The 60,948-nt window shown below is 39.7% G+C and overlaps 2 protein-coding genes and 2 pseudogenes across 2 annotated transcripts; 2 read left to right on the top strand and 2 right to left on the bottom strand.

Annotated features, from left to right (window-relative positions):
• The first annotated feature begins 9,915 nt into the window (after window positions 1-9,915).
• LOC118907494 (olfactory receptor 7G2-like) lies at window positions 9,916-10,872 on the top strand. The gene has a single exon (XM_057489190.1). It carries the CDS (start codon window positions 9,916-9,918, stop codon window positions 10,870-10,872), a length of 957 nt encoding a protein of 318 aa, XP_057345173.1.
• Window positions 10,873-24,421: 13,549 nt separating this feature from the next.
• LOC118907478 (olfactory receptor 7G2-like) lies at window positions 24,422-25,378 on the top strand. The gene has a single exon (XM_036876166.2). The coding sequence runs from the start codon at window positions 24,443-24,445 to the stop codon at window positions 25,376-25,378; it is 936 nt and encodes a 311-aa protein (XP_036732061.2). The 5' UTR covers window positions 24,422-24,442.
• A 7,389-nt stretch (window positions 25,379-32,767) lies between these two features.
• On the bottom strand, window positions 32,768-40,019 carry LOC118907480 (olfactory receptor 7G2-like; annotated as a pseudogene).
• Window positions 40,020-46,874: 6,855 nt separating this feature from the next.
• LOC118907496 (olfactory receptor 7G2-like) lies at window positions 46,875-47,862 on the bottom strand (annotated as a pseudogene).
• Between the last annotated feature and the right edge of the window lie 13,086 nt (window positions 47,863-60,948).

The following is a 60,948-nucleotide window of genomic DNA, read 5'->3' as shown; positions in this document are numbered from 1 at the left end:
GGGAGCAGAGAGGGAGAGGTCATTGTCTACTAGTCGAAGACCATAGGGAGCCTGGTCAATTTCTTCTTATGTTTGCATTCCTTTTTTCTCCCTGATAACTTGATGGGGGATGTCTCTGTTCGTTACCTGTTCCCAGTGATGAGGAGGAAGGGGAACAAGGTGGACAACCAAACTGACCCTACAGGCTACACCTGCACTCTTCTGGTGTCTCTATTAGCATGTGAGATACTTAAAGATGCAGAGTTGTACAGAATAGGAGCAAAAAATCCAGCATTTACAAATATTAACATTTTTCCATTTGAATTATCCTCCTAAAGTAAAAATATGAAAAGAAGATATATTCTTTATATTCTATTCCATTCCCCTCCTTTGCTTTTCACCCCACCAGTCATGAATTTTGTTTCCAGGGTTTATTTCAAATTGTTCTTACATATATATGTATATGTGTGTATGTATATGTCTACATAATATGCATATATTATATACATATATGTAAACAAATATATGTGCATATATATGCATATGCATATGAATATACATACATGTATAATATATATGTGCCCATCAAAATGCCTAATTGAAAAGAGAAAATTATGTCATAAGTGGTACATCACACAGTTAAATTTGATGACCCAGTGTAAAATGTACCAAGAGTGATGAATCACAAAATGTATTAAACAACAGTTTTAAATGACCTTTTCAGCATATAAAGAACTGAAATACAGAATACGAATGTATTATGGATAGTATCATAGGGGAGTGTGGGGACAATTGAAGTTCCCTGGGCCAGGATCCTCACCTGAACCTAAACTACTTGGTGATGTAATTGGCCCCCTGTAAGGCTACTGCTCCCACACCCATAGACAATAAACTATTTTGACTGAGTCACTATATAAATTGCTCTGCCCAGTGCTCTGGATGCCCTGAATGGAGGCAGAGATGACGGAGGATTGCAGACCTGCAGACTGTTTATTTCAGATGTGATTCTAGTGCTTGGAGTATTCAGGGAAAATAAATCTGGGTAATAAACACTTTTACCCCAAGAATATTCTATTGTTATTCCTCCTTCTCACTGAGTCTATAGTGAACTTGCCAAACCTGAAACCCCTTGACAAGACAGGGAGGAAAAAGTTTTGCTTTACTCTCTTAGGTTCCCTGACTGGGTCTGAAAATTGAACTGACAAATATTACTAGGAAGGAAGCATACACATTTATTTAACATATGTTTTACGTGATGTGGGGGCATTCATAGGAAATGAAGACCGGAAGAAACAGACATGATTATCTGTGTGCTAGGTCTGATGAAGAGTGGAAAGTCATGTGGAAGTACAAGAGGTCAGAGGGAATGGGGGGCACTAAGCAGGCCATCTTTTTGGACCTCTTCTCTGTGCCCTTTGCCTTTGGTTACAAGGATACTCGCTGCCTTTGCCGACTGGGAGGGCTCACATGAAGGTTTTGTGACTTGTCTCAGGGAAAACATGCTGGAGAATGTCCAAGTGAACATCTTGCTTCTGATATTTTAAGAAGCTCCTCTGACTTAAAAATTTGATATGCCAAGATGCCATATTTTGGGGTAGTGTTTCCTGAACCCCCCGACTTTCACATGAAATATCCTGAAAATGCAGGGGGAAATAGCGCATATCAAGGTCAATGTAGTGGTTCCCTCTGGGAAGGGAAAAATTATCAAGAATGTGGAAAATAAAGTGGGAGGGAGGGGTGACTTCTCATATACACATGTTATGTTATTTATTTATGAAAACTTAATGTAAGATGACAATGTATTTTTGACAGTGCCCGGTGACTCTTACTAGGAAACATTGCTTATACACCTTAACTGTATTTATAAATATTTACATCCCCATAAAAAAAGTATGTTTTCCCACCTAAAATTGGACTTGGGTTTCTTGATATGCACACTCTAAGTCAACAGTGAGGTTGGTTCAGATTCCCCATGGAGCCTTTTCTGGAATGTGGGGAGGAAGAAATTTCCCCTATTGCTCAAGGTTCTTCTGCTTGTTTAATAATCAAATTCACAGGAGACAGAATAACAGGAGAAAAAACAAAGTTTAATTTCATATGTAGGAGGAGTTCATAGCTACAAATACCAAAGACAGTAAGGACCATGGGTCTATATGTCATTCTGAAGGAGTGAGAAGAGGGGACGGGTCTGAGATTACAAAGGAGAAAGGAGCCAATCACAGGAATATGAAAGAATAAATATTTGGTAAACAAATGTTTGCGGGGCCACACAGAAATGATGGCACACGGAGAGGGATGGTACAGCCTCGCCACACCCTTTCCTGTCTACCACCCCTTATTCACATTAGAATGTAGTTTCCTATGGGGATGGCTGTCCTAGCAGAGTAGGTGCTCCATCTAAATTGTTTTCATGCACTAGTCAGGTGACCATTTAATAATGTACATAACTGTCAAATCACTATGTTGTACAGTATAATACTGTATATCAATGATACTTCAGTAAAAAATACCCGGAAAAAACATTTTTATTAAATTGAAGGGAGAGGTCAAGTTTCTTTCTGAGTCTTTTGGGCCTTGATTGCTTTCAGCTCTGAGACAATATGCAAGTCCCAGTGGCACATCTTGGGGCAGCCTGCTCTTGGCCCCTGCAGAAAGAAAGATGCCTTTGTTTGTAACTATGAAAAGAACACAAAATTAGAGAATAGTGTGTGTGTATAGACGCAAGGCAAGTGAAGCCAGGTAAACATACACAGGTGGGTAAAAAATAGTTAGGACGCAGCCGTCCTGAATTCCTACTGTCTAGAGATTTGGTCTGTAAGGGTTTGCACTGCTCTGGGATCAGAATGACACTAAATTGGCTTGGCTAATGAGGACTTGGAATATTGAGCCCCCAGGGAGACAGAGAGTCAGCCTGTGACCACCTCACACAACAGCCCCACCAAGTCAGCAACCAACACACCTGAGGCTCCTCCCAGGGATGCTCCTTCTTCATCATGAGCCAGTGCCTCCGTCATGCTGTCTGCCCTTCCTGAGGACAGACCTCCATCTTCCACATCCAGGGGATGCACCACACATCACTCCTCAGTGAAGCCAACCAGGTAACCCAAGTCCCTGAGTTAATGCACTGGAAATAAGGGCCGGTGTTCTACCAAAATTCCTTCCCATGGAGGCAGTGAGTGAGCAGGGTTCATGCTTAAAATGATCAGAACCCAGTAGACCATGGAGCTCCGGTCTCACTATCACCAGGAGAATGAAAGCCAGGGAGCACTGGACATCCCATATATGGGATTTGCATATCCCATGGCACCAGTGCTCCCTGGTCTTCATTCTCCTGGTGTCCTAACCCCATTCTCTAGGGTGCATTTCCTCCAGAGCCAAAATCTGCCCCTTCTCATACATGATTTCTGTTAAATTTTCTGATATTTACTTCAGTTCTTGGGGTGGTGACACGGAAATACTTTGCTGATATTTACCTTTGATTCTCTTTCCTGGTTCTTGATAACATGATTGTGTAGAACACCTGTTGTATTGTCCCCACAGCCAATCTGGGGAATAAGAGGGTGGCCCAAGAAACTGGGATTTCTAGTCCACCATCCACTTGTTCTTTAAAAACTACCAAATATTTTAAGTAAAAGCAGCAGAAACAGTGTTATTTCCTTTCTGTTTCCTTTTATTTTTTTATAACTTAGTACATCAGCATCACAAAAAAAGATATTGTGTCAAAAATTCATATGGAAACACCAAAGACCCCGAATAGCCAAAGCAATCCTGAGAAAGAAGAATAAAGTAGGGGGGATCTCACTCCCCAACTTCAAGCTCTACTATAAAGCCATAGTAATCAAGACAATTTGGTACTGGCACAAGAGCAGAGCCACAGACCAATGGAACAGACTAGAGAATCCAGACATTAACCCAGACATATATGGTCAATTAATATTTGATAAAGGAGCCATGGACATACAATGGCAAAATGACAGTCTCTTCAACAGGTGGTGCTGGCAAAACTGGACAGCTACATGTAGGAGAATGAAACTGGACCATTGTCTAACCCCATATACAAAAGTAAACTCAAAATGGATCAAAGACCTGAATGTAAGCCATGAAACCATTAAACTCTTGGAAGAAAACATAGGCGAAAACCTCTTAGACATAAACATGAGTGACCTCTTCTTGAACATATCTCCCCGGGCAAGGAAAACAACAGCAAAAATGAGTAAGTGGGACTATATTAAGCTGAAAAGCTTCTGTACAGCAAAAGACACCATCAATAGAACAAGAAGGATCCCTACAGTATGGGAGAATATATTTGAAAATGACACATCCGATAAAGGCTTGACGTCCAGAATATATAAGGAGCTCACACGCCTCAACAAACAAAAAACAAATAACCCAATTAAAAAATGGGCAGAGGAACTGAACAGACAGTTCTCCAAAAAAGAAATACAGATGGCCAACAGACACATGAAAAGATGCTCCACATCGCTAATTATCAGAGAAATGCAAATTAAAACTACAATGAGGTATCACCTCACACCAGTAAGGATGGCTGCCATCCAAAAGACAAACAACAACAAATGTTGGCGAGGCTGTAGAGAAAGGGGAACCCTCCTACACTGCTGGTGGGAATGTAAGTTAGTTCAGCCATTGTGGAAAGCAGTATGGAGGTACATCAAAATGCTCAAAACATACTTACCATTTGACCCAGGAATTCCACTCCTAGAAATTTACCCTAAGAACGCAGCAATCAAGTTTGAGAAAGACAGATGCACCCCTATGTTTATCGCAGCACTATTTACAATAGCCAAGAATTGGAAGCAACCTAAATGTCCATCAATAGATGAATGGATAAAGAAGATGTGGTACATATACACAATGGAATACTACTCAGCCATAAGAAAAGGGCAAATCCAATCATTTGCAGCAACATAGATGGAGCTGGAGGGTATTATGCTCAGTGAAACAAGCCAAGCGGAGAAAGAGAAATACCAAATGATTTCACTTATCTGTGGAATATAAGAACAAAGGAAAAACTGAAGGAACAAAACAGCACCAGAATCACAGAACTCAAGAATGGACTAACAGGTACCAAAGGGAAAGGGACTGGGGAGGATGGGTGGGTAGGGAGGGATAAGGGGGGGAGAAGTAGGGGGGTATTAAGATTAACATGCATGGGGGGGGTAGGAGAAAAGGGAGGGCTGTACAATACAACACAGAGAAGGCAAGTAGTGATTCTACAACATTTTGCTATGCTGATGGACAGTGACTGTAAAGGGGTTTATAGGGGAGACCTGGTATAGGGGAGAGCCTAGTAAACATAATATTCGTCATGTAAGTGTAGATTAGTGATACCAAAAACAAAGCAAAAAAAAAAAAAAGGGCAGTTCCTGTGTGGTAACCTCCAATGAGTTCTACACAAGGGTATAAAGGGCATATAAAAGTGTAGGCAAAGGGTCTGTTTGTGTTTATACAGAGGATCATAGCCTAATTGGGCTACCCCAAAAATGAACTAAGATACGATATGAAAAAGAACTTCCAACATCTGCACTCTCTGGAAGACTCATGCCAGAAGATGATCATCAAAAAACCCCAACAAAGATCCACGCACTGCTACAGCTGTAGATGCACTCATCCCACCAGTTCCTGGACTTGCCATGGGAATGAGGAAGGAGATATCTAAGCTGGCCTGTGCATACAGTAAAACAACAAATTTGACTGGATCTATACTGTTGGAACTCAACCAAGAATTTGGAGAAGTGCAAATTGTAGCGCTCCAAAGTCTTACAACTACAGACTATTTACTGTTAAAAGAACATATGGCATGTGAACAGTCCCCAGGAATGGGTTGTTTTAATTTGTCTGATTTCTCTCAGACTGTTCAAGTTCAGTTGGACAATATCCACCATATCATAGATAAGTTTTCACAAATGCCTAAGGTGCCTAACTGGTTTTCTTGGTTTCACTGGAGATGGCTGGTAATTACAGATATGCTTTGGTTATGTAACTATACTCCTATTATGTTAATGTGTGTGCGCAATTTAAGTAGTAGCTTAAAACCTATATATGCTGAAGTTACTCTACAAGAAGATATGTCAAAGAAATAATCAATCTTCCCATGTTTTCTTCTGCCTGCTACTTCTATAGCTTTTCTTCTTCCTTCCTAATTACAACCCTTAAATAGAATTCGTGCCTCATATCAAATTTACCGAGTATCATAATTCTTCCAAGTGGTAAAGATACCTCAAGACAAATGCTGGGCATAGAAGCCACAGGGCATAAATATGCAAAGAAGTAAAAAGCTAACCTTTTCAAACAATAAGGCTTCCCTCTCACTTACCAACTTCACATTTCCCTGTATGGCCCCGGAAGATGACTGGTTAGCCAGAGACGGGTAAGATTCCTCAAGGGAGGAACAACCTAAGACAGGCACAGTCGCAGGGGGGCCATCAGGTGAGAAATTGGGGATCAACAGAGGTGAGGCTTAGAACCTCACCCCCCCTGTTCTGAGAGAAATCTTCTGCATATGTGGATGTTTTATTGCCCTTGTCTAGCTTGGATTAACACATAGTCTACAGGCACACACCTGATCATCTACATTTGCTCTCTTACAACACTAAACTATGTTTTCTACCTTTATCTTGTATCTACCTACCACTTCAGCATTTTATTAAAAATAATAATAATAAAGAGAGAAATGTGGTATCCACATATAAATCAAGTATAAAAACCAAATGAGTATTCATATTTGAACTGACTGTTTAGAGTTCATAAGGCATTAGCAAAACCGAAAGTTTCTGTGATGACTGCCCTTGTACTGTTCACTATGTAACTTATTCATTATGTAAGAATTTGTTCTCCATGTAAGAACTTGTTTGTTATGCCTCAGAAGATTGGAGACTGACGAAAATTAGGCTTGGGGTGGATTAATGATTGTGCATTGAGCATTCACTCCCCTATACAGAATTTTATTGTCGTTAACAACCATTTGATCAATAAATATGAGAGATGCCCTCACAAAAAAAAAAAAAAAAAAAAAAAAAAGGACAGACTTCCAATGGTAAAATAAATAAGTAACCGGGATGTAATGTATAGCATAAGGAATATAGTCAAGATATTGTAACAGCTTGGTAGGGTGATAGCTGGAACCTAGAATTATGTATATAAATGTTCTACCACTGTGTTGTACACTTGAAACTAATGTAATGTAATACTGTGCGTCAACTACCCTTCAATAAAAAATAATTATTAAAAAAAAAAAAGATATTGTGATTTTTAAAAGGCATAGGCCCACCCCTCATATCAGTACAGAATGAATGAATGCTGACATTGTTTTGTATTGCCTTCAAGTTTTTATATAAAATAACACAATAATATGCCTACAGAAGGTGCCCCTATTGAATTACCCTCTCTCCTCTCCCACCTCTAGAGGCATACTATCTTGAACACAATGGCTTCCCTCATGCATGACTTTGGACTGTAACTGCATTCATAATTATATATTTAGAGAGAGGCAGTAAGCATAATTCCTATTAGGACATGGAGAAATAAATTGTGATGTAACTGTATAGTAAGATAATTCCTGAGGTTTTTTTTATTTCAATTTTTTTCTTTTTCTTTTTTAAAAATTTAAATAGAGTTGATTATGATCTTATTTTTATATTAGTGCAGCTAGACTAAATACCAAATTAATCAAAAAATAAATTACATGAGAGAGCCAACTGTAAATGACATATCCGGTGTGGTCATATTCACAAAAAGTTTTTAAAATTCAAAACAGTACAATTTTTTTGTGGTATCATTATTAAATACAGTAAAAAGTGCACAGGAATCCTGTATATCAAACCTTAGTGCCATGGTTCCTTGTGGAAGTAGAAGAATCAAGACTGTATAAATACATGATACAGTGACTTCAAATATATCTGTATTAAATATTGCAATAAAAACATCTAGTAATGCTGATATAAGTGAATTTGATAATGTTGACTGGTTGGTACCAAGGTCTCCACTGGTGTATTTGTAATTTTCTTTCGCTTGAATGATTCATAGTAAAAATAAATACATGTGTTTAGGATCAAGAAATATTTTTAAATTTCTCATGCTGTAGGATTTCTGTCATATCTGTTTTTTCTCCTGTAGGTTTTTGTTATTTGTGTCCATTCCAATATATAATTATTTTTGATATTTAATTCATTTAAATTGCTGTGTATTTAATCCCCTGTTCTTGCCAGATGAATAATGACATCACCAATGTCACCTTCATTCCTTTCTTACATGATAAAGGTTCCCAACTCGAGTCTCAGCTTTTAATCTCTTCCCTGAAATTTGCTGTTGTCACAGTTGGGATGTTCTTTGTGATTGTTTTCTTCCTCTTGCTGAGCACATTGCCTTCTTCTGATGAGTGAAACATGCCAGGAGCTGCTGTTCATAGCAGAAAGGGAGAACCACGATAGGAAATGTCAGGATGCGGGTGCCCTGTGCTGACTGCCATGCTGGATGTGTTTCCACTCATTGCTCATCATTGTAACATCCCCATAAGGTCTGATGAGGGTTCCCGTTACACAAGTGAGGACACGAGGCCTCTGCAGAGACAATGTCCCCAGTTCACAAAGCAAGTGCTGGTCTGGACTGAAATCACTGTTTGAGTTCAAGTAATCCTCCAAATGACAAAGGCTTTCGCGGCCACTGCAGGCTCCCCAGGAGAGCGAGGACCACTGCTTCACAGAGACCATCCTGTAGGTCACTCGATTGGCTTGTAAATAGCATGTATTTCTGCATTATGTTGTCTCGGTCTTCTGAGGACCAACAGATTGTTCTTATTTTCCTATATGCCAATACAGTTCATTCTTTCTCAGATGTAACTCTTTTTGTTAACGATATGACACTATTACCTTAGGGGAAAAATCCTCTTAGGGTGAGACAGAGAATCTCACCGACATAGTTCTCTGCTTCTTGTAGAATTAACCACTATGGCAGATGAGGACTGTTTCAACTGGGGCATCTTACGATCTTCAGGTTGATGGGCAGCATTTCTTCCCTTTGCCAGGAGCAGAGCGTATACTTGGACGGATGCCATGACCTGCTGTGTGCCACTTCATGGGTAGAGGTAGACATATCTTACAAGAAATGGAAAAATTTCAGGTATTGTTCAGAATGAAAGTGTTAAAAATGTTAAAGGAAATTATGAAACCTGTGTGATAATGAATGCTGAGTCTGTGTCATCAGGGGCATTAACAGAGACTGTTCAAGAGAGTCAACTCAGCAGACACGTGGTCTAAACTGAGACCCAGTCTTTGCTGTGCATCGACGGTACTTCCTGTCCGTGACCTAGCCTCAACTGACCCAAGTGTCCTCATGGGTAAATGGGATCACAGCATGTAAAATGCATCTGTAATGGGACCAGTCCTTCAGGTGATTCTGGAAAAGGCCAAATATTGGGGACCATTATTCTAGATGCAGATTTCATAATATTATTCTTGTCCTTCTGTTTGTTTGAAGGCATGGGATGTTTCTAAAGGAAATGCCATGTCTTATTCTTGGTGTCAGTCTCAGCTTTTGGCACAATGTGTAAAATGGATTTGGTGATCTCTAAAATTTTGGGTCTGTAATGGGAAGACAGGAAGAAATAGTGTGAGAAATGGTGATGGAGGGAGAAATTAGCAGAGGGACTGATCTGAATATTCATTTGGGTTCACAATATGCATAGAGGGTACTATTTCTGTTTATTTAAGCACTGATTCTCAAATATTAGCATGTTTCAAATTCATCTGGAGGGTTTGTTGAAACATACATTTCTGGTCCTCACGCCTGAGTTTATGCACAGGAAACCTTCAGTAGTACCAAGAATTTTCATTTCTAACAAGTTCCCAGTTGATGTTGCTGCTGTTAGACCAGGAACTATTTTTTTTTCACTCTCTCTTTTATATCAGATTCATCAACAACATGAATCACACAGATGTTCCAGAATTCCTCCTCCTGGGATTGACAGATGATCCAGAACTGCAACCCTTCCTCCTTGGGCTGTTCCTGTCCATGTACCTGGTCACCATCCTGGGGATCCTCCTCATCATCCTGGCCATCAGCTCTGACCCCCACCTCCACACCCCCATATACTCCTTCCTCTGCATCCAGTCCCTGGCTGACATCTGTATAAGCACAACCACCATCCCCAAGATGCTGGTGAACATCCAGACACAGAATCAGCACATTAGCTACACTGGCTGCATCGCACAGATTGGTTTTGTCCTATTTTTTGGTGGTTTTGAAAACTGTCTCCTTGCAGCAATGGCCTATGAGTGTGGCCATCTGCCATCCACTGAGGTACACAGTCATCATGACCCCCCAACCCTTCTGCTCTCTGTGCTCCTCAGCATCACGGATGCCCTGCTCCACAGTCTGATGGTGCTGAGGCTGTTCTTCTGCACAAACAGGGAAATCCCCCACTTCTTCTGTGAACTTGATCAGGTCTTCAAGCTGGCCTGCTCTGACACCCTCATCAATAATTTCCTGATATATTTTGTAGGCAGCCTATTTGGGGGTGTTCCTGTATCTGTGATCATTTTCTCTTATACTCTAATTCTCTCTTCCATTTTGAGAATGCCCTCAGTGGAGGGTAAGTGTAAAGCTTTTTCCACCTGCGGGTCTCACCTCTCAGTTGTCTCCTTGTTCTACGGGACAGGTTTTGGGGTGTACATTAGCTCTGCAGTTACTGACTCTTCCAGGAAGGCTGCAGTGGCCTCAGTGATGTACATCGTGGTTCCCCAGATGATGAACCCCTTTATCTACAGCCTGAGGAACAGGGACGTGAAGGGGGCCTTGAGGAAAATAATTACTAGGATACATCTGTCTTTAATGGGGTCACCTGCTTTAGGCTTGTTTTTCTTGAGTGAGTCAAAGTGACAGGATTCTTTAGTGAGCAGAATGCCTGTTTTTCCACCACCACGTGGCTCTAAGATGCTCAGATCCTATGATGGCCACGTGCATCTCAACATGGGCTTGAAATGTGATGATACTTTCTGTCCAGCTCCAGGATGTTTGAGAATGACTTCAGTTTTCTAAACTCAGTTTTTTTGCTCAGGGTCCATAGAAGCAAAGCTGAATCAGGGTTTTCAGTTTTAGTGACTTTTTTGTAGATGACTCCCCAAACAAGGAGCTTTGTAGAAGGTGGATAGGATAGGGAAAGCTTTGAAGCAAAGTTATGATCATTTCTAGAGAGTAGCTAGCTTTTGTCTGATCTGTGGTTACGACCATGCCGGTTGCATCCCAGATTTAGGCGTGCAGTGGGTCACAGCAGCTAACCTTTCTAACCCCAATTTAGTACTCAGACTAGTCATTTGTAAAACATACCCTTCCAAGTCTACTTTAGCCTCCACTATACTAATTTTAATTAACTATAAAATTGATATAATTAGATTTTCCTGGTGGTTTGAGATGATTGTACAATATTTGAGATTCATCAGTGGAAAGCAGATACAGGTGTCATTCTTGGACATAATGCCCAGAGGCAGAAACCTGATTGTCCTTCCCTCGGTCAGTTGATACTAGATCTGTCCACAGAGTCAACAGAAGACATATGTGTCATGGGTTGGATGGTGGTCTTCAAAATATATGGCCACATCCTAATTCTCCTTAACATGATTTAACATTAGTATCATATAAATATTAATTTTTATCATCAGGGTGAATGGTACTTGTTTAGAAAATTGAGTCGTTTCAGTGGAAGACATTCAGCTGGATTTTCAGGAGGGACAGACAGTAAATGTAATCACACATATCCTTATAACATAGACAGACATGCAGCCAGGCCCAGAGAAAAGGCAGGAGCAATGTAACCGTGCAGAGAAACTGGGTTGATGCAACCAACATTTAACTGCCAATATTGTGGAGTTTTGCCCTACAATAATGTCATTTTTATAACTTTTTACTTATTTTTTTGCTTTTCAACATATATATATATATATATATACAGTGTGTTACAAAGGTTTACTTCTTTTTGACCTAATTAAAGTTTCAACTTAATGAATGAATATCACTTCTTGCTTGTTATGCTCCTAATTGCAGTTCTGAGAATTCAATCATGTTGCTGGGTTTAGCAGATATTTGTTCATTTTCAATGCTTTCTATTAATATTATATATGGTTACAATAAAAAAGACAGGTTTTACGGTGTTGATGAATATTTGGCAAATATTTTTACCTCTTATGAATAAAGTTGTTTGAATAGTCTCTTCTATATCTCCTGGCATAAAACAGAGATGGTTTTATAGGTGGAATGGAATTATTGGCTATTGGGATGTATCTTTCCTCCTTTTGTAGTTTCAAAGAGGGTTGCTAAGCATTTGGACCAAGTTACCCTCACATTATATGGTCCTTCTATTCTACATCATCACCAGAACATTTTCATTCCCTCTGATAAAGGGCTGTAAAATATCATTTAATTAATTTATATTTCTGCTATTTTTAGAGTAAGCATTTTCATAACTTATGGGCCATTTATTTTTCCCCTTGTGTGAAAGCTATGCCTATGATATTTCCATTGAAATCTGTGTCTATGATATTTCCACGGAGATGTTTATCCCTTTCTTATTAATTCATGTGTTCTTTATTCAATTGCTTAGCCATCCTTTATGAGTTTATGCAGTGCAAATCTATTATTCAGGTGAGTGGCTCATTTTCCATATCCTTTATCTACAATGTTTATAATGCATTATTGTGATGAATTTTGAAATAGTATGTTAACATTTTCCCTGATGATTGGTGCTCAGTAGGTCTTGATGTTGAAACCCCTACTTACTTCAGTCTGAAGGACTGGTACTTTGCCTTTTCCATTTGAGGCATGAAGGTCAAATTAATTTTTATTTTTGATGTGAGATAGGAATCCAAATTTGTTTTTACATTTGAGAGCTTTTTATTGAACTGCCCATCCATTCACTATAATGCCAGTTGGTAATAAGTACACTGCTCATGTATGCATTTGTAATTTTCCAGATGCTGTTCTCAGAACAATAGGCCAGCTTCCCTGCACCAATATGATATATCTTAATTATTGTATCACATCAGTCAGCTAAAACTAAATTTATTGCATTAACAAACAAGTCCTGTTTTTATTTTTCGTTATAATCACAATGGCACATTGCACCACAGGTTGCCCACTTTTATAATAATTGCAACATTATTGACTACAAACCCTGTAACTTTTATTTATAGCCCATAAGGTTTAAAACATAGATATATATTTTGAAGCTACTGGTATGAAATTGAGAAACATCGGTAATGGAATTCTAAACGGGAGTGAAATAACTGTTCATATTAGTCCATGCTGATTACAGAGTATAAATTAGAATCTGCTCAGAGAGTGATAATCATCAGTGTGGTAGAATAGTAGGCCCTTTCTCTTACCTCCCCACAGTAACAATAATTGGCCCATCCATGGATTCTTAAAGAGTCATAAAGCTTATCTACCTTGCAACGTTGTCATTGTTTAATTCTCAATCCTTCCCCTAATGGAGTTATCAGCAACATGGATTCAGTTTATTAATTTTGTTGAAGTATAGCTGATATACAATCTTATATTGGTTTCAAATAGAAAACATAGTGGTTTAACAGTTTCCCACATTATTAAATCCTCACACCAACTAGAAGACTTACCACCTTTCAGCATAGAAAGATGTTTTAGAATGTTTAGCTATACTACCCATGCTATGCTACCATCCCTGTGACCAACTTATATTTTGATTAAGAATTTTTGTGCCCCTTTATCCCCTTCACTCTCTCCGCCCATCACCTCTCCCCTGTGGTAACCACCTGTCACTTTCAACTGTATCTGCTGCTGTTTTGTTCTTTTTGTTTTATTTTGTTTTTAGATTCCAAAAATAAGTGATTTCATATGGTATTTGTCTTTCTTCACCTGGTTTATTTCACATACCATAATACCCTCTAGATCCACTCATATTTTTGCAAATTGCAGGATTTATTTATCTTTTATGGCTGCTTAATATTCCATTTTGTATATGTACCCTATCCTCTTTATCCATTCATCTATTGATGGACACTCTGATTGCTTCCATATCTTCACTATTGTAAATAATATGGCAGTAAACATAGGGCTGCGTATATCTTTGAAACAAATATTTTGTTTTCTTCAGGTAATTTTATAGAGGTGGAAATACTGGGTCATATGGAACTTCTGTTCTTAGCTCTTTTAGGAAGCATCACACTGCTTTTCACAGGGGCTCTACCAATTTACATTTCCACCAATAGTGCAAGAGGTTTCATGTTGTTCTACATCCTCACCATTATTTCTCATCTTTTGGAGAGTGGCAATTCTCACTGGTGTGCGGGTTATCTTACTGGGGGTATTTATTTGCATTTCCTTATGATTAGTGATGTGGAGCACATATTCATATGCTTGTGGGCCATTTATATTTCTGCTTTGGAAGAATGTCTGATTCAGTTCATTTCTTACTAAGATACTTTTCTTTATCTTCTTTAAGCATCACATTATTTTGGATTTATTCTTCTGTCACTGGCTACTATTTCTCTGTCTCCTACAATCATCATCCTCATCTCCCCAGCCTGCACCACAGGAGGGACATTTGGATCAGCATTCAGTCTCTCTCTGTAGCTAACATCACTTCTTTGCAATAGCATCCAGACTCATGGCATGTAGGCCATCAATCCACTAAAAATTCCCAAACTTATGTCTCTATAAAGCTCCTCTACCTTGATTTCCAGAAGTGTATATTCATCTGTCCACTGACATCCCCACATAGATGCCACACAGGCATTTTGAACCCAAATCCTGATATTAATCTACAAATACAATATGCTCACAGTTTTTCCCATCAACATTGATGGCAACTCCCATTTTTCTGCTACTGAGTACTTTCCTTTCACTGGCACCACCCTTGAGCCCTTCTTTCTCTTATAACCTGTGCCAAATCTTCCAGAGAACCCTGTTCTTTATATGTCAAAATATATCCAAATCCAGCCGAATCTTATATCTCCACCATTCACACCTTGATTGAAGCCACTAGAAATTTAGAATTGTTCAAAAGCCACCTCACCTGGGTTACCCTTTGTGTGCTTTGTCATCAGTAGGATGTTGATATAATCTGTCTGACATTAGCTCTTTGATATCCTCTTTAAAGTTTTTTCCCCTCTTATCTGTTTCAGCCCATGCTGGTCTTCTTATGTTCTGATTATTTTCTTGGTTTTCTGTTTCAGGATTCTTTCTCTTGCTAGCTGTTAACATTTTGATTAACAGATTTTACCTGAATGCAGAAGTTTTGTCCTCTCTTCCTTTTTCTATCGGTGTGCTCATGCTTCCTTGTCTTCCAAGTTCACAATTACACTCACCAATCCCCAGTTCTCTACTCCTGAATTCAGTTTACTGATGCTTGTTTGCTCAGTGACATTGAGAATACCACAGATCCAGCTGTTAGATTACTTCATTTTTACTTGATGTTTAAAAAAAAAATTATTTAGTCTTTTTCTAGGGTATTTCATTCTCATTACCTGAAAGGGTGTCTTCATAGAGATAGAAGTAAATCTGTAGAGCTCTGTGACTCCAGGCCATCTACCACTTTATGTTTCAGTTCTTTTGTTTGTACATGGAAACTTTTTTTTAATGGTTTGTTTATATCGTTGCCTTTTTAGTCTATTAGTCATGCATTTGAAGTGAATGGGATTAAGACAGTGAAGAATGACATAACCACGCTGTTTTGCCAAAAATCTACTTTCCAGTAATATACTTGGAAAAATATAGATTAAGAAAGCTCATATAGAATTAGATAAAATGTAGAATAAACTGATGAACAAAAGTGTTGAAGTCCTTAAAGAAAAATTTTGCTATTATTAATGTACAATTACATGAGCAATATTATGGTTACTTGACTCCTCCTATTGTCAAGTCCCCACCACATACCCCATTACAGTCACTGTCCTTCAGCATACTAAGATGCTATAGAATCATTACTTGTCTTCGCTGTGTTATACTGCATTCCCCATATTACCCCATCCCCATCATTACATTATGTATTCTAACCGTAATACCCCTTTTTCCTCCTTATCCCTCCCCTCCAATGCATCTTCCCCAGTTCCTTACCCTTTGGTAACTGTTAGTCAATTCTTGGGTTCTGTGAGTTTGCTGCTGTTTTGTTCCTTCAGTTATTTCTTTGTTCTTATAATCCACAGATGAATGAAATCATTTGATACTTGTCTTTTTCCGTCTGGCTTATTTCACTGAGCATAATGCCCTCTAGCTCCATCCATGTTGTTGCAAATGGTAGGATTTGTTTTCTTCTTATGGCTGAATAATATGCCATTGTGTATATGTACTGCATTCATTTTATCCATTCATCTACTGATGGACACTTAGGTTGCTTCCATTTCTTGGCTATTGCAAATAGTGCTGCGATAAACATAGGGGTGTATCTGTCTTTTTCAAACTGGGCTGCTTCGTTCTTAGCGTAAATTCCTAGGAGTGGAATTCCTGGGTCAAATGGTATTTCTATTTTGAGTTTTTTGAGAAACCTCCATACTGCTTTCCACAATGGTTGAACTAACTTACATTGCCACCAGCAGTGTAGGCGGGTTCCCCTTTCTCCACAACCTCGCCAGCATTTGTTGTTGTTTGTCTTTTGGATGGCAGCCATCCTAACTGGTGTGAGGTGACATCTCATTGTGGTTTTAGTTTGCATTTCTCTGATGATTAGCGATGTGGAGCATCTTTTCATGTGCCTATTGCCTATCTGAATTTCTTCTTTAGAGTAGTGTCTGTTCATATCCTCTGCCCATTTTTTAATTCGCTTATTTCCCTTTTGTTTCTTGAGGTGTTTGACCTCTTTATATAATTTGGATGTCAACCCCTTATTGGATATGTTATTAATGAATATGTTCTCCCATATGGTAGGATGTCTTTTTGTTCTATTGATGGTATCATTTGCTCTACAGAAGATTTTTATTTTGATATAGTCACACTTGTTCATTTGTTTTCCTTGCCTGGGGATATATGTTCATGAAGTTGCTCATATTTATGTCCAAGAGAATTTTGCCTATGCTTTTTTCTAAGAGTTTTATGGTTTCATGACTTATATTCAGGTCTTTGATCCATTTTGAGTTTATTTTTCTGTAGGGGGTTAGACAATAATCTAGTTTCATTCTCTTACAAGCAGCTGTCCAGTCTTGCCAACACCAGCTGTTGAAGAGGCTGTCATTTCCCCATTGTATATCCATGGCTCCTTTATCATATATTAATTGACCATATATGGTTGGGTTTATATCTGAGCTCTCTAGACTGTTCCATTGGTCTATAGGTCTGTTCTTGTGCCAGTACCAAATTGTCTTGATCACTGTGGTTTTGTAGTAGAGCTTGAAGTCAGGGAGTGTAATTCCCCCCACTTTATTCTTCCTTCTCAGTATTGCTTCGGCTATTTGGGGTCTTTTGTGGTTCCATATGAATTTTAGAACGATTTGCTCTAGTTCATTGAAGAATGCTATTGGTATTTTTATAGGGATTGCATTGAATCTGTAGATTGCTTTAGGCAGGATGGCCGTTTGGACAATATTAATTCTTCCTATCCATGAGCACAGGATGTGTTTCTATTTATTGGTATCTTCTTTAATTTATATCATGAGTGTCTTGTAGTTTTCAGAGTATAAGTCTTTCACTTCCTTGGTTAGGTTTATTCCTAGGTATTTTAATCTTTTTGATGCAGTTGTGAATGGAATTGTTTTCCTGATTTCTCTTTCTGGTAGTTCATCATGAGTGTATAGGAATGTAACAGATTTCTGTATATTAATTTTGTATCCTGCAACTTGGCTGAATTCAGATATTAGATCTAGTAGTTTTGGAGGAGATTCTTTAGGGTTTTTTTATGTGCAATATCATATCATCTGCAAGGAGGGAAAGTTTGACTTCTTCCTTACCAATCTGGATGCCTTGTATTTCTTTGTATTGTCTGATTGCCGTGGCTAGGACCTCTAGAATTATGTTGAATAAAGGCAGGGAGAGTGGGCATCCTTGTCTTGTTTCCAATCTTAAAGGAAAAGCTTTCAGCTTCTCGCTGTTCAGTGTAATGTTGGCTGTGGGTTTGCCACATGTTGCCTTTATTATGTTGAGGTACTTGCCCTCTATACTCATTTTGTTGAGAGTTTTTTTCATGAATGGATGCTGAATTTTGTCAAATGTTTTTTCAGCATCTATGGAGATGATCATGAGTTTTTTGTCCTCTTTTTTGTTGATGTGCTGGATGATGTTGACGGATTTTCTAATATTGTACTACCCTTGCATCCCTGGGATGAATCCCACTTGATCATGATGGATGATATTTTTGATTTATTTTTGAATTCAGTTTGCTAATATTTTGTTGAGTATTTTTGCATGTATGCTCCTCAGGGATATTGGTCTGTAATTTTTGTTTTTGTGGTGTCTTTGCCTGGTTTTGATATTGGAGTGAGTTGGCCTTGTAGAATAATTTTGGGAGTCTTCCCTCCTCTTCTACTTTTTGGAAAACTTTAAGGAGGATGGGTATTAGGTCTTCACTAAGTGTTTGATAAAATTCAGCAGTGAAACCATCTGGTCCAGGAGTTTTGCTCTTAGGTCGTTTTTTGATTACCAGTTCAATTTCTTTGCTGGTAATTGGTCTATTCAGATTTTCTGTTTCTTCCTAGGTCAGCCTTGTTAGGTTGTATTTTTTTTTAGAAAGTTGTCCATTTCTTCTAGGTTATCCAGTTTGTTAGCATATAATTTTTCATAGCATTCTCTAATAATTCTGTGTATTTTATGGTGTCCATAGTGATTTTTCCTTTCTCATTTCTGATTCTGTTTATGTGTGTAGACTCTCTTCTTTTCTTGATAAGTCTGGCTAGGGGTTTATCTATTTTGTTTGTTTTCTTGAAGAACCAGCTCCTGCTTTCATTGATTCTTTCTAGTGTTTTATTCTTTCAATTTTATTTATTTCTGCTTTAATCTTTATTATGTCCCTCCTTCTACTGACTTTGGGGCTCATTTGTTCTTCTTTTTGTAGTTTCATTAATTGTGAGTTTAGACTGTTCATTTGGGATTTTTCTTCTTTCCTGAGTTAGGTCTGTATTGCAATATATTTCCCTCTTAGCACGGCCTTTCCTGCTTCTCACAGATTTTGCAGTGCTGAATTATTGTTGCCGTTTGTCTCCTTATATTGCTTGATCTCTGTTTTTATTGGCCATTGATCCACTGATTATTTAGGAGCATATTATTAAGCCTCGATGTGTTTGTGAGCTTTTTCATTTTCTTTGAGTAATTTATTCTAGTTTCATACCTTTGTGATCTGAGATGCTGGTTGGTACCATTTCAATCTTTTGATTTTAGTGAGGCTCTTTTTTTGTCTTAGTATATGATCTATTCTTGAAAATGTTCCATGTGCACTTGAGAAGAATGTGTATCCTGTTGCTTTTGGATGGAGTGTTCTCCAGATGTCTGTTAGGTCCATCTGTTCGAATACATTGTTCAGTGCCTCTGTCTCTTTATTTATTTTCTGTCTGGTTGATCTGTACTTTGGAGTGAGTGGTGTGTTGAAGTCCCGCAAAATGAAAGCATTGCATTCTATTTCTCCCTTTAATTCTGTTAGTATTTGTTTCACATATGTAGGTGATCCTGTGTTGGATGCATAGATATTTATAATAGTTATAGCCTCTTGTTGGACTGACCCCTTTATCATTATGTAATGTCCTTCTTTGTCTCTTGTGACTTTCTTGGTTTTGAAGTCTATTTTGTCTGATACAAGTACTGCAACTCCTGCTTTTTTCTCCATATTACTTGCATGAAATAACTTTTTCCATCCATTTACTTTCAGTCTGTGTATATCTTCGGGTTTGAACTGAGTCTCTTGTAGGCAGCATATAGATGGGTCTTGTTTTTTTATCCATTCAGTGAGTCTATGTCTTTTGATTGGTGCATTCAGACCAGTTACACTTAGGTTGATTATCAATAGGTGTGTACTTATTGCCATTGCAGGCTTTAGATTTGTGGCTACCAAAGGTTCAAGGATAATTCCCTTACTATCTAACAGTCTGATTTAATTCACCTCCTACGCTATCACAAACACAACTTAAAGATTCTTCCCCCCCTTGTTCTTCTTCCTCCATTCTTTGTATGTTATGAATCATATTCTGTACTCTTTGTCTATCCCTTGGGTGACATCTATTTAGTCTTAGGAATACTTCCATCTATAGGAGTCCCTCAAAAATGCACTGTAGAGGTGGTTTGTGGCAGGTAAATTCTCTCAGCTTTTGCTTATCTGAAAATTGTTTAATCCCTCCTTCAAATTTAAATGATGACCTTGCCTGGTAGAGTATTCTTGGTTTAAGGCCTTTCTGCTTCATTGCATTAAATATATCATGTCACTCCCTTCTGGCCTGTAAGGTTTCTGTTGAGAAATCTGATGATAGCCTGATGGGTTTTCCTTTGTATGTGATCTTTTTTCTCTCTATCTGCTTTTAAAAGTCTGTCTTTATCCTTTATCTATGCCATTTTAATTATTATTTATCTTGATGTTGTCTTCCTTGGGTCCCTTGTGTTGGGAGATCTGTGCATCTCAATGGCTTGAGAGACTATCTCCTTCTCCAGATTGGGGAAGTTTTCAGTAATTACCTCCTCAATGACACTTTCTATCCATTTTTCTCTCTTCTTCTTCTTCTGGTACCCCTATTATGCAAATATTGTTCCTCTGGATTGGTCACACAGTTCTCAATATTCTTTCATTCTTAGAGATTCTTTTTTCTCTCTGTGCCTCAGCTTCTTTGTATTCCTCTTCTCTAATTTCTTTTCCATCTACTCTCTCTTCTACTACATCTAATCTGTTTTTAAATCCTTCCATTGTATGTATCATTTCAGATATGGAATTTCTTAATGATTGAATCTCCATCTTAAATTTGTTCCTGAGTTCTTGAATATTTTTCTGTGCCTCTGCAAGTATGTTTATGATTTTTAGTTTGAACTCTCTTTCAGGATGATTGGCGAGTTCCATTTCATTTGGTCCTTTTTGTGAAGTTTGTGAGATTTTGGTCTGAACCATGTTCTTTTGATGTTTTGTATTTCTGTGCGGTGCCTTCTATTGCCCAGAAGCTCCAGTCTCTGGAGCTACTCAACCTTTAGAGTGAGGTTTGGGGTTGTAGGGGAGTGGAGCTGGTGCCTAAGGGGAGGAAAGATCTGTTTCCTGTTTCCCGTCTGCGGTGCATGTCTCCGGTGTCAGGGTCAGTGGGCCGAGCACACAGGTGTAGGCCTTTGTGCTCTGCTTCTCTAGCTGTTGTAGGTGGGGCCCCCCTCTGTCTGGCCTGATGCCAGAGCAGTGACTGCCAGTTTGCAAGCCGGTGCTGTCAGGCCAGGAGGAAGGCTCGGCAGGCTGCATGTCACAGTGGTGGGCCTCAGAGCTGAGTAGGCAGCCAGGGGGTTGGGGCGCCTGAAGATCCTCAAAGTTCCCAACCAGCTGGGCAGAGCACACCCAGACAACCTTGTCTCCCTGCCCCTTCTCCCACTCAGCAGGCTCCATGCAAACTCTGCGTGTTCAGCAGCCTTCTTGCTGCTAGGGAGCCTGTCAGACCGCCTGCCTTGTCCTTGTCCCAGAGCAGCCAGGTGTGGATCCTGTCCTCCACAAACAGCCGGACTCTCAGTCTCTCAGGCTGTCTGCCTGTCCCAGCTTCCCATCCTCCAGAGCACCACACAGGGCAGGTTTCTGCTCTCAAAGCAGATCTCCAGGGATGGCTGTTCAGCAGTCCCAGGCTTCCACCCCCCCCTGGCTCCATTTCTCTTCCTCCCACCTGTGAGCTGGGGTGGGGAAGGGCTCGGGTCCTGCTGGATCAAGACTTTCACACATTACCCTGTTTCGTGAGGTCTGCTCTGTTCGTGAGGTCTGTGTGCAGTCTGGTGCAGCCTTCTTTCATGTTGCTGTTTTAGGGTTAGTTGTATTAACTATGTTTTCACACTATCTGTGGTTTTGGGAGGAGTTCTCTGTCTCACCTCTCACGCCGCCATCTTGAATCTCAATATCAGAAAAATGTTTTTTATATAAATAATAACATGGAGTATCACCCACACGTATTAAATTATGGATGAAATATCATTAAATGAAGGACAAAACTACACATACTGCCTTTTGGGGACATTATGTTTTATCCAAACACAATTAAAAATGGAGGACCATAATGCAACCCAATGTCTCACAATATGAAGAAAAATGTACATTGAATTTGATTGTGTGGAAATATGGAAAAGCAGTTATGAAAGTCTAAATGGAGAATATTTCTACTGATCATATTCACAAATGATCCAAAATAATAGATCAGATTCTGCTGCGTGAAATATAGAAAACAAGATTAAGGTATAGGATGCATGCATAGCTCTAAAAATAAAACCCCCACGATTGTTTGAATTCTACTGCAGTTTACCTATATTTATAAATATTTTCAACAATATAAATGGTCATTTTCTCACATAAAATTTCAACCAGGCTTCCTAATACAGTAATTAGCTAGAGATGCTTTTGTTTGTAAATTTAAAAAGAGGTGTGGAATTTATTAGCAAACAAGTATGTTTCATTGTGTGCAAGGTGTGTGAAATGGAGGTGATCCAGAACAGTGCAGAGGATGGATGGTGTACGTTGGGTTCCTAGGGCAGGAATCAGGCATCAGGAAATCTACTCCTGCATCATCTTAATCCTTAAGGATTTTCACAACCTAGCGGATCAGAATGACACTAAAAATATTTGTCTAATGAGGAGCTTTGGATATTGGTCCCCCAGGGATGTAGAGACTGTGAGGAGTCAGCCCGTGACAACCACCCGGAGCAGCGCTGACCTAGTCAGGAGGCGCACACCTGGGCTCCGTGCTGGGCTGACCTTTCCTTACCAGGGGTCTCCTGCCTCACTTGGTGTCTCTGCCCTTCCTGAGGACAGATCTTCTGTCTTCAGTATCCAGGCCACTTTTCAAGCTTTGTTCCACACTGACACCAGCCAGGGAACACAAATGCTTTTGTGAGGAGGACAGGTGTTTTAAAGCAACTACATCTATGGGAAGCAGTGAGGAGGGGACAGGTATGAAATGATCTGAGCCAGGCATCCCGTGGTCTACAGGCTGTTTCCTCAGTGACAAGTTTGATGAACATTTGGACCAATACTCAGCCAGTTCTTGATCTGCCTGTCTCCTACATTCTCTAAAACATGGAAGAACTTATTTTCCTCCAGAGCAGAAATCTCACCTTTCTCAAACACAGTGCTGTACATAATTCTGACATTTGCTTGAATTCTTGTGTTTCATAGGGAAGGTGTTTGAACAGCTTCTCCATTTGTTTCCAGCCTGGTTCTTGATGCACCCCTGCACAGAAGTGTGTCTATATTACACCCATAGCTGGGCTAGAGGATGCTGGGGAGAAAGTGGAGACACAGAGACTCAGCTGGCTGCCTTCCTCGTACACCTGCTTGTCTTTATAAAATTACCATGTATTTTATGTAACTGCAGCAGAGGTAGTACAATAAATAAAAAACAGAACCACCTTTCAACTCATTCCAGGACTAACCGATGCTGACATTCTGCTGCATCATCTTCAGTAAGTAAAGTAACAAAACAAAATGCTTACAGCAGGCATGTCTCCTGTCTCCCTGTCAATTCTTGTTCTGCTTCCCAGAGACAACATCATCTTGCTGGTGAAGTAACCCTCCATGCATGGCTTTGTGTTGTATATGTCTTCATACACTAACACAGCATAGAAGGCCCCAACCATAATACCCAAGAAGTAGGAAATGGAGAAATGAATTGTGATATAGCAGTATAATGTTGACCCTGCTAATTAAAATTAATTTGCCATGCACTATGTACATCATGTCCACGATGTGACTTCTCCTTACCCATATTTCCCAATGGATGAGTGCAGTGACAGTATAGCCTGACACATGTGGAATTTAGCAAGCCTTTCAGGTGATTCTGAGGCATGCCAAAGTTTGGGTACCTTACCCTGCAAGATATATTGGATAGATTAATTCTCCTCTTCTTGTTTCTTGGAGGCAGGAAATATTTTTGAAGGAAACCCACGTGTTATTCTTTCAGTCTCAGCACTTTGGTACAAGGTGTGCCCCAGAGTTGGTGATCAGTAAAAATAAGGGACAATAATGGGAGTGGATGGAGGACAAGGTGTACAAGTTGGTGATGGAGGGAGAAATTAGAAGAGGGTCAGATGTGAATTCACTAGGGCTCACAATATATACAGTTTCAGTGCTTTATTTTAAGCACTGGACCCCAAACTTTAGCATATTTCAAACCAGTGGAGGGATTGTTAAGATATAAATTCCTGGTCCTTCCCCAGGATGTATCCACAGTAAGCCTGGAGTGCTACCACCTCTGCTCATTTCCACAAAGTTCCCAACTGATGCTGCTGCTCAGCTGGGGACTCTTCATTTCTTTTCCTTTACCCCCTCTTTTCCATCAGATTCCTAAATACCATGGAACCCAAAAATGACACAGGAGTTCCTTATTTCCTTCTTCTGGGATTAACAGAGGATCCAGAACTGCAGCCCTTCATCTACAGCCTGTTCCTGTCCATGTACCTGCTCAGCCTCCTGGGGAACCTGCTCATCATCCTGGCCATCTGCTCTGACCCCCACCTCCACACCCCCATGTACTTCTTCCTCTCCCACCTGTCCTTTAATGACATCTGTTTAAACACAACCACAATCCCAAAGATGCTGGTGAACATCCAAGCCCAGAATCAGCACATCACGTATACAGGCTGTCTCACCCAGGCTGGCTTTGTTGTAGTCTTTGTTAGTTTTGAAAATTGTCTCCTTGCAGCAATGGCCTATGACCGCTATGTGGCCATCTGTCACCCCTTGAGGTACATGGTCATCATGACCCCCTGGCTCTGTGTCCTGCTGATTCTCCTCTCCCTGCTCCTTAGCGTTGGGGATGCCCTGCTCCACGGTCTGATGGTGTTGCATCTGTCCTTCTGCACAAACAGGGAAATCCCCCACTTCTTCTGTGAACTTGCTCAGGTCATCAACTTGGCCTGTTCTGATACCTTCATCAATAATATCCTTTTATATTTTGTGGCTGGCCTCTTTGGGGGTGTTCCTGTCTCTGGGATAATTTTCTCTTATATTCAAATTGTCTCCTCTGTTTTGAGAATACCTTCAGCAGAGGGAAAGCGTAAAGCCTTTTCCACTTGTGGATCCCACTTGTCAGTTGTCTCCTTGTTCTACGGGACAGGTTTTGGGGTGTACATTTTTTCTGCAGTTACTGACTCTTCCAGGAAGTCTGCAGTGGCTTCAGTGATGTACACTGTGGTCCCACAAATGATGAACCCCTTCATCTACAGCCTGAGGAACAGGGACATGAAGGGGGCCTTAAGGAAACTCATCAGTGAGGTACCTTCCCTGTGATTCTGCCATCTCCTCTGGACTTGGGTTTCTAGAATGAGGCAATGTCATACAACCAGGAGATCCACGGTGTTTGCTTCTTGCACCTCCAAATTTTTCTTAAAAGCCTAGATAACATAATAGGAAATGAATTATCACCTGGAGATGAAACCCGTGTCTGCCTTTTATTTATCTCTGTGATATTTGACACGTTTTAATTCTCTAAATGCAGTTTCTTTGCGCAGTTTCCATTGAAGCAGAGGCTGAGGTAAGGGTCCCTATTTTAAGGTTTGATTTTATTTTGTGGATCATTCTGAGAAGAAGGAAAGCTGCAGAAGGTTGACGGGACAAGAAAAGATTGAAGCGAGGCTGTGGTCATATCTAGAGTCTAGCATCCACCTGAACTCTGGGTAGGGCCATGTCAGCTGCACCCCAGAGTCTGGTCTGTAGTTGAGGAAGGGAGCTGATCTGTTTAGTTAGCAGCCTGATCACTGGTATCCCTCTGAGGAACATGAGCGTTGACCGCACTGAGTCTCATTTTATGAAATTTGCTTAAAAGGTTGTCCCACTAGTTCGAGAAGGTTGTGAGATACATGAGCTTCATTAGTGAGAATGCCTTCATTTCTAAGAGCAAGGGTATCTGACTCCAGTGTCCCCAAAACATAGAGTTATCTGTCATTGCAAGGATTCAGTAGAAGGGAATGTACAGGACAAGCGGAGCAGGGATACATTCAGACCTCTTGCATCTATTTTGGTTCTAGGACTGGTTCTCCTCAGGGTTATCAGGTTGTGGTTCCAGATGGAGATGTCATATCAATACATGATGCCTGCAGACAGAAAACTGTCCTCTCTTGAGCCTGATGATGTCTGAATTTTCCATGAAGTTAACCAGAAGATATCTCTGTGTTGGGATGAGTAGTGGCAGTTAAAATGCAATGTCCACATCCTATTTTCTCTGACTTGTCAGTAATAGATGTTAAAGGGTTGAAAGTTACTTAGATGGAATTAGGGTGTTTCAGAGGATGATCTTATTCTGCATTATCTGCAGGGACCCAAATTGTCTTCCTTGTCTTTTTGAAACCTTTCTGTCTTCATACCAGAGCAGGTACAAGAACAACATGGATATTTACTTGTGTGTGAGAGATTGTCTTCAGCAGGCTAAGATTCAGCTTAGGATGCACTAACCAATCACTGCTTTACCTTTTCTTTTTTTCAAATGCCCGTGAGCATTTCATCTTTTATCCAGTCCACTCCTCTGTTTTGGGAAAAAAATAAAGATACATTACAAATCACCTTGGAATAAAAGTGTTTTAATCTATGAGTAATTGGGAGAAATGAATGTTTAACCAAATCACAGTGATAACAGCATGATATTTAAACATAATCTCTGGTCCTGAGTGTGCGCCCTGTTTCGAGGTTGTCCCTGACTACCATCTACCTGTGTGGTTTGAGAATTGAAAATCCTGGAGAGCAGGGGAAGCATTTGTGGGTTTATTCAAGTGGAAGTTATCAAGAGGCAGGGAATGGACTCTGATTTACCTTTCTGGATTCGTTATTCTGCACTACTTCCAGGTCATATCATGGAGTGATGGATGCTCAACTTGAGAGTCTGGCTGTGTGAATCAGATCCCTTCACTGCCAAACCGCATGTCAGATGCCAGGTCTCAATGCGCCCATGTGCCCGTAACCTCACTCACTCTGTATTTACCTTTATGTGAATTGAAGTTAAGAGTAAAATGGGGGTTGATGGACATACTGATTTCATAGGTCGGTTGAAGAATAAAATTAATTAAAGAAGCAATGTCCTGAGAACGATGCCTGCTAATAGAGCTACATGAAGTATTAGAAGTGGTGGTGGTAGAAGCAGCTTACCATGGTTATTCCATTTATAATTATGCTTGTTGCTAATATTATTAATTAGAAAATTATACCAGGAGATATGAAGCCAAATCAAGGAATACTGACATTTAATGGGGAATTGAAAGGACAGGATTTGGAAGCCCATTGACAATGAAGAGGATTACTTGACTCATGATCCTAAACCCCCGAGCAGCCCAGCCTGTAGAGCCCCGATGACGCTCACCGTCCGCTCTGGGGACGCCCTGGGTCTATTCCCACCTGTATTGACTTGATCATCCATTCCTCCAGTCGGTGTGGGGTCTCCAGACCAGCATGAGCATTTGGGAATTGTTAGAAAGGACACTTTTTCAGCTCATGCCCAAACTCCTAGATCTGCTCCTCTGAACATGGAGCCCAGCAATCTGATTTATCAGGTCCGCTAACTGATGCTGTTGCTAGAGACCAACTGCTCTAAAATCTGGATTTGCTATATTTTGGCTTTGGTATTCCCGGTAGTTAGAAGACTTGAGATGTTATTCAAGGCAAAAGCCACCTGTTGTTTTTTTTCTTAATTTCAACAAGTTGGTGTGATGTGGGCAAAGAGTAAATATTCTGTAAATAAAAGCGGGATGATTGTAGACTAGCACACAGGACTATACAAATAAAAGAGGTTTAGGGAGTGAGGCTGAGAGAGGCAGATGCCAAAGAGTGCATTTCATAGTATTTATTTCAGATTAAAATGTGAGGGTTTTCTAAATTAAGGGAATTTTTACATCAACTATTGAGTCTATCACCTATATATTTTTTCCATTTGCCTCATCAAAAACATGGACTGATAAAACCAAACAGGTTAGCTTAATTCCTCTTTCTGGCTCATTCAGGGGTTTCCGAACTTCACCCATTCTTGTCTGGGCTCTTTCTGACCATGTAATTGGTCACTGTACTTGGGAACCTGAACCTCAACTCCATACCCTCATGTACTTCTTCATTTCCCAACTGGACGTTGCTGACTTGTGTTTCACCTCCACTCCAGTCCCCAAGATGCTGGTGCACGTCCACAGACCAAGCAAATCCAGCAGTTCGCAGACTGCCTCACCTAGCTCTGCTTTTTACCAGATTTTGTGGGCTTGGAAAACTTTCTTCTTGAGCCAGTGGTTTATGTATGACTGGTATGTGGCCTTTTGTTATGTACCAGATACATCATCATCATCATCATTAATCCCACCATCCCTCCCTGAAGCCTGTTGATTCTACTCGCTCTGTTCATTAGCATTGTGGATGCCCTGCCTCAAGATTTTGATAGGGTTTTCATTCCACACTGTTCAGAAGACACCCTGTAGATGCTAGAAGCTCTTGGAAATGATCTAATCAATGGGGCTGGGGGGAATCAGTGACACAGGAGAGGGGACAATGAGCAGAACTATGTCCTAAAGTAGACAGAGTCCGTGAGTTCTAAGCACAAGAGAATGTATAGTTCATGATCAAGGGGACGTACAACTGAACACATTTCTATGAAGAACTAATAGAAAGCAATTCATCTCTTAAAAAAACAAATTCTCATGTCACCTCATCCTACCCTAGCTAGTATCTCCTTTCTCCTTTCCTCTTACAACAAAACTCATCAGAACAGACCGCTGTATTCACACTCCCCAATACCCTCCCATTTCTTCTGAGGTCATTCCAACCTAGATGCAGTCTTGAACCTTCCACAGAACCCACACTGAAGAGCAAGCTGAGGTTCTCTACCTTGCTAAGTCCTGATTGTAATTATGCGTTCTTCTTCAAATTGTCTTGTCTACAGGACCGACTCAGTTTATTGCTTATTTATAAACTGTCCTCACTTGGGTGACAGAGCTGCACCCTGTGTGGTTTCACTCCTATTTCACTGACTAGTATTTCCTGTTTTCCCACCACCCATTTTCATCACCTTCTCAAACCCCAAGCACTGGAGGATGTCCATGCTCCCTCCTCAGATCTCTGCTCTGTTCAGACTACCTTTACCTACTTGCAAACTGTCCAGATTCATGGCTTTAAAGACAATTCCAAAACTAAGGACTCCCAATTGTTGTTGTTGTTGATATCATTAATCTACAATTACATAAAGAACATTATGTTTACTAGGCTCCCCACTTCACCAAGTCCTGCCCACACACCCCATTACCATCACTGTCCATCAGCGTAGTAAGATGCTGTAGAATCACTACTTGTCTTCATTGTGTTGCACAGCCCTCCCCATGCCCCCCCGATATACTAATTACACATGCTAATCGTAATACCCCCTTTCTTTCCCCCCACCGTTATCTCTCCCTTCCCACCCATCCTCCCTAGTTCCTTTCCCTTTGGTAACTGTTAAGGACTCCCAATTTTATGGCTCCAGAAAGGTGCAAAGTTAGGAGATTCCATTAGTTAATCTGAATGAACAGCAATTATTAATGCTCATTTCCCATGGTCATATGATAAAATATACAGCAATTAAAAGGAATAAATGAGAAGTAAATGGATTGACACAAATAAAGTTCCAAAGAGCAAGTAATTTCCTAACAATACCTCTAAATCATGGTTCACTTAAAATAAGTTTTGAAATGACACAAATATGAAAGCTTTAGTCACTGAATAGAAAATATTTCAAGCATACGAAAAGTACAGAGAAAAAAGTTCTGGGTATTCACCTCTAAGGACCATGAAATTAAATATCTTGCCATATCTGTGGCTGGTGTTTCTAAAGAAATAAAATAACACATATTTAGTTTTTAATATCCTAAAACCCTTTCCCCGTTGGAACCACTTCCTGAAATTGGATGTATTATTCCTGTTTTTCATAAGTTCAATCATCATCCATAAAACATATACTTTTTTGCATTTGAAGTTTACATATTTTACATGGCATTTTTGCATTTCAGTTTTTAAAAACAATACATTTAATGTCCTGGCACATTTTCTCTGTTTCATTCATGTTAACGACCTTCCCTTATTTCAGCAACCTGATGCATCACAATTTATTCTCCTTCTCCAACTGAGAGGTATTTTCATTATTGCCCTTACACACACATTCAAGCCCCCACAAAATATGTAAACAATTGTAAATAACACAAGGAGAACAATTAAATTAGACACTGTGGTTGCCTCTGAGAACTGAGAGGTACATACCATGTATACTATATTTATTCATGTTGTTTTATGATATTAAGAAAATAATTCTTATGGCAAAAGGTCAAGTCTTAGTAATTCAGGAAGAAGGATCCATGATTATTTGCTTCTTATTCTATGCTGTTTTGCCTTTTCAAATATTTTATAGACTCCTATAGAGAAACAGGTGGAATTGGGTGTAGTTTCATATCTGCTTTATTCTATAACTCCTCCCTCTCAGAATACTCATAATCAGGAAACCATGTCAAAACCAGAGATCTCTTCTACCAAGGGGTGCCCTGAACCAGGAGTGGGAGGGCAAGGAGAGGGTTGCCACACACCTCTGCCCCTTGCTAAAGAAATGAAAGAAAATGTTAGATTATTCTAGAATAATCTTCAAAAATGAGCAAGAGTAGATTGCTCTTGAGGATGGAAAAAGTCCAAAGGCTTAAGGATCACAGTAGATAGTTATTCTAATGAAAGATACTTGAGAATTATTGCAAAGGGAAAAGCAAAGAGGTCTAGGAGAAGATGGTGGGCCACTATGTAGGCCCCGTGCAGGTGACCTATTCTGCTTATCCTCTGCATGTATTCACCTAACAATTCCTCCGGAGGGACCAGTGAACAATGACTTATCCCTGTTGCAAAACATGAAATAGGGGATGTCAGATTACTGGGTACCCATAGTAAGGGATGGTATTTAGTTCTTTCTTGTATGTGAATTATAAAAATGGAAAGCTCCATATGCAGAGAGCCCAGAAAGACAGTGAAGCCCTAGGGTTTTTGAGCAGAAATAATTGTCAATGGGACCAGTCTCAGGTGTGCTGTATATGATCTGGGCATGTCTGCTGACTAGGTGGTCACAGGAAGACTATTGGCAGTGTCTGTGTCCCTTGGGATTTCAATATCCAAAGCCCCTCAATATTCAAATATTTTTACTCTCATGTGATCACAGGGCAGCACAAATCCTTGAGGAGCAAAGCCCAGAGATGAAGAACTTGGTTTTTTCTGATTCTCTTACCCTGAGAGGGCAAATGAATGCCATCTTCTTCCTCCGTGTGTCTTGGCTCATGTGCTTTTCAAGTCACCTGGCCACCCAAACACATATTCCTTATGGATCTTATGAAGTCCTCACATCAACAGATGCAGTGGCCTTCCAGGTTATTCAGAAGAATCTTCCCAGCTGATTGACATGCACACGGAAGAATACGGGTCTTCAACTGTCAACACGCTAATAAGAAGAAAAGCGTGCAGAAAATGGCATTAATAATCATCTTTCCTGTAAAATGATAAATTGTTTTATACTTCCAATAATACGACAGCATGTCCATAGAGAATCATACCTCTTTAACTCCTTTTTAAAAAAAAATAACTGAAGACTTCTTCAGCCAGAGTTCATTTATCTCAAAATCAACTCAAATGAGTGAGGTGACCTAACCATACCAATACTACACATGATGAAAGTGAGTATGGTGTTGATACTGGCTTTGTTCACCGAGTTGAAGAATGAACTTTGCAAATGCTCAAGGTAGGCGAGCAGGAGAAAAAGGCTTTTTATTCAGAGAAAGCAAAAGTACAGAACTCCCAGCATACACCGGGAGGGGACAAGAGTGCCTGTGTCTGGTCTTTGTCTAGGGCTCTATGTCCCAGACTTAGTGGAGTTGTCTAATTTCTATAGTTTCCACTGGATTACTGTCCACTTTTTGACCAATCTCATTGAAAGTTGTCTATATTTCCAAATTTGGCAAGCTCCTAGCAAACTCACATAACTGTAACTGCCAACAAAATGAAAAAAAATAAAAGGATGTTCTCACCACAAGCATCAAGTTTTTGCACATTCCTGAGGCTCTCAGTAAGCATCCTGTTTCTGTCCCTTCCCGAGGCCCTTATCCTGCTCTAACTGGAAAGGAGCTGCCCCATCTTTACCCTGTCTCAGTGAGTTCTGATATCATTCTGGGAAACAGTTTAATAGCAAAAAACTCAACAATGACCTGGTGGGGGTAAGAAAGTCCAGCTCCCTTTCCTCTCAGTAGGTCTAAATCTGGGGCAAAACCCACACAGTCCTAACCACTGGGTGAGGCAGAAGCTTGTGCCCACCTAGGACCATGGCCTTGCCTACATACCCTTCTGCCCCAACCACCATCTCCCAGTTTATTTTGAGAATCTTCCCCCCAAACCACTGTAACAGGATCCCAGGGCCCAGGATCTCTTTATGGAACATGGACCAGAAAACTGAGTTTAGATGGCTGAAATTAATTGTCAACGATTCCAGAGTTAGAGACAAAGACCAAAATCAGATTTCAAGCCTGAGTAGACAGGCCCCTCGCCATCATGTTTTCTAGTCACTTTACAGAATCTTAGTCATTGAAAAGTTAGGCACTCTGAAACACCAGAAGGCCTTTCTCTTGGACTCATTCTAGACCTGATGCAAATAGGATGACAAAATCATTAAGGGAGAGGTGTCCTCCTGATGAGTTTCCTCAAGGCCCCCTTCATGTGCCTGTTCCTCAGGCTGTAGATGAAGGGGTTCATCATTTGTGGGACCACAGCATACATCACTGAAGCCACTGCAGCCTTCCTGGAAGAGTCAGCAACTGCAGAACTGATGTACACCCCTAATCTGTCCCATAGAACAAGGAGACACCTGAGAGGTGAGACCCACAGGTGGAAAAGGCTTTATACCTTCCCCCTGCTGATGGCACTCGCAAAACAGAGGAGACAATTTTAGCATTAGAGAAAGTGATCCCAGAGAGAGGAAGACCCCCAAAGAGGCTAAACACAACAAATATCAGGAAGTTATTGATGAGGGTGTCAGAGCAGGCCAGCTTGATGACCTGAGCAAGTTCACAGAAGAAGTGGGGGATTTTCCTGTTTGTGCAGAAGGAGAGAGGCAGCACTGTCAGACTGTGGAGCAGGGCATTCCCCATGCCAATGAGCAGAGAGAGCAGAATGAGCAGAACACAGAGTCGGGGGGTCATGATGACCATGTACATCAGGGGGTGACATATGGCCCCATAATGGTCATAGGCCATTGCTGCAAGGAGACAGCTTTCAAAACTAATGAAAAGGAGGTCAATGCAGATCTGGGTGAGGCATCCAGTGTAACTGATGTGCTGATTCTGTGCCTGGATGTTCACCAGCATCTTGGGGATCGTGATTGTGCTTAATGAGATGTCAGCCAGGGATAAGTTAGAGAGGAAGAAGTACATGGGGGTGTGGAGGTGGGGGTCACAGCTGATGGCCAGGATAATGAGCAGGTTCCCCAGGATGGTGACCAGGTACACGGACAGGAACAGCCCAAAGAGGAGGGGCTGCAGTTCCGGATCCTCAGTCAATCCCAGGAGGAGCAATTCTGAAATATCTGTGTGATTTCTGGGTCCATGTAGTTAATGAACCTATGGAAAATATTGAGTGACAAGAAAATAAAACATATGGTCCATGGACCAGCCACAGCACCTGGGAACTTGTTAGAAATGCCAATCCTCGGGTCCTGCTCCATCTTACTGATGATATGTCCCAGGGCAGGTGCCCAGCAACATGTTTTTACAATCCCTGCAGATAACGCTGACCTGTACATTAACGACTGAGAACTGTTACCCAAGAAACACTCTCATGCATCTCAAGAACCCCAGGTAATACAAAAATCTTTTCCTCTTCTTTTATCTCCCTCTATCCTACTTCCCTCCCTACTTCTCTACCGTCTTGTCACTTAATCAGCCCAAATTTAATTGAGAATGACTTTCTGACACACTGGCAAGTTCTGGGAGCAGAATAAAGACCGCATGAGTTTATTCCCTCAGACTATTCCACACCTCCAGACAATCAGAAACATGCGAATGAAATTGCAAAATTTGTCTTATCTTCAGGATCATCTTTGCAACATGACACCAAAGCTCTTCTGTGGGTGGATGTATTTAGTTGCAGGTGAAATGATCACCTTAGACAAGGGCACTCCAAGCAGCTTGCGGAGATGCATGTCTCCTAAATGCTGACCTCCTGTCGAGCACTGTCTAGTGGACATTATGTTACCTGCTGGCATCATTACGGTAGGATGCTTGATATGTTTCCTGGAAACTGCATCATGGAAACAGAAGGTCTGCCTCTGAGAAGGGCAGAGAGACCCAGTGAAATCCCCGGTTTCTGGGAAAGAAGACGGTGGCAGGGGATGTGTCTCAGCTTTTGCTTCCTGGCTCTGCAGCACTGTTGAGTGAGGTGGTCACAGAGACACTACTTGCAGTCTCTGCATCCCTGGGGGCTCAATATTCAAAGCTCCTCATTAGACAAACTTTATTATTATTTGGGTCCCAGGACAGTGCAAACTCTCAAAGACCAGGACTGTAGAAGGAAGGCAATTGGGATGGCTGCCTCCCTAGGCTGTGAGGCCAGGTGTTTACCATTTATTTCTCTCTTCCCATTGCACACAGCTTGCCCATGTGGGAACATCAGCCTTCTCTCTTTGGACCCAGTCTGCATGTTTTCAGTAGAAGCTATGGCATCTAACCCAGTTAGGGATATCAGGAAATTGATTCTAAATTTAAGTGTGAAAATATATTTTGTGTAAAAATATACACTTTTAAGTATACCTAAATAATGGTAAAATGCACTCAGATTTTTCATTCAAGATCCCCTGAATGTTCCCTGGGTCTTAAAATTCATTCTATTTCATACTGCAGGTTCTGATCTACAATTTTTAACCATTTCTGACTGTCATTAATATAGACAGATTTGAGATTTTGAACACCTTTCCTATTTTCACTTCATGGGATCATGGGTTGAAATTATGACACTTCATCTTTAATAGAGTTATGAGAAATTACAATGTCATGGGCAAAGCACTTGTCTGCTGTGTGATCCATACTGTGAGTGGAGTGAATGAGATTTCTACCTTAAATTCTAGGTGAACATGTTACTCCATTTTATTGTTCATTGCAAACATTTAATCATTAATGAATTTACTGTATTCATGCACTGATCAATTTATATTTCCATGTTAACTTTTTAGATGATCTTGTGTTGAAAACAATATGGCATTTCCTCAAAATATTAAATGAAGAATTACATATGATGTAGTAATTCCACTTCTAGATGTATTCTCCCAAAAATGGAGGCAAAGACTTGAAGAGGCATTTGGAACAGCCATGCTCATGGCAGCATTATTCACAATGGCTACACGGTTGAAGCAGCCCACCTGCCTTATCAACTGATGAATGGATAAACAAAATATGGTACACACACAATGGGACTTTATCGAACCTAAAAGGAAGGAAATTCTGACACACACTGCAGCATGGATGAATTTAAAGACATTATACTCAGTAAACTAAGTCACAAAGGGGTACACAGTGTCTGATTCTACTTGAATGAGGTTCCAAGATTAGTGAAATTCAGTCACAGAAATGAGAATGAGACGGCCAAGGTCTGGTGTCAAGAGGACCAGGGTGGACTGTCAATAGGTACTGATTTCAGTTTGAGAGATGAAGAATTCTATGGATGGCTGGGGGAGGCGGGTAGGAAACATGGTTAAGGACACTGACCTGGACACTTACAACTGATGACAGCGGTAAAAGAGCCTGAACAGCCAAAGCCATCTTAAGAGAAACAAAGCTATAGGCATCATGTTTTCTAATCCCAAACTATATCACAAAGCTAAAGTAACCAAAGAAGAATGGTCCTGGCATAGAAACAGACACACAGATGGGTGCAACAGAGGAAAGAGCCCACAGATAAACCAGCACATACATGGTCAACCTATATTTGACAAGGGCACTGAGATTGCTCAGTGGGAAAAAGACCATCTCTTCAATAAATGATTTATGGAAAACTGGTAACCATATTCAATGAAATGAGATTGGATCATTATCTTACAACCCCCAGAAAAATAATGTTAAGGTGGGTTTAAGACTCTAACATGGGACCTGAAACCATAGAATTCTCAGAAGTAAGTGCAGGGAAATTTCTTTAACACTGTTTTTGGCAAGGATTGTTGAATATGACACCAAAAGTAACAACAACACATGGGACAAATAAGAGTTAAACTCATCTCACTGTGAATCACTGTATTGTACACCTGAAACCAGTATAATACTGTTTATCAGCTATACTTCAATAAATACTAAGTAAATAAACAAATAGACAATCAAACTCATAGAAACAGTAGAATGGTGGCTTGGGAAATTCTCTACTAACCTGACTCAGAGAAGGTCAGCTGGTTTTCTGTCTCTGGCATAGTGTCTGGGGTGTGAGTGTCTGGGGGTGACTTCTCCATCTAGTGCCACCACCTGGTGACCCTGAGCAGAACCAATCCAGGAACAACACACACGTGGAGGACTGAATGCATTCCTACCGCCCAGTTCCTTGACATTCTACATATCTGAAATCCTTGTAAAGACAGAAAGCTCTGTTATTTCATTATATTAGAGGTCAAGAACCTTTTGTTTTTCACTAATTTATTCTTCTTTTTCTAGTGTCACTAATTGTGGGCTTAGCCTGTTAATTTTGGATTTTTTTTGTTTCCTGCGGTAAGACTTTATTGCATGTACCGTTCTCTTACAACTGCCTTCACTGTATCCCACAGGTTTCAGGCTGTTGAGTTGCTGTCATTTGTTTCCATATATATCTTGATAGCTGTTTTTATTTTTCCATTGATCCATTGATAGTTAAGCCTCAATGTGTTCATGAGCTTTTCCGTTTTCTTTCCATAATCTATTTCTAATTCCATACTTTATGATCTGAGAAGCTGGTTGATACAATTTCAATCTTTTTAAATTTATTGAGGCTCTACTTACAGCCTAGTATGTGATCTATTCTGGAAACATTCCATGTACACTTTAGAAGAATATGTATCTGCCTCTTTTGGGTGGAGTGTTCTGTAGATGTCCATTAGGTCCATCTGTTCTAATATATTGTTAGTGCCTCTGTCTTCTTCTTTATTTTCTGTCTGGCTGATCTGTCTATTGGTGTGACTGGTGTGTAGTTGTCTCCTAAAATGAAACTGTTACATTCCACTTCCCCCTTTAATTGTATTTGTTTCACATATGCAGGTGCTCCTATACTGGGTTCATAGATATTTATAATGGTTATATCCTCTTGTTGGGCTGACTCCTTTATCATTAAGTAATGTCCTTCTTTTTCTCTTGCTACTTTCTTTGTTTTGAAATGTATTTACTGTCTGATATAAGCACTGCTGTTCCTAATTTTTTTCTCCCTATTATTTGTTTGAAATATCTTTTTCCATCCCTTCACTTTTAGTCTGTGTATGTCTTTGGGTTTAAAGTGAGTGTCTTGTAGGCAGCATACAGATGGGTCTTGTTTTTTTTATCCATTCTTCCACTCCTTGTTTTTTTGTTGGAGCATTCATTCAGTCCATTTAAATTTAGGGTGATTATTGATAGATATGTACTTATTTCCATTGTAGGTTTTAGATTTGTGGTCACCAAAGGTTCAAGGACAGTTTCCTTACTATCTAACTGTCCATCTTAAATCACTTATTACTCTTAAGGTTTTCCCCCCCACCTTTTCTTCTTCTTCTTCCTCCTCCACTCTTTATATATCCAGTGTCATATTCTGTACTCTTTGTGTATCCCTTGACTAACTTTGTAAGTAGTTGATTTAATTTTGTATTTACTTAGTAATTAATTGGTCTTCTACCTTTACTGTGGGTTTATTTTCTCTGGTGACAACTATTTAGCCTTAGGAACATTTCCATCTAGAGCAGGTCCTTTAAGAACTCCTGTATTTCTACATATAGAATGGTTTGGTTGTGGTGAAGTCCCTCAACTTTTGCTTATCTGGGAAGAGTTTAAGCCTCACTTCAAATTTTCATGATAATCGTTCTGGGTAGAGTATTCTTGGTTGGGGACCCTTCTGTTTCATTATGTTAAATGTATCATGCCACATTTCTCTCCTGTAAGGTTTTTGCTGAAAAGTTTGCTGATAGCCTGTGGAGTTTCTTTTATATGTGATCTTTTTTCCGTCTCTGGCTGCATACAATACTCTCTCCTTGTCCTTAATCTTTGCCATTTTAATTATTATATGTCTTGGTATTGTCTTCCTATGGTTCCTTTTGTTGGGAGATCTCTGCACTTCCATGATCTGAGTGTCTGTTTCCTTCCCCAGATTGGGGAAGTTTTCAGCAATTGTTTCCTCAAAGATACTTTCTATCCCTTCGTCTCTCTTTCCTTCTTCTGGTGCCCCTATAATTAGAAAGTTGTTTCATTAGGTGTGGCCACACAGCTCTCTTATTATTCTTTTATTCTTAGAGGTCCTTTTTTCTCTCTGTGCTTCAGCTTCTTTGTTTTCCTGTTCTCTAACTTCTATTTCATTTACTGTTTCCTCTACTTCATCTAATGTAGATTTAAATCTCTCCGTTGTATGTTTCATTTCAGATACTGTATTCGTCAGCTCTGGGTGGCCTGTTTTGAGGTTTTCTATCTCTTTGTTGAAGTCCTTCCTGAAATAATGGATACTTTTGTGTAAATATGTGAACATGTTTATGACTTTTGAAATCTTTATTGAGAAGATTGGTGATTTCAGTTTCAATAATCCCTCTTTCTAGTTTTTTTTTTCTTGAATTATTGTTTTGGCCAAATTCATGTTTCTTCATTTTTTTAGTGTTTCTTATGGGATAATAGATTTGTGTAGGAGGCACTCTCTAGTGCCCAGGAGCTCAGTTTCCTGTTTGGGGGCCCCAGCTGTTGGTGTGTAGTGGGTGTTGCACCTGTGTGCCTTGCTAGTAGTATTCTGATTTCAGGTGGGCTGTGTGGGACATCAGCTGATCACAGGAGTGGGAAGAATACTCTGTGGAGCTGCCTTGGGTGGAGCCACCCTCCCTCCAGCTTGCTGCAATGACAGGGGCTCAGGACTGGTGGCTGCCAGGAAGAAAGAACTCTTGGGGCTGAGCTGCACATGCATGCGCTATGTTACTGGGATGGAGCTGTGGTGGACAGAACTGCCCTCTGCATGGCCTGCTGCAATGGAAGGGACCACTGGTGAACAGGACCAGCACCTGCTGGGAAGAAGGAACTCCCAAGGCTGGCTTTTGCATGAAGCTCCTTGGCTGGCCCAAAAGAAGGTTGAGCAGGCTGTAGGTTCTCCCCCTGCATACCTGGGAGTAAAGAGTGATTTCCCTGTGAGCTGGCAGGACATGCACCACTATGAGGAGTCTCTGGGCTGTGTTATCAGTGAGGGAGATGGAGCAACTGAAGCTCGTGAGGGCTCCCAACCTGTTGGGCTGACCGTGGGCTGAGGAGGTATTGCCTACCTGATCTTTCTTCCACACAGAGAATATTATGCAATCCATGCCCCTCTGGCACCCCTCGCACTGCTGGGACGTCTTTCATACTGCCCACTCTTCTATCCTTCTTGGGAGCAGGTAGGGTGTTCCTTTTCTTCACAGGCAGCTGGGATCTCAGCCTCCCCAAGTGTTCTGCCATGTCTATTGTCCAGCCCCACCAATGACCAGGATACCATGCAATGTAGGCTCATGCTCCCAGAGCAAATCTCCAGGACAGGTGTTCAGGGTCCTGGGCTTCTACTCCCTCCCCGCTCCACTCCTCTTACTCAACTTTGTGGGCCTGGGTGAGGGGAGGGCTTGGGTTCCACCAGATCATGTCTTTGTCACTTTACCCTTTTCTGCAGGGTTCTCTCTTTTCCCCCAGATGTAGGTGGTCAGTTCTGCCGTCTTCAGGTTGATTTCAGGCATACCTGTATTTGCTGTATTTTCATGTTCTATTTGATTTGGGGAGGAGGTTTTTGCCTTGACTTCCTACACTGCCATAGTTTTTTCCCCATCCTCATTGTAGGTGTTTTTATTGCAATAAAATACAGGTGTACATGAAGTGCTCATGTCACATAGTTTCACAATCTTGATTCTATTCTTCCAGAGTGAATCACCAGAAAAGAACTTTTATTATTGGTAACCCTAAAACTTTTACAGTTAATATCCACAAACAATTGCAGTTCTGTATTTTGAATGCTTTGTGTACACTGAATGAAACTGTATATGTCTTTTATAATTGGCATTCTTGCATCTTTCATTTTTTAAATCAGTGTTTATATATTAGTCCTGCTTCAATATTTTTAATTACCAAAGATTGATACATTATATTGCTATATCACAATTCATTTCTCCATTCCCTCATTCATGGGTATTATGGTTGGGGCCTTCTATGCTGTGTTTGTGTATGAAGATATATACAACATAAAGCCTGGGGGATTACTTCACCAGCAAGGTGATGTTGTCTCTGGGAAGCAGAATAAGAATTTCCAGGGAGACAAGAGGCATGCCTGCTATAAGCATTTTGTTTTGTTACCCTACTTACTGAATTTGATACAGCAGAATGTCAACATCGGTTAATCCTGGAATGAGTTGAAAGGTAGTCCTGTTTTTTATTTATTGTACTCTCTCTGCTTCAGTTACATAAAATATATGATAATTTTATAAAGACAATCAGGTATACAAGGAAGGCAGCCAACTGAGTCTCTGTGTCTCCACTTTCTCTCCAGCATCCTCTAGCCCAGCTATGTGGATAATAAAAACACCCTTCTGTGCAATGTTGTATCAAAAACAGGCTGGCCAGAAAATGAAAACCTCTCCAAAACCCTTCCTTATGACACACAAGAATTGAAGTAAATGTCAGAAACAAGTATAAGCATGTGTGAACATGTATAAGCTGGCAGATTGCTGCTCAGAAGGAGAACACATTCTGCCAGTTTTTAGAGAGATTAGGAGATGAGTAGATCAAGAGCTGGCTGCGTATTAGTACAAATGCACATAGGAACTTGTTATCAAGGAGAAGACAGTTAGGCTGGAGAGCACGGCACACATGGTTGTGATCATTTCATGCCTATCCCCTCCTGCTTCCCATAGAGGCAATTGTAGTAAAACACCTGTCTTCCTCACCAAAGCCGTAGCTACGGGACTTTTAGTTACCTGGTTGGTACCAGTTTGGAACAATGCTTTACATGTCACTTGGACATGGAAGACGGAAGATCTGTCCTCAGGAAGGGCAGAGACACCAAGTGAGGCAGGAGGCTCCCAGTCAGGAAAGGTCATCCCAGCACGGAGCACAGGTGTGCGCCTCCTGACTAGGTCAGCGCTGCTCCAGGAGGTTGTCACGGACTGACTCCTCACAGTCTCTATGCTCTGGGGGGACTGATATCCAGTGCAACTCATAAAAAACTATTTTCATGTCATTCTGATCCATTAGGCTATGCAAATCCTTAAAGACTAAGAAAATTCAAGCATAGAATTCATAGTGCCTGATTCCTGCCCTGGAAAGCCTAGTGTACACCATGCAACCTCTTCACCTGTTCTGGACCACCTCTGTGTTACATACTTTGCACACATGTACACACACTCCTTTGTTAATGGAGCTGGAGGATATTATGCTCAGTGAAATAAGCCAGGCAGAGAAAGACAAATACCAAATGATTTCACTCATCTGTGGAGCATAAGAACAAAGAAAAACTGAAGGAGCAAAACAGCAGCAGAATCACAGAACTCAAGAATGGACTAGCAGTTACCAAAGGGACAGGGATTCGGGAGGATGGGTGGGAAGGGAGGGATAAGGTGGGGGGAAGAAAGGGGGTATTACCATTAGCATGTATAATATGGGGGGCATGGGGAGGGCTGTGCAATGCAGAGAGGACAAGTGGTGATTCTATGGCATCTTGCTACACTGATGGACAGTGACTGTGATGGGGTTTGTGGGGGGGCACTTGGTGAAGGGGAGACCCTAGTAAACATAATGTTCTTCATGTAATTGTAGATTAATGATAACAACAAAATATTAGATGAAATTAAAAAATTCAAAAACAAACAAACAAACAAAGAACTGAACTAATCTAACAGCTTGATCTGTGGTATTCTCAATGTCACTGAGAAACAAGAGTCAGTAAACTGAATTCAGAAGTAGAGAACTGGGGATTGGTGAGTGTAATTGTGAAGCACTACACAAGGAAGAAAGAACAGCAGCACATTGGTAGAAAAAGAGAGCAGGGAAAAATTTATCATTGAAATAAAATCTGCCAGTCAAAAAGCTAACAACTAGCAATAAAAATAATCCTGTAATAGAAAACAAACAAAATGAATAATCAGAACATAAGGAAGCCAGCAAGGGCTGAGACAGATAAGAGATGGGGAAAAATATTAAAGAGCATATCAAAGAGCTAATGTCAGACAGACCATATCAACATACAATTGATGAAAAGGCAGACACAGGGTAGACCACGTGAGGTGGTTTTTGAACAATTCTAAATTTTAGTGGCTCAACCAATGTGGTTATTGCAGAGATTTTAATATTTGGCTGGATTCTGGATGCATTTTGATGATACAAACAACAGGGATTTCTGGAAGACTGGGTACAGGCTATAAGAGAACAAAGTGAATCAAGGGTGGTGCCCAGTGAGAGAAAACTGATCAGCAGCAGAAGATTTGGATTTGCCATCAATGATAACAGGAGAAAGTGTGTGCATATAATATTTGTAGATTAATATCAAGATTTTTCTCATGAAAATGCGTATTAGGCATCTATGTGGGGATGTCAAGTGGACAGTTGAATATCCACTTCTGGAATTCAATATAGAGGATCTCTATAGAGACTTGAATTTGAGAGTCCTTAGTGTGTTGATTTTCTATAAACCATGCAATAGCCTGGATGCTATTGCAAAAAAGTGAGGTCAGCTGCAGGAGAGGACTGAATGCTGACCCAAGGGTCTCTCCTGAGTTGAGGGCTGGGGACATGAGGATGATGATCATAAGAGACAGACAAATAGTAGCCAGTGACATGGGAATAAATCCATAATAATATGTGATGCTTAAAAATGATAAAGGAATGTATTTTAGTAAGAAATAAACTGAATCAGTCATATTTTCCCAGAAGAAATACAGATGGCCAAGAGCACATGAAAAGATGCTCCTGCATCACTAGTCATCACGGAAATGCAAATTAAAACCAGAATGACGTATCATCTCACACCATTCAGCATGGCCACCATCCATCAGACAAGGACTAACAAGTGTTGGCAAGGATGTGGAGGAAAGGGAACCTCCTAAACTGTTGGTCAGAATGTAAATTGGTACAGTCACTATGAAAAGCAGTATGGAAGCTTCTCAAGAAATGAGAAATAGGAATACCATATAACCCAGTAATTCTACTTCTATGAATTTACCCAAGAAAACAAAATTCCCAATTTGAAAGGGAACACACACCTCTATGTTTATTACTACATCATTTATAATAGCCAAGATATGGAAGCAACCAAGGTGTCCATCATAGATGAATGGATAAAGAAGTCATGATACATACATGCAATGGAATATTATTCAGCCATAAAAAAGAAAACATGCTGCCATTTGAGACAACATGGATGGATTTAGAGGGTATTATGCTAAGTGAAATAAGCCAAGTGGGAAAAGGCAAACACCATATGATTTCACTTATTTGTGGAGTCTAAAATGAAAACAAACAATCCCCCTTGCCAAACTGCAGTAGATTCATAGACACTGAGAAGGGACTAGTCATTACCATGGGGCAGGGGTTGAGGTGGGTGGCTGGAGATGGTGAAAGGTATAATGAGGCACAAAAATTCTCAATAATAATTGTTGATAATAAAAAGTTGGTCACAGGGATGCTAGTATAGCATGGAGACTATAGCCATTGATTCTGTAAGATCTTTTCATGTTGATAGAAAGTCCCTGTATTCATTGGGGTGAGCATGTAATAATGTGGGTAACTGTTGAACTACTGTGTTTCCTACTTGAAACCAATGTAAATGTTTATCAGCTATACTTCAATAAAATATAAATAAATAAATTGTATCGATGTTGCTGTTAAGTCATTTAAGGGAAGGTTTGAGAATGAAACAATGCAGACTTGACAAGGTAGAGAACCCTGATGACCCTTTAAGAACCCATGGGTGGGCCAAATCACTGTCACTGCGGGGAGGTAAGGGGAAAGGCCTCCTATTCCACCACCTTGGCAATATCACTCTCAGAGCAGATGCTAATATATATTCTGTAATGGACTAAGCATGAACAAATTTTTCACTCCCTTTTTAGAATTCCACTACCAATGTTTCCCAATTTCATAATAGCAGCTTCAACATGTACATCAATATTTTAAGCCTCACAGGATATAGATCAAAATTATGGGTCTTGTAGTCAATAATGTTGCAATAAATTGCAAATTATCATGAGTGGTTAAACTGTGGTGTAATGTATCATTGTGATAGTAACTGAAATAGGAAATGGGACTTCTTTGTTATCACAATAAATTTAGTTTTAGCTGAACGATTTGATACAATAATTGAGACACAGTATATTGGTGCAGGGTAGCTATCAGATCTATTATTCTGAAAATAACATCCAGAAAAATATCAATATATAGATGAGCAGTATACTAATTACTGATTGGCATTATAGTGAATGGATGGACATAGTAATAAAATGTTCTTGGACATAAAAACAAATTTGGATATTCCTGCCTCACACCAAACATAAAAACTAATTTCACTTCACATAGCTTTATGCCTCAAGTTTAAAAGGTAAACATATCTGTCCCTTAGAGTACAGTAAGTAGGGATTTCAACATCTAGTCCTACTGAGCACCAATGATCAGGGAAAATATGGACAAATTACACTATTTCAAAATTCAGCACAATTATGCATCACAAACATTGTAGATAAAGCACATGAAAAGAGCAACTCCACTAAAGAATAGATTTTTAATGCATAAACTCATAAAGGATGGCTATACCAATTGAATAAGGAGCTCATGGATTAATAAGAAAATGATAGACATCTCAATGGAAACATGACAGATACAAATTTCAGTGGAAATACCATAAGACATGGATTTCACACAAGGAGGTATATAAAAGGCCAATAGTACGTGAAACTGCTTACACTCATAATAAGAGAAATGTAAATTAATTAAATGATATTTTACAGCCCTTTTTCAAACTGACTGAAAATGTTTTGGTGATGATGTAGAATAGCAGGACCGTGCAATGTGTCGGTAAATTGGTCCAACTGCTCAGGAAAACTCTTTGTAACTACAGAGGAGGAAAGATACTTCACAAAAACCAAGAATTCCTCTCCAACTATAAAACCATCTCTGATTTATCCCAGGAGATATAGAAGAGAATATTCAAACAGCTTTACTCATAATAGGAGAAAAATATTTGCCCAAAATTTCATCAACATCAAAAAACCTATCTTTTTTATTGTAAACCTAAGTCATATAAATAGAGAACACTGAAAATAAACAAATAGCTGCCAAACCCCACAAACCGATTAAACCTCAGAAGTGAAATGAAGAGAATAACGACCAAGAGATATTCATTCATTAAGTTGAAACTCTAACAAAGTCAAAAAGAAGCAAAACTTTGTAATACATTGTATACATGTACATGCAGAAGCAATAAAAAGCTGCATGAAGTTATAAAAATGACATTTTTGTAGGGTAAAATGTACAATACTGGCAATTAAGTATTGACTGCATGAACCCAATTTCTGTGCGTGGTTACATTGCTCCCACTTTCTCTTTGTGTCTTTTCCTTATCTATCTGTATGCTATGGATACATGTGATTACATGTATTTCCATTCCTCTAGATAATCCAGCTGAAGGTCCTTCACTGTAAAGACTTTTCTCTTGGTGACTCTGAGGCATCTCGCTGCACTGATGGACAGTGACTGCATTGGGGTCTGGGTGGGGACTTGATGATATGGGTAAATGTAGTAACCACATTGTTTTTTCATGTGAAACCTTCATAAGAGTGTATATCAATAATACCTTAATTAAAAAATAAATATTTTTTTAAAAAGACTTTTTTTCTAAATAAGTATCATTGATTCTATTAACATACAAGTTAATATTTATATGATATCTTGGTAAGGGGAGAATTCGGATGTGGCTATATATTCAGAAGACCACACCATTCTACATATGACTTCTTTTGACTCTATGGAAAGGTCTAGTATCAGCTGACCAAGGGAAGGAAAGATTTCTGTTTCTTACCATGTGTCCAAGAATGACACCTGTATCTGCTTCCCACTGATGAATCTCAAATATATCACAATCATCTCAAACCGCTGAGAGAATCTAATTATGTTGATTTTATAGTTAATGTAAATGAATGTGCTGGATGCCAAGGTTGCCTCAGAAGAGTATGTTTACCAATGACTACTCTCACTGAGTATGAGATTGGGGACTGAAAGGATCAGACAAAAGGTAGTTTCTAGAAATGACCACAGGTTTGCTTTAATCCTATCCTATCCACATTGTGCAATGCTCCTTGTTTGGAGAGTAAAGTACAAAAGAAAAACAAACCCACTAAAACTGGAACCCCTGACTGAGCATTGCTCATATGGACCCTGAGAAAAGAAACTGAGTTGAGAGAACTGAAATCATTCTCAAACACCAATTAGCTGGACAAAAAGCATGACTGTGTTTCAACCCCACATTGAAATGCACTTGGCCATTATGTCATTTAATCATTATAGAGGCACATGGTAGTGGAAGAAACAGGCATCTGACTCACGCAAAGATCCTGTCATTTTGACTCATTCAATAAAAACAAGTCTAAAGCAGTTGACACCATTGAAGACAGAGGTATCCTACTGATTATTTTTCTCAAGTCCCCCTTTATGTCCCTATTCCTCAGGCTGTAGATGAAGGGGTTCATCATTTGTGGAATCACGATGTACATCACTGAAGTCACTGCAGCCTTCCTGGAAGAGTCAGTAACTGCAGAGCTAATGCACACCCCTAAACCTGTCCCATAGAACAAGGAAACAACTGAGAGGTGAGACCCACATGTGGAAAAAGCTTTAAGCTTTCCCTCCACCGAGGGTATTCTCAAAACAGAAGAGACAATTTGAGTATAAGACAAAATGATCCCAGAGACAGGCATACCTCCAAATACAGCAGCCACAATATATATCAGGATGTTATTGATGAGGGTGTCAGAGCAGGCAGGCTTGATGACCTGAGCAAGTTCACAGAAGAAGTGGGGATTTCCCTGTTTGTGCAGAAGGATAGCCTCAGCGCCATCAGACTGTGGAGCAGGGCATCCATGATGCTGAGGAGCAGACAGAGCAGAATCAGCAGGACACAGAGCCGGGGGTCATGATGACCGTGTACCTCAGTGGATGGCAGATGGCCACATGGCGGTCATAGGCAATTGCTGCAAAGAGGGATCTTTCAAAACTAATAAAAACAAGGACAAAGCGGATCTGGGTGATGCAGCCTGTAAAACTGATGTGCTGATTCTGTGCCTGGATGTTCACCAGCATCTTGGGGATGGTGGTTGTGCTTAAAGAGATGCCAGCCAAGAACAGTTGGGAGAGGAAGAAGTACATGGGGGTGTGGAGGTGGGCGTCAGAGCCGATGGCCAGGATGATGAGCAGGTTCCCCAGGATGGTGACCAGGTACATGGACAGGAAGAGGCCAAAGAGAAGGGGCTGCAGTTCTGGCTCCTGTGTCAATCCGAGGAGGAGGAATTCAGAAATATCTGTGTGATTTCTGGGGTCCATGAAGTTAATGAACCTATAGAAAATATTGGGTGACAAGAAAATAAAACATATGGTTCATGGACCAGCCACAGCACCTGGGTACTTGTAAGAAATGCCAGTCCTCAAGTCCTGCTCCTTCTTACTGATGACACGTCCCAGGGCTGGTGCCCAGCAACATGTTTTTACATCTCTGCAGATAATGCTGACCTACACTAACGACTGAGGACTGTTACCCTAGAAACAAGCTCATGCACCCCATGAACCCCAGGTAATACAAAAATCTTTTTCTCTCCTTTTATCTCTCTCTATCCTACTTCCCTCCCTCCTTCTCTACCCTCTTCTTCCTTGATCAACCCAAATTTTATTGGGAATGACTGACACACTGCAGTAAGTCCTGAGATCAGAATAAAGACCACATGGTTTTATTCCCTCAGAATATTCCACAACTCCAGGCAATCAGAAAGATGAGAATGAAATTACAGAATCTGTCTCATCTTCAGGATCATCTTCTCTAAATGTGAGAGACATTATATGAGAAAAACAAAACCCAGCTGCATGGGGAAGGATGAAATGCATAGGATACTGAATAGACAGATATGAATAATGACAATGTGTGCTGGACACACAGACGTGTAAAGGAGCACCAGTGCCACACATCCAAACAGGCATGTCCTGTGCACCCGAGGTTCTCCGACTCCTCTGGAGAGAAGTGGTCGTCAGAAGACTGGTCAGTTGGTATAACATATAGACTCAGACACTGTGAATTTAATCCAGGCTCCTGCACTTGCCTTGTGAGCTGGGAAAACTTTTTAACTGCTGAGAAAGAAGCCCAGCGTTCTTGTTGGGATATTGGGAATTCTCATAATGATAAGGAATGAGTAGGTTAGACCCACCAGCACACGGGACCTCAGGCAGGACCCACATTTCCAGTTGTGACATTTTTTTCTGCCATGAACCACAGCACCTGGCCTGTTCTACTCCTAAGATGGACCTGGTGTGGGGTATGGTCCCATTGAGGAAAGAAGAACAAGGAGAGGACATGCCTAGGATGATACGTGCACATTTGAGGGTAGGCTGATGTGCTGAAAGTCCATCCAGGAAACTTGGTCATGTACAGGGAAAGAAAGGAAATACCAACATATCAATTTGGCACGGACATAAAGCCATGAAAATGAATTAGACAGTAAAATAAACTTGATATGTGAATCAATGAAAACTTACAGGACAAAAAACTGATATAAATTCTATGGCATGCAAACATATTAAATACGCTTAAAAGGACATTGATATGTTTCTATGAGGGATTATTCAAACATTAGTAAGTACAGAGAATGGTGGTGAATGACTGAGTACCCTCCTGCCAACATTAGCTATTTCACACTCCTCCCCATCCTTCCTAGAGGTATTTTTATTGTGGGAAAAGAGAGGTACATCTGAAGCCCCACATCAAGGTTTGTACAATTTGGGTTCCTTTCCTTCCCAGCAGGAAACGTTGTACTAGCTTGATATCCATTATTCACCTGCACTTTTTCTTATATGAGGTACTATTCCTGCAAAACCAGCTGCATCATTCTTGCTTTTTAAAGAGGTGCACACACACAGGGTGTTATGTTCTGTGTGTTTACAATTGGCTTTTCTGCTAAACATGTTTACTGATGCTCAGCTTTCCTCATTCATTTGAACTCCCATGGAGTGTTCTGCATTGTACATCCCAACTCAAGACTCCATTTCCCAGCTGATAGATGTTACGATATTGTCATTAGAAAAATTAATATGTACATTAAATATATATATATATGTATCACAGTAGTAAGCATTTACTAATGTATATAATTATTACATCATTATATTGTCCATCTGAATCCAGTGTAATATTGTATATCAACTATATTTTAATTAAACAAATATCTGTATAAACACCCAATACGATCGCATGCTGGGGAACACCGTCACATTGATGCTGCCTCTGTGGAGGGAGTCAGGAATGAAGGGGAAGTAAAAAAATAGGCATCAGGCTGGTATAGTAGGGTGTCAGTGTTTGCTAATTCAGGAAAGGGGTTAATGGTGACATTTCCAATTGATTATGCTGTCTTATAATACAAAATATTTGCTCATTTTAGAAAGAGGGACAAGTAGACAAAGGAGGCAGCCTGCTCTGTGGGTTTGGGTCTGCATTTCCTCCTCCTCAGTTCTTAGAGTCAGGCAGCCAACATGACACCAAAGCTCTTCTATGGGTGCATGTATGTGGCTTCGGGTGAAGCTGATCCCTATGAGGAGGGGCACTCCTAGCAGCTTGTCTTCATGTGTGTCTCCTAAATGCTGTTCTCATGTCAGAGCACTGTCTAGTGGACATTATGTTACCTGGTTGGCATCACTGCGGGATGATGCTTGATATGTTTCCTGGAAACTGAACAATGGAGACAGAAGGTCTGCTTCTGTGAAGGGCAGACAGACACAGTGAAATCCCAGGCTTCTGGTCAGCAGGGACCATGGAAGGGAGGTGGCTCAGTTGTTGCTTCCTGGCTGGGCAGGGCTGTTGACTGAGGTGGTCACAGACACACTATTTGCAGTCTCTGCATCCCTGGGGGCTCAACATCCAAAGCTCCTCATTAAACAGACTTTCATTATTATTCAGGTCCCAGGACAGTGCAAACCCTTAAAGACCAAGACTCTAGAAGGAAGGCATTTGGGATGGCTGTTTCCCTAGGCTGTGAGGCCAGGTGTTTACCATCCTTTTCTCTCTCTGCATTGCACACACCTTGTATGTGTGCAAACATCAGCTTTCTCTATTTGGACCCAGTCTGCATGTTTTCAGTAGAAGCTATGATATCCAATCCAGTTAGTGATATCAGGAAACCAGTTCTAAATTATATATTTTATATGTTAACCCCTGATCAGATAAGTCAATTACAAATATTTTCTCCCATACTGTAGAAGGCATTTTGTATTGCTGATGGTGTCCTTTGATGAACAGAAGCTTTTTAGTTTGATGAAGTCCTGTTTGTCATTTTTTATTTTGTTTCCCTTGCCCGAGGAGATGTGTTCAGGAAACAATTTCTCATGTTTATATTCAAGAGATTTTTGCCTATGTTTTCTTCTAAGAGTTTTATGGTATGATGACTTACATTCAGGTCTTTGATTCACTTTGAGTTTACTTTTATGTATGGAGTTAGGCAATAATGCAGTTTCATTCTCTTACATGTAGTTTTCCAGTTTTCCCAGTACTAGTTGTTGAAGAGAGTGTCTTCTGCATTGCATATTCATGGCTTCTTCATCAAATATTAATTGGCTATATATGTTGCATTCTGTTTCCACCTTTAGTTCTGTTAGTACTTGTTTTACATATCTAGGTGCTTCTATATTGGGAACATAGATATTTATAGTGGTTATGGCCAAATAGAGGAAGCTGATGTTTGCACACGTGCAAGCTGTGTGCAATGCAGAGAGAGAAAAGGATGGTAAACACCTGGCCTCACAGCCTAGGGAAGCAGCCATCCCGAATGCCTGGTGGACATTATATCATTATACAATGTCCTTCTTTGTCTCTTGTGACTTTCTTTGTTTTGAAATCTATGCCTGATACAAGTACTGCTACTCTTGCTTTTTCCTCCTATTTGTCGCATGAAATATCTTTTTCCATCCCTTCACTTTTAGTCGGTGTAAGTCTTTGGGTCTGAAGTGAGTCTCTTGTAGGCAGCATATAGATAGGTCTTGTTTTTTTTTATCCATTCATTGACTCTGTGTCTTTTGATTGGTGCATTCACACCATTTTCATTTAGGGTGATTATCGATAGGTATGTACTTACTGCCATTGCAGGCTTTCGATTCATGGTTACCAAAGGGTCAAAGCTTCCTTACTGTCTTACAGGCCATCTTAAATTGCTAAGTACTCTATTCTTTTTAAAAAGGTACTTTTCCCCCTTCCATTCCTCCTCCCCCTCACATTATATATAAGGTATCATATTCTTCACTCTGTGTATCCCTTGACTAACTTTGTGAGTAGTTGATCTAATTTTGTATTTCTTTAGTAATTAATTGGTCTACTACCTTTACTGTGGGTTCATGTTCTCTGGTGGCAGCTATTTATCCTTATAGCACTTCCACCTAGAGCAGTCCCTGTAAGATACCCTATAGAGATGGTTTGTTGGTGGTGAATTCCCTCCACTTTTGCTTATCTGGAAATTGTTTAATCCCTCCTTCAAATTTAAATGATAATTTTGCTGGATAAAGTGTTCTTGGTTTGAGGCCCTTCTGTTTCCTTGCATTAAGTATATCCTGCCACTCCCTTCTGGCCTGTAAAGTTTCTGCTGAGAAGTCTGCAGATAGCCTGATGGGGTTTCATTTATAAGTGATCTTTGTCCTCTCTCTGTCTACTCTCAGTATGGAAGTTCCTCAAAAAACTCAAAATAGAAATACCATTTGACCCAGGAATTGCACTCCTAGGAATTTATCCTAAGAATGCAGCAGTCTAGTTTGAAAAAGACAGATGCACCCCTGTGTTTATCACAGCACTATTTACAATAGCCAAGAAATGAAAGCAACCTAAGTGTCCATCAGTAGATGAATGGATAAAGAAGATGTGGTACATATACACAATGGAATATTTTTCAGCCAAAAGAATTAAAAAAATCCTACCATTTGCAACAACATGGATGGAGCTGGAGGGTATTATGCTCAGTGAAATAAGCCAGGTGGAGAAAGCCAAGTATCAAATGATTTCACTCATCTGTGGAGTATAAGAACAAAGAAAAAGCTGAAGGAACAAAATAGCAGACTCACAGAACTGAAGAAAGGACTAATAGTTACCATAGGGAAAGGAATTGGGGAGGAAGGGAGGGATAAGGAGGGAAAAGAGGCATTATGATTAGCACACATAATAAAGGGGGGCACGGGGAGAGCTGTACAACACACAGAAGACAAATAGTGACTCTACAGCATCTTACTGCACTGATGAACAGTGACTGTAATGGGGTATGTAGTGGGTACTTGATAATGGGGGTAATCTAGTAACCACAGTGTTGCACATGTAATTGTAGATTAATGATAACAAAAAAAGTGAAAAAATGCCAACAAATTGGACAACCTAGAAGAAAAGGACAGTTTTCTAGAAAAATACAGTCTTCCAAGGCTGATCCTGGAAGAAACAGAAAATCTGAACAGACAAATTACCAGCAATGAAGTTCAATTGGTAATCAAAACACTACCTAAGAATAAAACTCCCACAGCAGATGGCTTCACTGATGAATTTTATCAAACATTTAAAGAAGAGTCCTCCTACTTAAAGTGCTCCAAAAAGTAGAAGAGGGAATACTCCAAACTCTTTCTGTGAGGCCAGCATCACTCTCGTATGAAAACCAGACAAAGACACCACAATAAAAGAAAATTACAAGCAAATATCTGTAATGAACACAGATGCAAAAATACTCAGCAAAATATTAGCAAACCAAATCCAAAAAACACATCAAAAAGATCATCTATCATACCAAGTGGCATTTATTCCAGGGATACAAGTATGGTACAATATTTGTAAATCAATCAAAATCATACACCACATCAACAAACAGAAGGACAAAAATCACATGATCACCTCAATAAATGCTGAAAAAGTATTGGAAAAATTTCAACATCCATTCATGATAAAAACTGTCAACAAATGGGTATAGAGGTAAGTACCTCAACATGATAAAGGCCATATATGACAAACCCACAGCCAACATCATATGTAACAGTGAGAAGCTGAAAGCTTTTCCTGTAAGATTGGGGAACAAGACTAGGATGCCCATGCTCAATAGTTTTATTCAACACAGTAGTGAAGGTTCTAGCCAGGCAATCAGGCAACACCAAGAAATAGAAGGCATCCAAATTGGTAAGGAAGAAGTTAAACTGGCACTGTTTGCAAAGGACATGTTATTTATTATATATAGAAGCCTTAAAGACACCACCAAAGAACTATCAGAACTAACAACTTAATTCAGCAAATTTGCAGGATCCATAATTAATACACAGAAATCTGTTGCTTTCCTATATACTAATGATGAACTAGCAGAAAGAGAAATCAGGTAAACAACTCCATTTACACTTGCATCAAAAAGAATAAAATACCTAGTTATAAACCTAACAAAGGAAGTGAAAGACCTATACTCTGAAAACTACAAGACACTAGTGAGAAAAATTAGATACCAATAAGTGGAAACACATCCCGTGCTCATGGATAGGAAGAAGCAATATTGTCATAATGGCCAGCCTGCCTACAGCAATCTACAGATTCAATGCAGTCCCTATCAAAATACCAACAGCATTTGTCAACGAACCAGAGCAAATAGTTCTAAAGTTCATATGGAAGTACAAAGGACCCCGAATAGCCAAAGCAATCCTGAGAAGGAAGCATAAAGCTGGGGGGATTACACTCCCTAACTTCAAGCTCTGCTACAAAACCACAGTAATCAAGACAATTTAGTACTGGCACAAGAACAGAGCCACAGATCAATGTAATGAATAGAGGGCCCCGATATAAACCCACACATATATGCTCAAATAATATTCAATAAAGGATCCATGAATATAAAATGGGGAAAAGACAGCCTCTTCAAATAACTGGTGCTGGGAAAATGGGACAACTACATGTACGAGAATGAACTGGATCACTGTATAAACCCATACACAAAAAATAAACTAGAGATGGATCAAAGACCCAAATGTATGTCTTGGTACCATAAAACTCTTAGAGGAAAACCTACACAAAAATTATATTCTCTTGAATATAAACATGTGCAAGATTTTCCTGAACACATCTCAGGCAAGTGATACAAAAACAAAATTGAACAAGTGGGACTACATCAAACTGTAAAGCTTCTGTACAGCAAAGAACACTATCAGAAGAACAAAAAGGCACCCTACATTATGGGAGAATATATTCACAAGTAATTTATCCAATAAGGGATCAGCATCCAAAATACATAAAGAATTCACATGCCTCAACACCCAAAAAACAAATAACCTGTTTAAAAAATGGGCAGAGGTTCTGAACTGCCACTTCTCCAAAGAAGAAATTTGGATGGTCAACCGGCCCACTAAAAGATGCTCCATATCGTTAATCATCAGGGAAATGCAAACTAATACCACCTCACATCAGTTAGGATGACCAACATTCAAAAGACAAGTAACAACAAATACTGGTGAGGATGCAGAGAAAGGGGAACTGTCCTACACTGTGAAAAGCAGTATGGAGATTCCTCAAAAAACTAAAAACAGAAATTCCATTTGACCCAGGAATTTCAGTCCTAGGAATTGACTAGAAGAAAACAAGATCCCTTAAGATATGGAATCAACCTAAGTGTCCATCAATAGATGACTGGATAATGAAGATGTGGTACATAGACAAAATGTAATATCATTGAGCATATAAAGAAAAGAAATCCTGCCATTTGCAGCAACATAATTGGAGCTACAGGGTATTATATTTAGTGAAATTTTCCAGGCAAAGAAAGATAAATACCAAATGATTTCACTCATTTGTAGAGTGTAAAAACAAAAGAAAAACTGAAGGAACAGAATAGCAGTAGAGTCACAGACACTGAGAAGTGATTAGTGGTTACCAGTGGGAAGGTGTTGGGCAGGGTGATTGGGGATGGAGAAGTGGATTAAGGGACACTATAATTCACAGGCACAATATAAGTAGGTCATGGGGAAGGCAGTACAGCATGGAAAATACAATTAATAACTCTATAACATCTTACTATGCTGATAGTGACCATATAGAGGGGATGAGGACTTGATAATATGGGTGAATGTTAAAACCCCTGTGTTGTTTGTATGAAACCATCATAAGGTTGTATATCAATGATATTCTAATAAATTTTTGTTAAAAAAGAGAACAGTTTGTAATGATGAATAAAATGGAGTAACGTGTTCAATTAGGAAGTAAGGTTGAGATCTCTTTCATTCCACTGACAGTATGGATTCACCAGCATACAAGTGCTTTGCCTGGGAAATCATAATTTCTCATGACTATATTAAATTGAAGTGTGAAAATTTTAACTCATGGTCTCATACAGTGAAAAAAATGTACCCTGAATCTATTGAGATGAAATGGGAAAAGTGTTGGAAATCTTAAATATGTCTGTATTGATGACAGTAAGAAATGTTTAAAAATTATAGATCAGAATCTTCAGTATGAAATAGAATGAAGATTAAGATACAAGAATATTCAGGGGATCTTGAATGAAACACCAGAGTGTTTGCATTTTACTTTTATTTAGCAGTACTTACAAATGTATTTTTTACAGAAAATATTAGCTATGTTTTCACACTGAAAGTTAGAATCATTTTCCCGATATTGCTAATTGGATTAGATGCCATAGCTTCTACCAAAAATATGCAGACTGGGTCCAATTAGAGAAAGCTGGTGTGTTCTCAACTTGCAGGGTAGGGAATAAGCCATCATGAATGCCTCCCTTCTAGAGTCTCGGTCTTCAAGGGTTTGCACTCTCCTGGGACCTGAATAATAATGAAAGTATGTTTATAGAGGAGCTTCAGATTCTGGGCCCCCTGGGATGCAGAGACTGCAAATAGTGTGTCTGTGACCACCTCCCCCAACAGCCCTTCCCAGTCAGGAAGCAACAGCTGAGCCACCTCCCTGACAAACACATGTTTCAGGTTTCCTTCCCATGGAAGTGACAAAATCCAGAAATGAAATCCCTCCTTTTCAGTGTTTCCTGTCGATGTACCTGGTCAACACAATGGGAAACCTGTTCATTTCCTGGATGTCTTCTCTGACTCCCAATTCCACACCCCCATTTACTCTTCTTCTCCAATCTGTCCCTGGCTAACATCTGTTAAAGCACGAACATGATCCCCCAAATGCTGGTGAACATCCAAGCTCAGAATTAGCACATCAGTTACATAGGGTGCATTGCCCAAGTCTGTTTTGTCATGTATTTATTTGTTTTGAAAGCTGTCTTCTTGCAATAATGGCCTAACTACTATGTCCACCACTATGTGGACATCTGCCATCCACTGAGGTAAATGCTCATCATGAACCCCAAACTTGTGTTCTGCTCATTCTGGTCCTTCTGCTCCTTAGCACTAGCCCCCACGGTCTGGTGGTGCTAGAGCTCTCCTTCTGCAAGGCCTGGGAAATCCCCTACTTCTGTGAACTAGATCAGGTCATCAAGCTGGCCTGTTTTGATACCATCATCTATACCATTCTGATTTTTTTTCTGTGGTTGGTGTATTTGGAGTTGTTCGTCTTTGTGGGGGTGATTTTCTCTTATACTCAAATTGTCTCCTGTGTTCTGTGAATACCAACAGCAGGGGCAGGGGGAGGAATACGAAGCCTTTACCACCTGTGGGTCTCCCTTCTCACTTGTTTCCTTGTTCCATTGGACAGGATAAGGGGTTCTGCTCTTACTGCCTTTTACAGAAAGCCTGCTGTGGCTTCAATGATGTACATTGTGCTTGGTTCCTCAAATGCTGAACCCCTGCATCTACAGCCTAAAGAACAGGGACATCAAGGGGCCTTTAGGAAACTCATTAGGAGGATAACTTCACTTTAGTGATGTCACTGTTTTGGATCAGGTTTCTAGAATGAGAGAAAGGTAAAGTTGTTGTACGGAATTCCTAATTCTTCAATTACCAAGGTCTTCTAAAATGAGTAGACAGTGTACGGGCTATGTGTATTTCGTTTGACAAATGACTTCAAGTGTCTGAGCTCCAGTTTTTAGGCTTCATCCATAGAAGTAGAACTTGATTCCTAGGGCTCTGTTATAGGGATTTTGGAGGACAACATTTTTAGAATAAAGTGGAGATGGTGGAGAGGGCTAGGAGAGGCTGTGAGGAAGACTGCGGTCATGGGTAAAGACTTGCCTACACTTCATTCCAAGACTGATATCATGTGAATGATTCTCCAGACTTAGGCCTGAGAGGCAAGGAAGCCTATTTCATACCCAGACCTGATAATTACTGAGAGTTGTCTCTATTAAACTCTGCCTTTCTGGAGCAGTATCAGAATCCAGCATATACAGAATCATCATTGTAATATTGATATAGTTATATTATCTCAGTGTATTGAGACAAATATGAGATTTGTGAACTTCAAGTTGAAGATATCTTTGGTTCTAGTAATCAAAAGAAAAACTGTCTCTAATATTCTCATGCAAGGAAGATAATTATCATTATATGGACTTCAGAGTTATGAAATATGTGAATGTAAGAGAATACAGGCTCATTCATTTCTCCATGAGGCGGCTTAATTCTGGGACTACCTGGTGGCAGCAGGTGCAGGTGTCATATTTGGTCATGATGCCCAGAGAACATAAAAATGTTTGTCTTCCTCTAGGTCATTTGATTATTGGCTTTTCCATCATGTTACATGACTCTTATTGTCCATAATGTCTAAGTCTGTAATTGAGAATAAGGTCATACACCCCTACTTAATCTAATTACTGGTGTGTGGAAAACAATATGAAAGCATTCAAATGACTAATAGGGTACATTACTGTGGGGCAACTCTAATACCCATTATAAGCACTTAAACAATACTTGACTCAAAGGCACTCAGTAGCATTTAACATACATCATAGGTTTCCATATCTTGTCTATATGCAAGTCTTACTATCTTTTTGCTGTCATATATTTTTACTACCTGCTTCTGTATTTACATTTGTTTACCTTTATTGTGGTTTTTCTCATCTGAGTAATATATGCAAATCTCTAATTATTGAGTAAGCAGGGTAATGGTTGTTAATCTTTCCTTCTGGCAATTTACTTGCTTTGGTTCATTCCAATTAATTTATTGAGAAGAATGTTTTTGACTTTTTACTGATCTTTTAAGTTAACTCTTCTTGTTGTGTATCGTACTCCTCTATGTGAGATCCACACAGAGAATGATTGAGTGAAATTAATGGAATGACTGAAATCTTCAAGAGCTGGCTGTATAACTAGGTCTCTTTAGCAACACTTTATGAAGAACACAGTGTTTTTTGTGGAGAGGAAGTTGAATTTAAATTATAACTGGAGAAAAGAAACTGATAGGGTTAGAGACCGTCATTTTCCACAAGAACAAATACACAGGACCATCAGAAAGAAGCAGCTTTCTGGATATGTGTTAAGAAGAGAAAGATGGGGATCTCCTTGGAAGAATCAAGGAATAGCCTTCGTGAATGTGGACCAGAGGTACTGTTTCAGCACCAGTATTGATGAACAGCTCCCTCGATGTTGCCCTTGTCTTTTATAGCCCTTCCTCAACTGGAATTCATGGAACACCTGCAGGAATGGATCACCTGGGGCCCTTGTTCATGCCACAGATTTCCATATCTCACCTGAGAACGACTGACTACTGGGGAGACATCCAAAGGATGAGTTTTTAAATAAGCACATTATGAGTTTCTGATGCACTCTGAAGTCTGAGAAACATGACTTGAATATTAAAAGAACATGCTAGGATGTGTTTGTATTTTGGAAGATGAAAGGTCTTACCTCAATATTACTTGTTAAAATATCATATATGAATTGATATTTAAAATGGATCTCTAGTTCTTAAAGACTAGCAATATGATGAAAAGAAATACACCCATTTCCAAGTTAAGAATTAAAGTATGCCCATACCTGAAGAGTTTCCATATCACAACACCTTTTCTGACCCAGTGGTAACCACTCTCCTGAATTCTACATTGACCATTATTTTATGTTGTTCTAGGTTGAAGTCTATGAAATTAGCAGTATTTGATGATGTTTTCTCTAAGCACTGGCACATTCACAGGATTCAATCACATGTCTTATATATATCTCTAAACCCCTGTATATATCCCTATGCCAGTTATTAGCTATATTTTAAAAAATAAACTTCCTTCTTTTTGAGCTTATTAAAAGTTTAATTGAAAGGTTTGAAATCTGTGTCTTGTTTGATTTTGCATGATTTTGCCATTGTGTTTCAAACCTGTTGTTCAAGATAGCACTAATTTGTTCATTATCTTGCCATATAATTTTACATAGTGTAGGTTTCTGTCACAAAATAGTTATCCTTTCTGAAGTGGATACAATGCTTGGTTGTGTTCTGCTATTATGAAGTTTTATGTTTGGGTAAACTCATACAGGTATCTTGGTAGAAATGAAAGAAAATATTATATTAAGAGTGTAGGTACTTAGTACGTGGGAGTACTTCTCCTTTGCATAGTTCTAAATAGTTTCCCTAAGGTTGAACTAGGTTTCATTCCACAAGACTTTTCTTGAGATCTCCTCCATCTCTAACATGTTTTCATTTTCTCTAAGAACCTAGTGTTTATAATATATTTTCTAAAGAACTTAGATTTCTCTTATTATGAGATAAATGTTATCAAATACCATGGGCCTTTTATTTTCTTCTTTGAAATATCTGTTTATAGTATTTCTATTACCCTACCTATTTTTTCTTATTAATTTGTAAAAGCTCTTTATTTAATTGAGATAGTATGTTTTTGTTAGCTATACGCATTGAAAATTTCAATATGTTGTGTTTTGTATTGTAAATCATTTATAATGTTTTTGGTGAACCTAAATGCTTAGTTGTAATAGAGTTCACTTCATCATATTTTCTTTGATGGTTTATTATTCTTGGTAGGTCTTGTTCCTATTCATATACTTAGCTCAAAATAAAAGATTTCTCATTTGGACTTATATATTTGGGGCATGAATCCACTTGGAGTTTCATTTTGACTTTGATGTCAGATAATATACTAAACTTATTTGATGTTGCTGTACCTTTTTATTAGTTCTTCCATTTACTTCTTCAGCAATACATAACCTATCCATTCATGTCTTGGATTTTCTCTGGGTTCTCCCTTCCAATCAATAAGTCTGTCATACCTGTCCCTGTATTACAACAGTCAGCTACAGGAAACCGTTATAACAACAGGCCCCAAATCTTACAGTTATGTTCTCAAAGTCATGCTGTATCACAGGTTGATGTGTCATCTGATAATTTGTAATTTACTGCAACAATATTGACAACTAAGAACAATAATTCCACCCCATGGTCCATCATGTGAAAAAATGTGGAAGCCATTAACATTGATATGGGAAAAGTGGTAGTGAAATTTTGTAAAGAGAACCAATGCCTGTTACATCTGAGTGCATAGA

The sequence above is a fragment of the Manis pentadactyla genome, chromosome 12 (genome assembly GCF_030020395.1).
Source record: "Manis pentadactyla isolate mManPen7 chromosome 12, mManPen7.hap1, whole genome shotgun sequence".
Classification (NCBI taxonomy): domain Eukaryota; kingdom Metazoa; phylum Chordata; class Mammalia; order Pholidota; family Manidae; genus Manis; species Manis pentadactyla.
The sequence above is the reverse complement of the archived record's forward strand: the minus strand, read 5'-3'. Positions and strand labels throughout refer to the sequence as shown.

Coding starts and splice junctions, on each gene's coding strand:
- LOC118907494 (XM_057489190.1), top strand. CDS start 9,916: ATGAATCACACAGATGTTCCAGAATTCCTCCTCCTGGGATTGACAGAT.
- LOC118907478 (XM_036876166.2), top strand. CDS start 24,443: ATGGAACCCAAAAATGACACAGGAGTTCCTTATTTCCTTCTTCTGGGA.